The 71,386-nt window shown below is 44.5% G+C and overlaps 2 protein-coding genes across 4 annotated transcripts; one reads left to right on the forward strand and one right to left on the reverse strand.

The window, feature by feature from the left end:
- The first annotated feature begins 6,671 nt into the window (after positions 1–6,671).
- MFSD1 (major facilitator superfamily domain containing 1) lies at positions 6,672–36,001 on the forward strand. Of its 3 annotated transcripts, XM_043995396.1 has the most exons (16): positions 6,672–6,897; positions 7,616–7,668; positions 9,118–9,230; positions 10,175–10,217; positions 10,675–10,742; positions 14,512–14,620; positions 20,316–20,418; positions 21,425–21,523; positions 26,468–26,579; positions 27,784–27,840; positions 28,352–28,508; positions 30,274–30,371; positions 32,137–32,249; positions 32,798–32,845; positions 33,952–34,012; positions 35,499–36,001. In XM_043995396.1, exons 1-16 carry the CDS (start codon positions 6,717–6,719, stop codon positions 35,500–35,502), a joined length of 1,419 nt encoding a protein of 472 aa, XP_043851331.1. In that variant the 5' UTR covers positions 6,672–6,716; the 3' UTR covers positions 35,503–36,001. The 3 variants fall into 3 exon arrangements, with proteins under 3 accessions (XP_043851331.1, XP_043851332.1, XP_043851333.1); XM_043995397.1 differs by lacking the exon at positions 35,499–36,001 and having other exon boundaries at positions 33,952–34,016; XM_043995398.1 differs by lacking the exons at positions 6,672–6,897; positions 7,616–7,668 and adding an exon at positions 8,423–8,778.
- Positions 36,002–41,236: 5,235 nt separating this feature from the next.
- On the reverse strand, positions 41,237–42,196 carry LOC122747088 (P2Y purinoceptor 3-like). The gene has a single exon (XM_043993315.1). The coding sequence runs from the start codon at positions 42,194–42,196 to the stop codon at positions 41,237–41,239; it is 960 nt and encodes a 319-aa protein (XP_043849250.1).
- Between the last annotated feature and the right edge of the window lie 29,190 nt (positions 42,197–71,386).

Below are 71,386 nucleotides of genomic sequence, written 5' to 3' on the forward strand. Positions count from 1 at the left end.
TTAAGCAGACATCAGATGAAGGCCATCAGAAGAGAAAGCTCTAAGGACTTTCACCTGAGTCATAAACAGTCAAGTAACACGGGGTGAGCCTCTGCTTCCCTAGGGGCAGCTTCCTCCCAGAAGGAAGGAAGAATTCTGGGTAGGCAAAGTTGGTCCTTTTCCGCCCCATCTGTAGTCTGCATCATCCTCAACATTAGCAAAGGGAGAAGCTTTTGCAGGCAGAGGCAGGACATGGAGAATCAGCTTAGTAGCAGCAAAACGACCCAGGGAAGCCTCTCCATGTTTGTACAAGGGCTTTGCAAGCCTTTATCATTCTTTGTTCATGGGATCATCAGTTTAGAACTGGCTGGGATAGAGCTGAAGGTCTTCTGGTTCATGGTTTTATTTATTTCCTATGTTTCAACAAAGAAATTCTCTGCAATGGGACTGGTAGAAACTTTTAAGTGATAGAGGACGTGGAGAAGTCCTGAGTCAGAAGGATGGTCAGATGAAGTAACTAAAATAAAATGGTTCTACCTCAATTATCTGCCGTGACATTTTTTGTTTAGTCTTGGTCAGAATTGAGTGGGAGCTGGGCCATGTGGGGCACGCCTATAATCTCTGCTTCTGGGATTGCTAAGGCTAGTGGACCAAGTAATGCTCCTGAGCTCTGAGCTGCACTAGGGCTAAAGCAGACTGAGTGACCCCAGTACATTGGGCATCAATAGGGTGAGTCCCTGAGAGCCGGGACTACCCACCAGCTGTCTAGGGAGCTTCAAACTGGCCCAGGTTGGGAACAGAACAGGTCAAAGCTTCCATGCCTTTCAGTAGGAGGTTTGGGCAGGTAAGCGATCACTGCCCTTCCATCCTGGGCAAGATAAGGATACCAAGTCTTGGGTGTGAAGGCATTTACTTACCATCAACCATATATTCAAATGGCTAAAGGATGGGCGGAGTGTGAGTGAGCTTGGGAATGTTGGCGTGCTGCAGGAGCCCAGTTCTTAATCATCATCACTGCTGAGCAGGTTATCTAGAAACCTTGAATCTAGGCCTCGATGATGTAAGTCAGACAAACCTGTTTGAGGAGGAAGGGGAGGAGTTCTGGCCTAGGACTTTTGTTGCTGGACAGGACTGGAATGAGGGACCTTTAAGAAATTTGGGAAGAGTTTATTTTCAGGAACCTTAAGACTATTTTAGAAAGAAAAATTCTAGAAAGCCCTCTCCAGCCAAGAAGATGGTACATACCTCAGTGGGATATTTCTTCCAAAAGTCCATGAGAATATGTAAAACTGATGAAAAGATCTACAATGAGCAATCCGTGTTGCATGAGCCCGTGTTTAATACCTCTTTGGTAGTTACTGATTGACTAGTAGACCTGACATATTTCCACATTCACAGTGTACCTGGACAGGGGGCATAAAGCTAAAGGTTTCCATGTCTTGCAGAGGCCGGAGACAATACGGAAGGAACCTGAGATGAATTGTCATACACATATATTTATGAGGATAAGTTCAAGCTGGCCTGGGACCCTACCTGGGTGAGCTAGGGCAAATCCCTTAAGTACCCCATGGCACAGTTTCCTCATCTGCAAAAGGAAAGGATCACCTCCCGAGCTTAGGGAGGCGAATCCCCCATGACAGAGACGAGCCCATCCCTGACAGAGCTTCCAGTGTACTGATACAGCCTTAGAGAATGCAGGATCCCCATTATTCTACCAAGTGGCCTCAGAGTAGGATCTAAGTCCTGAGCAAAAAACATCCCCCGCCCCCCAAAACACCCCCAGCTAACACCTCCAAGCAACTCAAGTCTTTCACAGTAATGGGAACACAATGCAGACTCTAATCTGTTAGACCAATCAGCTCTTAGTACAGTGGGTAAAGGCTGGCCTTGGAGTTAGTACTTGGGTTCAAATCCTGCTTCTGATTCCTCCTGGCTGTGTGACTCTGGGCAAGTCACTCAATCTCTCTGTGTGCCAGGCACCTCTAAAAGCAACAGAATTGCCAATTATCATCGACGAAGGGGTTTCCACACCTGGAATTCTGGGGGAGGGGAGGGGAAGGAACCTCCCCCTCCCCCATAAAATAACAGATCCAGGTTTTTAAAAAAAGTAATCAACTTTTCCAAGCACAAGGAAGTAATATTATATAAAAACAATCTGTCTGCAGCAAAATGATTTAAGAGAATTCTTTATTTTTACATACTTCACAGAAGAACAAATTCTGAACCCTTCAGAGCTCTCTTCCAATGACTATCTTCTTTGAACATCAAAGTTTTTAGGAATTCATTTAAAGAACAAGGCTCCAAAGGACATATTAAGACAGGGCTCGTGTTTGATAAACCAGAAGTCCCAGTACCTTTCATATCAGGAGATGCCACCAAGTACCAAGATTCTTGCCCCCTCCCCTCTCTCCCTACCCCCTCAGGTAGATGGGAGTCCTCACCCTTGCTCTTCTGACAGCCTTAGGAAGTTTCACTAAAGGGGGTGGGGGAAGGCCAAGCCTTGAACATTTATATCAATCAGACACCATGTGGTTATATTTTAGCTCACATGGCTCGTAAATCTTGTTCTTAATTTAACCGATCTTTGTTACCAGATCAAAATGAAAAACACACTTTGGTTCATATTGGACACACTGGATTGATTTCCTTTGTCCTTACAAATTACCCTCTTCCCATTACGCGTGTCATTCTTGAGGTTTTCAGAAGGGCTGCAGCTTGTGGAAACCCGGGTATATTTTATCTTAAGATCCTGGGAGGTGGTCTTTTAAGAAAACAGTTGTCTTCAACTATGGGAACAGAAGGGCAAAATTCATAAAAGGCTTCCCTTGGTATCTCTGAGACTAAGTAGGTCTAGAGTGACATCCTCTGGCAAAACAAACTTAGTGAGTCTCGCTTCAATTTGCTTTTGCTGATTCTCAGACAAGGAAAGGAAAGAGAGGCTTTTGTTAGGTGCGTGCTCTGTATATCAGCCTATCTCCAAACTGGAATCAAGAATGTCATTGATGGCGGCAAGTCTATTTCTTCTGACTTTAGAAACTATGGATGTCTCCATTGCATTTTTAGAGGTTGGTATGACATATAGGATCATAGAATGTTGGTTCTGTGAAGGGACCTTGGAGGTCGTCCAGCCTAACCCTCTCATTTTGCATAAGAGGAAAGTGAGTCCCAGAAGAGTTCAAGGACTTGTCTAAAGTCATCTAAGTGGTGAGTAACAGAGCGGGCATCAATGTAGTTATCACAGAAAATCCGGGGGAAGAATCAGCCTGGGAGATGACAGTGTCTTCTGTAAACTTAACACACTGGGAGAGCCAAGATGCATTAACTGCAGTAAAGATGGGATACTTCTGTTTTCAGACACAAGATCAAAACTTGTTACTTTCAACCTCATGCTGGAGCGTGAAGAAGCTGCTTGACTATTCAAAGATGGAATTCAGCCAAGACCACACATTGGCTCTCTCTGTCTCATTCCTCGGCCTCACTTTGAAGGCCTGTTCTCTATAATCTGGTCTGAACAAAAGCAAAGCTAATTTTTTTTGAAGGTTTCTACATGAGTGTCTAAAACCAAAGAAAACATATCCAAAGGGAGTCTCCCAATAGCTGAGACCTCTGCAGCAGAGCCATTGCTTGGGCCCTGCCTCCCACTCTGCTGCTCAGACCTTTGAGGTCAGCCTTGATTCAATCACTCTCCTAAATTCTCTTCAGAGATACTTTGGAAGAATACTAGCCCACAATCTTCATTAAGCATTATCCTTGTCTCATAGTCCTCTCCCTCCTCCCCCTTAATTTGTAGATGCCTACGCTGCTGATGAAGGTGATGGAACGTGTCTGTCTAGGAGCAAATGGAAAAGTGTGTTCAATAAATATTCAACGGACAGTAATGATGATGATGGTGGTGATAATAATAATAATAATAATAATAAACTACTGCCCTTAGAGATGAAATGGTTCCTATTCGGCCAGAAACATAACTAGGGTGTGGTGATTGGGGTTTTGTACCAGGGCATGAACTCTAGAGAGAACTGACAGCACTTTTAGTTCTTTAGTATATAAACATACTAGAGATCAGCTTCTGCTGAGTAAAAATAATGATCTAAACCAGGAAGATACCAGATAGAAGGATAGGGTGATCTCCTCCCCAGAACCTACCCCACTCCAGCACCCCATGACTATGTGCCTTGGGCTATTTGTCCTAGATATAATTTGTGTTGCTTGTCCCAGAAAAAAACAAACAACCAAACAAAAACCTAGTTATGACTCCAGAGCCAACACAGTCTCTAAAAATAAAATATTATGGGTTGTACAAGTTGGCCGTGTGTAGTAAAAAGAGGTATGTAATGGAACAATTTACTTAAGATAGAATAAAAAATAAAAACAGGAAAATAGCAAATATTCAAAGAGAAGGGAATCCAGTCTGGTCCGGGGCCTTTGATGTTACTGTTGACCCAGCACCCACTATACTGGAGCAGGGCACAGTGGGTGAATAAATGCCCCTCAGAGCACCAGAAAAGGTGATACATCTTAGTGATCTGTTTTCCATTTATGCTGGATCTCCAAGGGTCTGCTGCCACTGCTACCATTTTGGAAGGGGTGAGGACCAATGCAGTAGAGGCAACAGTGCCCCTCTGTAGAGTATAGTCCTTCTTCAGCAAGCATAGGAACAAAACTGAATCTTTGGACATGAGGGATACTGGTGTTTCCCTGGGGAAAGAAAAATCCTAAACGCTGGTAAATTGCAGGGGGCTGTGGATGCTTCCATCTTCCTCCTCCTTCTTTCCCCTCTCTTTTCTACCTTTTTCTTCCTTCTTCTACCTCCTTACAAGACTCTTCTTCCAACCCTTATCTGTGCTGATACTCAGCCTTCTGTGGTCAGAGTCTCTTTTCCCAAATTCTTGTGGGATCCTGGTGGACCTCTGGGGAGAGGCTTCTTATGCTTGTGACAACACAAGATCCAGACTAAGGACACATTGACCTTCAGCGGTCCATCAGCATAATAGCCATCCTCCTTGTCGGTGAGTGTGGCCAGGCTGGGCACAAGAATGGAGGGATTCCGGACAGCAGTTTGCCGGAAGTGTGATTGCCTGGAGGGCAGCCATGGAATAAGTCAGCCAGTAGAGAGAGCCGAGCAAGAAGGCCAAGGTGAGGGATAATGGGAGAGCCCTTGGCATCGAATCTCCCACTGATGGGAAGGGCTGACAAATAATGTTAGCCTACAAGAGCGGCTCAATGGAAGACAGGAGTGGTCTGCCAGGGCCAGCTTTTCAACAGACTGCACTTAAACCATTACTTCATGGAGAGCAAAATGAATTCTCCCCCCCATCCGTCCAGAGAGCATCTGCTTGGTGAGTCCAAGGTTCAGAAGTAAAACCAATGAAGAACTGACAGTTAACTGTTTGCAGCTGGAGATGCCAGATGTCTGATCTCGGCTGCGGGACCAGAGACCCTCTCCTTTCCATTTGGGGAGTGGTATCTGTCAAGAAGGCTGTGACTGACGTAGAACATTGGGTCACAACAGCCGACCCTGGAAGATTGGCAAAGCATTTTACTGACAGTAAACAGTGAACATGGAGCCTCGGGGAGGCTGGACAAAAGCTTACAAATAGGAAGGGCATGAGGCGTGACTGCATTTATTAAGTGACTACTGTGTACCAGGCACCTTGATGAGACCTAGGTTGAAACTTGGGTCTTTCCTAGGTCCAAGTCAAGTATGTCACCACATTATAATTACTTGATATAAGTGTGATGGAATATTGGAGCTGAAGGAGTGAGTTAGTCAGGGGGTGACCAGCTAGGCAGCTAGGTAGGGGAGAGCATCCAGTGCTGGACTTGGAGTGAAGAAGAGCCAAGGGTGAATTCGGCCATCGCTGCCAGGTGTCTAACCTTGGGCAAGTCCTTTTCTTTCTGACTCAGTTTTTCTCATCTGTAAATCAGGGATAAAAAGAGCACCCACTTTGTTGGGAGGGTCAAATGAGATGACATCTGTGAAACACTTGCCAACCTTAACCCCCTATAAATGAAATGATTATAATTTATATTTATTTATCATAGGGGCTTAGAACTAGAATTGCAGGGGCATTGGAAGCCTCTGGTCCTAAGCTGTCCTTCAAGGTCACAGGGGCAGGAGTGATGGTTGGGTCCCAGAGAGGAAGTGTGGCTTATCAGAGGATCCCAGGCCAGGCTGGGCCAGCCCCCCTTCCTTCTGGGGTTCTCCAGCTGCAAATCATCTCCTGTCTACCCTGACCACAGCTTGTTTGTACATGTTTGTCTCCTTTTATCCACCGTTAGGTTGTAAGCTCATTGAGGGCAGGCACTGTCTTTTCCCTTTTGGGGTATTCCCAGCACATAGTAGGCACTCAATCAGTGTTTATTGATTTAAACATTAAGCAAATAAACATTGATCGATTGAAAAATCAGTGTCAACAGGCAATCACAACGTCACGTGACTTTTGTGAAACCCAGGTTTAGGACCGGGAAAGCAGCAGAGGCCGAGACACGTGACTCCTCAGCCAGGCAAGGGCCCCGAAACCTCATCTCCACGGCAGCTGCGGCGCCTCCGCCGGGCTCCAGGGGGCGCTGTGGCGCAGCGTCGCCCCTCCTCCGCTCCGGCACGGGAAGGCTCTCCTCTGGACGCTCCGGATCACGTGAGCGGCTTCGTCACGTGACCGGCCCCGACCAGAGCGATGGGTCATGTGACGGGAGATGACAGCGGCAGTGGCAGCGCCGGCGGCGGCGGCGGCACCATGGCAGAGGACGGCGACGGGGAGCGCGCTCTGCTGGAGGCCGAGCCCGAGCTCCCGGAGCCGGGGCATGGAGCCGAGGCCAGGTCCGGAGCCGGGGCCTCCCTGCTGGCCGCGCTCTGCGACCCGGCCCGCCTGGCGCACCGGCTGCTGGCGCTGGTGCTCATGTGCTTCCTGGGCTTCGGTGAGTGGGCCGGGCCGGGCCGGGCGGGACCGGGGGAAACGGGAGGCGGGGGGGCCGAGGCCGGGGCCCTTCCCCTCCTCCTCCTCCCTGCCTGCCCGCCCAGGAACCCCCGCGGCCGGCCCCCCAAACTGACCAAGGCCGGCCTGTCCCGGGCCAGTTTTGTGTCTTGTCGCCCCGACCCCTTGGCCTCCTTGTCCTCCCTTCCCTCCTCCCTCTGCCCTCCGCTCCCCTTTTCCTCCCTCCCTTCTCCCTGGGGCTTGGCATCACGGTTTGGGGCCAGAGACTCGCCAAGAGGAGGCCGGTGTCCGGTCCCCGAGGGGTCGGGCCGGGGAAGGTGGGCGTGCGGATGGAGAAGGGTTTGGGGGTCTCCCGGCAGGGGAAGCCCCGAATGCTCAGAGCAGGGACTGTCATGCTCTCTTGACACGGAGAGGGGGCCTGGGTCGGAACCTGGGGGCACCCGCCCAGGGTGGGCGTGGGTGATTCCGCCTGGGGGTCTGGAGTGAGATGGCCAAGGGGGGGCAGTCTCACTGGCCCTTCGTCTCCTCTACTCCCCGCCGGCCACGCCTGGGGGCTTCAGGTCAACATCAGCCCCTCTGCCTGCCCGTCCTATCTCCGGCCTCCTCCGGGACAAAGACCCTTCCTCAGTGGGGGTCCAGGCTCTGGTCCGCGGAGCCCTGGAGCCCCCCCCCAGACCCCGCTGAGCTTTGGTTCTTTGCAGGCAGCTACTTCTGCTACGACAACCCGGCCGCTCTGCAGACCCAGATTCAGGGGGTAAGCGTCCTGCGCCCCTCTGCCTCCCCCTCCTTTCCGTCTGCCCCGAAGCCCGGGGGGCTCCTGACGCTCGGACTGTCCCCCCTTGAGAAGGGCCCCGAGGCTGCCCTGGAGCCCCGGAGAACCGAGGGTAACTCTAGAGAGGGGAAGGGATCGTCTTTATCCCCCAAGGAATACGAGCGTCAGAATCCAACCACGGGCCCCCTCTTAATTTCATCTGTTTGTGGAGGGGGGAGGGGTGGGCAGGCTTTCTCTCCGATTAACCGTGAGGCTTTGACTGGAGTGCCTTTGGGTAGAAACACCTTATCTGGATCAATACAAGGGGGTCAGGGAATTGAGAGCCGATGGAGGGTCCCAGACGTCATATTTGTATTGTCTCTACCAGAGAGAGAGAGAGAGAGAGAGAGAGAGAAACAGAGAGGTAGAGAGACAGAGACAGAGAGAAAGGAGAGAAGAGGAGAGAGATAGGAGGAGAGAATAGGAGAGGAGAGGAGAGGAAGAGAGACAGAGAGAGAGAGAAAGGAGAGTAGAAGAGATGAGAGAGAAGAAGAGAGACAGAGAAAGGAGAGAAGAGAGAGGAAGAGAGAGAAACAGAAATAGAGACAGAGAGAGAGAAATGAGAGAAGAGAAGAGAGATAGGAGGAGAGAATAGGAGAGGAGAGGAAGAGAGACAGAGAGAGAGAGAGAGAAAGGAGAGTAGAAGAGATGAGAGAGAAGAAGAGAGAGACAGAGAAAGGAGAGAAGAGAGAGAAACAGAAATAGAGACAGAGAGAGAGAAAGGAGAGAAGAGGAGAGGAGGGAGAGAGACACTGCCCATATTTATCAACATATTCAAATCCATGCGTGACTCATGCATTAGCCACATGTAGGGCCCTTCACTCTTCAGGTGAGACTCACTAGGCACTATTTAGGATCATAAAATTTATATTTGAATGGGTCCAGACCATCTTACCAGAGAATCTGATTTCAAGATGAGGATACTTGAGGCCCAGAGAACTTAGTGACTGAATTGAAATTTGAAGCCAGCCCCTGGGACTTCTGACAGGTGTTCTTTTCTCTTGACCACATTTGATCTGGAGAACTTCAAGAGTGGTGGTGGGGTGCTTTAAGGTTTGTAAAGAGCTTTATTTTATATATATATATATCTGTATATACATATGTAGATAGATGTATATATTATAGATATATTTATACACACACACACACACACAGATCTCCCGCATATCACAACTTTCTCCATCACAGTTTTGCTATATCATGGGTTGGCATAAGAAATTAAATGAGAATTTGGGGGGAGTTTTTTGTGGAACCTTCTGATAACACACAAAAGCCAGCCGAAGACATAGGAAAGGTTTAGAAATTCAGCAGTGCACAAATATGCGTGTATGGTGTTGCATGCTATCAACATCTCTTATCTTTTATTTCTCTTCTTTGCATTTTCCCATCCAGGATATGCATGTGAACACGGCAACCTTCATGCTTTTATACTCCTGGTACTCTTGGCCCAATGTGATTCTGTGTTTCTTTGGTGGCTTTTTGATAGATCGTGTGTTTGGAATCCGGTAAGCCTGCAGTGATGGCGCACCTCCTGAAGGGGCGAAGATACTGTAACAGTTGTGATTGACCAGTTCAGGCTTTTCAGGGCCATATTCAGAACTGGTCGGTTATGGTTTCATTGTATTTCTCCAGAGGGGTTTTGAGTCTTTACTGTTCATATCCTCGAGTAGTTTAAGGTGAATTAATGCTCAGTTTTATTCCTGCAGAAGACATTGCTGCTGAGGAATTAACCTTACTCACTTAGTCAACAGATTATGCAATACATGCTCTGTCTAGGGAGATGGATGTCTTTTTCCTTTATATATTTGCTTTTTGTTGGGTAGTTATCATCACACATCTACCAGAAGATGAACAAGGGAAGGAAAGAGCATGACATTCCGATCAGCCAGCTTTGCCAAGTTGTAGATTTGGCAGTTGGTTCTACTTCCCAGAATTTTTCTTCATTTCTATTTTTGCATTTCATTTATCTCGATGAAGAAGCCAGATAAACCAGCACTGGTTGTAGATTAGAGGCAGAGGTCAGTGTAACCTGACATTTCTGTGTCAGTAAAGGTTGTGTGACTGTTGGAAGGCTTGGGGGTTACTTATTAAACAAGCCTACCACTGTAATTTCTGCACATACATTGCTGTTAGTGTGGTACTGGTCAATGGAAATTAAATTAAAATGTACCATTCCTAAATCCTTCAATGGACTTTTTTGAAATTTCATCCCCAAATTTTCTTTAAGAAGTTAGCATGAATTAAATAAAAATTTGTCGTTCCTAAATCCTTCAGAATTTTTTTGAGAAATTTTGGCTTCCACAGAACAGTCTGCCTCAATGTTAAAATAACTAGTGTTTGTGTTTCTTCCAGTGAGTGCAGAGCTTGTTGGTAGTGAAAATTGACCTGAGTTTTATAGAAGTCTTGCTTATTGGATTATAGTAATTTGTTCTCAATTCTTTCTTTCTAGGTGGGGTTCCATTATTTTTAGCTTCATTGTTTGTATTGGACAGGTAAGGAGAACTTGGCAAGGCTCTAGAATTCCTCCCTGAATCAATGAATTTAAAAAATGTCCTGAATACTTATACACCCAGCCAGAGCTGTGGATACAGTCTGTTTGTTAGGTGGTTTCTCTAAGTCATGTAGACATCAAATCTGCCTTTGGTTTGAGGAGAGTTGGTCTGATATTTTGATATTTTATTATCATACTAGATTTCATCAGGTCAGCAGGGCCTGGTTGGGGGCTGGGCTGGGAATAAAGAAGATGAGAGGTCACTGTTTGCCTTTGCCACAGCTTTGAGTCCGGCAGGTCACTTGGACTCTCTGTCTCATGTAGTTCCCGGGGATTTACCTGCTAAGATGGTTGTGATAGACGCTCCTGTTCCTATAGATGTTGGGGCATTCATGCTGGGGGCTTCAGGGGAGCATCTGTACTTGTTCATGGATGGCTAAAGTATTTTTGTATTACAGGTCATTTTTGCCCTGGGTGCAATAGTTAATGCTTTTTGGCTGATGCAGCTGGGCAGATTTGTTTTTGGGTAAGTTTGACACCATTTCACTTATTCCTTAGTGGCTCATTACAATTTTTTTTTTTTTAGTGAGGCAATTGGGGGTTAAGTGACTTGCCTAGGGTCACACAGCTAGTAAGTGTTAAGTGTCTGAGGCCGGATTTGAACTCAGGTACTCCTGACTCCAGGGCCGGTGCTCTATCCACTGCACCACCTAGCTGCCCCAGCTCATTACAATTTACTGCTGTCAGTTTATTGAAAAATTTCCCTTTTTATATTTGTCAGTTTTTCCTTCGATAGAATTATAGAAAGCACATGAAACCTAGTCACTCTTACTGAAGACTTAGAAGGAAACACAGAACCTGTAATCCCCCGCCCCCCCACCCCTTTTATTCTTTTTTGTTTGTTTGTTTTTTGTTTTTTGTGGGGCAATGAGGGTTAAGTGACTTGCCCAGGGTCACACAGCTAGCAAGTGTCAAGTATCTGAGGCCAGGTTTGAACTCAGGTCCTCCTGAATCCAGGGCCAGTGCTCTATCCACTTCGCCACCTAGCTGCCCCCACCCCTTTTATTCTTAAAGAATGGGGAGAGGGCAGCTAGGTGTCACAGTGGATAAAGCAGCAGTCCTGGATTCAGGAGGACCTGAGTTCAAATCCAGCCTCAGACACTTGATACTTGCTAGCTGTGTGACCCTGGGCAAGTCACTTAACCCTCATTGCCTGGCCACCCCCCCAAAAAAAAAAAAAAGAATAGGGGAAATATTGATGTGTCTACTCATTGTCTGGGGTGTGAACATAAAGAAAATCCTCGTAGTGCCTCCCCCCAGCCCTGGTTGCAGTCAGCCATCTTTTCCTGCTCGACATTTCACTGGACCGTCAGGAGGCAGGAAGCCACTAAGCCTCCTGTGAAAACCCAAGCCATTTGGTGTAGGATCTCCTTTCTCCTACAGGGATACTTGGGGAAGGGAGGGGCTGGCATTCCAAGAGCATTGGAGGCAGAAGTCGAGTTTGCCGGTGTGTTCCTCGCCCTGGCAAAGAGGGAGGGAGGTGGGCTACAGTTCCATGAGGCACCTACTGTGTGCAAAGCCCTGTTCAGGGCGCCGGAGATCCTCGGGAGCTTATACTTGGCTGCAGACGTGCCATGTGCCCACATGTAGAGAAGAAGATTTTGCCATGTGGGAATGCTCTTCCCCATTGCACTGTCTTGTCTGTGGCTGGGGCACAGAGAGGGACCAGCCCAGGGCCATGGAGCTAGTGGCTGAGGAGTGGGATGTAGACTCGGGTCTTCCTGAATCCCAGCACCACACTCCGACATGCTCAACATGCTCGGCTGCTTTTCTGCAACACGTGCACAGAGGAGAGAATACAGAAGGAATTGGGGACAATTCGTGGTACCAGGTGGAGGGAGCCTTAGGAAAGGCTTCCCATGGGCTCAAGCACAGAGTTCAGGGGGTCCTGAGTCGATCTGTAGCTGATTGAACTAGAATGTGTCATGGTGGAGGGTGGGCTGTAGAATGGAATTAGGGAAGGGTGGGGAGGGCAGCCTCGGGCCTTTCCGTGGCCTGGCTGGGCCAGCTGCACAGAGGAGACAGATGGTAAGTGACTAAAGAACAATTCTAAGACATCAGGTGGGGGAGTGAGAGAAGAGTGAGGGAAGGTGGGGGGAAGAAATTTACAGTGAATCATAATTCATCGTGAGGAGGACGTTAGGAAGGGCTTTTTGAGATGTTGTCTCTCGTTGGATGAGACTCCAGAGGTCGTTTAATTCCACCTCATTTCACAGATGAGGGAATGGAGGCCCAGCGATGAGAAGTGACCTGCTTGAGGTAACACAGGCAGGGAGAACATTTGGTTGGATTCAGAAATGCTAGGATAAAGGAGGACACCTTAAGGGTCCCCTACTTTTTTGTGATGAGGAGCCAATCTCTTCTTCCCCAAAGCTGTAGAATTTGGGGAGAGAGCAGGCTCCCTGACGTGGAAGGCTTGCTGATGAACCCCAGGATGGAGGAATGTATAGTTTGGCAGGATGCACTCACCTTGGGCCACATTCGTTACTGGCATCTCAGATACTGAAGAGGCCTTGTGTTGGAGGGATCGAGATGAGATCCACCATTGGAGCGATGTTGCAGGAAGGACCAATTCTCCTCTGAACAGATCATCAGGAATATTACCAGTGTCTGCTGGCCAGGGCATGTGGGATTTCTCAGGCTAACTTGTGGAGGTTCAGGAGCCAGCAGTCCATTAGGGGAGACCAAACCGTGCCCACGAAGGCCCCTACGCTTGGTCTAGGAACAAGAGAGAGAACAGGGGACAAGAAAAGGAGGGAAATGGGGAGAAAGGGCCGCCAGAGATTGGCAGCGAGGACCAGTGAAGGTGACTGAGTGAGGTGTCTGAGTGAGGCCTGTCTGTTGAGATGATTGCTTTGGCAGGAATCCTGGAATGTGTGCATTGCAAAAGTCCAAATGACCATCCCTAGCAAGAACACTTCAAAGCTGCAAGGACAGGCAAAGCACTCCCTTTGTGTTGCCGCGGTCGCCCCTCTGGGGTCGATCCTTTCTCCTGGCCTGGTCCTTGAGGGACAGATACACAGGCTCCTAGACTCTGCCTTAAGAGCCCAGGGTTGTCTCCGTGATGAATGCTTTGGTGGAGGAGGGCTCAGAGACCCTTTGAGTTGGGAGGGGCCAGGGGACAGAAGTGAGAGATGGGAGAGAGGAAGAAGCTAACCAAAGGCCAGGGCGTGACCTTGGGCTCTTCTGGGAGTCAAGTGGAGATGAGTCACCAGAGGGGAGTAACCTGAGCATGCGGCTAAGCTTCCATTCTCCCGCATTGCTGTTCTCATCAGTGTCCGAGGCCTGGCCAGCCTTCTTTGTCACTGCTTCTGGTTTTGGCCCTCACTATTCTTCGTTACCCCCTAGACTATCCCAGTGGCTTCCTGAGGGTTCTGTTTCCAGGCTCTCACACCTGCCAAAGTAATCTTCCCAGTTCACAAATCTCATCACTTTTCTTTTCTTTTTTTTTTTTTTTTTTTGCAATTGGGGTTAAGTGACTTGCCCAGGGTCACACAGCTAGTAAGTGTTAAGTGTCTGAGGCCAGATTTGAACTCAGGTACTCCTGAATCCAGGGCTGGTGCTCTATCCACTGTGCCATCTAGCTGCCCCATCTCATCACTTTTCTGCTGAAGAATCATCATTAGGTCCCTCTTGCTCATCAAAAGACACACACATTCCTCAGCCTGGCTTTTATTAATGATTCCCTACAACAGAGCTGTTGAACTGGGCCAGTAAAACTCCCCCAGGCAGGACTAGGTGAAAGTGTAATTGGGAAATGTTGAACAAAGTAAATAAAATGACAGCACAGCATAAGCAATGTTCACTTGGGGTTTTCTGAGCAGATACGTGCCCCTCTGCAGTGTCAGTTTGAGTTGGACCCCACTGCTGCCAGCCTGCACAATGCCCTGATCTGTTCCCTGATCTGGTTTCCTTCCTTCTTGTCTCTGCTCTTACTGTCAGCCCTACTCAAAATCATCTTCTGTTACATCTCTGCCTTTTGGAAATCTTTCTCCTCTAAGAATTCTTCCTTGAGATCAACCCTATCCCGTCTTCCTCCTCAAATTACTCCTACGCCCATCAGAACGTTTCTAATGCGCTTAAGTTGTGCTTCGTGACCAGTGTAAGTGTACACCCAGCTTATCCTCCCCCTGCCCCATTCATTGCTATTCCCCATACTTTACCAGATACATTGTGCATAGTTGGCATGTAACAAATGTTGTATTGAATGATTGACTTGCGTTTTCTCTTTTTAGGATCGGTGGGGAGTCCTTAGCAGTTGCACAAAATACCTATGCTGTGAGTTGGTTTAAGGGCAAAGAATTAAACCTGGTATTTGGACTCCAACTTAGCATGGCTAGAATTGTGAGTAGGACACCCTGCTTCTGACCTGTTAAATGTTTCAATGACAGTGTTTCACACACTTTTTGGTTTGACTGCACTCAAGTCGACTAGATAATAAAGAAGTGGTTTTATTGTCTTGTATCCTTATTCGGGTTTTAGAGCCAACTCTGTATGTGTGTGTGCATGTATGTGCGTGTGTGTGTTTTCATAAGTACATTTAAAAAATAAATGTTTTGGTTTTTATTGTTATACACATAAGCATACATTGAGCTTATGTTTTTGTAGAAATTCTGTGGTATTTTGATAGTTACTTGCTGTAAGTGTTTAACCATTTTTCAAACATAGAAAACGTTGTACAATCTCAAACTGTGTAGTGAGCTCTGTGGGTGTCAGAAGGACCTTCTGGGTCATCTTGCCTGATACAGGAATTCCCCTTGATGACATTTCTGACTTGATTAGCCAATCCTTGTTGGACGAGAAGTTCCCTATTTTTGAGGTAATTTATTCAAGTTTTTTATTTAAACAGTGATTATTAGAACAGGTTCTTCCTTGTCTAGAACCAGAATGACTTGCGGTTTTTACCCTTTCGGCCTGGCTTCAGCGAGCTCCAGGCCCATCGGATATTGGGTCATTCCTGTAGGTCTCTTTTCAAGGCCTCATTTCTCAGAATTGTTCTGGGATGTCATGACTTCCAGACCTTTGAGCCTTTTTGCATTTGCTTTTGTCTCTCAGTATTTCTCTTCCTTATAGTGCTCAGTACCGATGCTCTTCTGCTAACTGTCTCTGGCCAGCTCAGCTTATGGGGCACTAGTCTGGAGAACCAGAGGCTCTTTGGGCAGCTGAGTCCTGCTTCTCCCATCAGGTCAGCCAGGTGTGCCTTACCCTGTGGTTTTATACTTGTATTAGAAAATGTCGCTGTTGGACTTTTCTTTAATTTGTTCCTCAGTAAAAGCAGTAATTGGAGAAAGATGACCCCAAAGCCCATAAAGAATTAAATAAAATGACTGAGCCTCCCAGTGGAGGGGCAGGAAACTTGTCAACTTAATCCCCCCCCCCCCCCCCCGGGCAGTGAGGGTTAAGTGACTTGCCCAGGGTCACACAGCTAGTAAGTGTCAAGTGTCTGAGGCCAGATTTGAACTCAGGTCCTCCTGAATCCAGGGCCGATACTTTATCCACTGTGCCACCTGGCAAAGATGGAAGATGAAAGCAAGGGCGGGTGATGGAGGACACGTTTTACAAAAGTAGTTGCTGTCCTCTAATCTTGGAACAAGCAAGAAAGCTCTAAGCAAAGGGCATTGGCCAGCTTCCTAGGGCTCAGACCGCTGCCCGTGTGGGCCACAGGCCCACAGGAGGATTTGAGAGGAGAGCGTCTGGAGAAGGCAGAGCTGCTTATCTCTTACTTCACTTCTGTTTGCTTTGCCAAGGAGGATGGCTCTTGGATCAGAAGGGGGGAAATAAATGACTCAGGGAGTGGAAACTCAGGCTAAGTGAGGTGATGAGGAGAGAGGCCTGGCTGACTCTTGATGAGTTGACGTCACCGGTCCCAGGCGGGCTCTGTTCTGGAACCTGGAGGTGACTGCAGAGCCACAGTCGGGAATTGTTGAAGATGGTGGGGAGGGGGGGTGGGAGGAATGCTGCAGGATTCGAGATGTGCAGGGGTCACCTTGATTTACAACAAAGAGGAAATGGAGTTGGCGACCATGGTTCAGGAAGGGTGTGGCTAAGTCACCAGCTTCCAGGGAGGGCAGCGGGATAGAAATAATGATGGGGGGAAGTACTTAAGGGACCAGGGAGGGGAGCCTGGAGGAGGGCCCGGCCCCTCAGGGCGCTGCACAGAGTCCGACTAAAGGCTGATGTGAACGAAGATGAGTGACCAGCAGTGGCCTGTGCCTCAGATTCCCTCACTGGATGACCACTTAGGGACCGTCTTGTGAAGGATCCTTCCTCGTTCAACTCGGTCCCTGTGATTTTGGGGCTGAAGTTTCCTCTTCTGCTCTTAGAGAAATTGTTCCCATGAACCCTAGACTAGGAGCTGGCAGAGATGTTGGAGGTCCCTGTGGTCCTATCACCTCCTTTGGATGTGAAAACCCCGGCCTACAGAGTTCACACAGGCAGTGAGTGGCCTGGGATTCGAATTCTGCTCCCTGGCCTTTCTGCCTTTCATTTTAGGCCCGAGTCCCAGGCCACACCCAGCTTTGGTGGTAGGTTTGAGGGCAGGTTAATTTGTCTTTAATTATTGGCACCTTGTGCATCATGCTTATCTTTATCCATAGTTTTGTAATTGTCTGGACCTTTTCTGCTTTTCCTTAAGGTTTAATTTAAGGCCCCCTTGTTTGGGCTGATAATTTTCTTCCCAATCATGAGCTTCCTCATTGTTCTAGAAAAAGCAGAAACAAAACTAAATTCCTTCTTGCAGCATGAACAGTGTCTGAGAAGCCGCCTCATGGGCCTGCAGGAAGCTCCCCTGAGCCTTTCTTTGGGCGTTGTGGCCTCCAGCCCGAGGAGGAGCCTGGAGGAGGGCTGGAGCTGGAAGAGAAATCACAGAGAAGAGCCGAGATTTTACAGATGAGGAAACGGGCCCAGAGAAGCCCGGAGTTGGAAAGACCACGAGGAACCACAAGTAGGGAAGCCCTGGGCAGGTACCACGGCGATCACACACACAGTGGAGGCGTCTGCTTGGCTGTGTCTACCATTCCTTCCTGAGTCTGCCTCGGTCTCCTTATTTCAGTAGAAATGGGCCTTGAGTCTGCAGTCTTGGCAGACTCTGTCACATCGTTTCTGTGCCAGCCTGGAAGGGGGCACGTCCTAGATTTAAGTCAGCATCTCTGCCAAGAAAACCCCAAACAGGGCATGAAGAGTCGGACAGGACTGAAATGACTGAAGAGTAACAGCAGCCGGCCGCAGCAACAACAACAAACAACAAGGCTTTCTGTTCTCTCCAGCAGGGACGCTCCAAATAGTGTCTTTCTGTGGTTAGGAACAAGGTAGTGCATGTATGTGTGCGTGTGCAGACAGGTACGTGTGTTTGTCCATGTGTGTATATGTACAGTATAGCACGCACATGTGTCCCTATATGTGCATGTATACACGCGTGCACACACACACGTGTACATGCTTTTTGGAGGGAGGTAAATTCTTGTTGGTATCTCAGTGCTCCCTCTCTGTAGAGAACCTCTTTCTTTGTCTGTCTCTGATCTTGCAGGGCAGAGGTGGCTACACTTGCCCGAAATATTTAGTAAAATACGTAAGACAGAATTCACCTTTTAAAACTCCATGGAGTCAGGAGGACCTGAGTTCAAATCCGGCCTCAGACACTTAACACTTACTGGCTGTGTGACCCTGGGCAAGTCACTTAACCCCAATTGCCTCACCAAAAAAACCAAAACAACAAAAAACAAAAAACTCCATGGCCAGCAGCCTGGCCGGGGTCCTTGGGCAGGGTCTGGTGACCTTTCTCTCCCCCATTTGGTCCTTTTGTTCTTCGGCCCTGTTCCTATGTTACTTCTCCGTCCTGCCCAGCCCTCTCCAGAGTCCTAGCCATGGCATTCCCAGGAGCCTCTGGCTTTGTCTTCTGCCAGAGAGCCCGTTTGGCAGCTGCCCCAGGCGTGAGCCCCAAACGACTGTCTGTGGCGACAGTTTTCTCAGTCAGTGTCTGTGCCCCTAAGGTGCCTTATAGATTCCTCTTCAGAAAACTCAAGGAAACCCCTCGCCCTTTGCCAAACGTGTGTCTCGTAGGTGCTGGTTACTTGGAGGCTCTTGAGAATTGTGTCCTTCATTTAGCCATCCTGGCTAGTCCGAATTATTTTGTGTGTGTCTGAAGACATGGTTATCTTTTTAAAAATTAAAATGTTTATTAATTATTTTTATCATAAAAGTATTTTATTATTTTCCAGTTACATGTAAAGATACTTTTCAACATTTGTTTTCATAAGATTTTTAGTTCCAAATTTTTCTCCCTCCCTCCCTTTCCCCCTCCCCAAGACAGAAAGCAATCTGATAAAGGTTATAAATGTACCATCACATTAAACATATTTCTGCATATTTCTGCATTAGTCATGTTGTGAAAGAAGAATCAGAACACAAGGGATAATCAAAAATAAAAAAGACAAAAACAAAAGTAGAAACCGTATGCTTCAATCTGCATTCAGAATCCACAGTTCTTTTTTCTGGATGTGGAGAACATTTTCTATAATGAGTTCTTTAGAATTGTCTCGGATCATTGCACTGCTGAGAAGAGCCAAGTCTGTCACAGCTGATCATCACACAGTGTTGCTGTTATTGTGTACAATGTTCTCCTGGTTCTGCTCCCTTTACTCGGCATCAGTCCACTTAAGTCTTTCCAGGTTTTTCTGAAATCTGCCTGCTCATTGTTTCTTACAGCACAATAGTATTCCATCTCATTCGTATGCCACAACTTGTTTAGCCATTCCCCAATGTCTGGGCATTCCCTCCATTTCCAATTCTTTGCCACCACAAGGAGAGCTGCTACGAATATTTTTGTACATGTGGGTGACATGGTTATCTTTAATGATTGGTAATGTGTAGTATGATATGTGGACAAATGGTAGGAGAGGTTTTATGTGGTCTGATGTGGTGGTGGCTGAGGCTGGGGGATTGCTCTACTTGAGAGTTCTGAGCTGGAATGGGCCAGGCCAACTGGGTGTCTGTGCCAAGCTTTGACATTAAGATGTATGGTGGGCCCCTGGGAGAGGGTGGAATGGGCACGGCTGGGACCTGTGAGTCAAGGAGAGAGGGCGACCCATTCTATAAAAAAAAGAAGGGGGCTTTTGTGTTCTCAAAATTCATTTTGACACCTGTGAGCTGACTTAGATTACAGGCTCCTGGAATGCATTCCTTTCCATAGGGGGATTCATGGCCTGGGGTTGAAATGGAGAGAGAATGGCTGTGTTTTTGTCCTTGGGAAGCTTTCAGTCTCAGCCAGTTTTATTTAGAGAGGATTTTTATAAGGAGAAAGAATCTGTCAGTTATAGTGCATATGCATCCCATGGGCATCCATAAACACTTGGTGGTGGTCTCAGGGTTGTCATGATTTAAATTTACTTTTTTTTTCCCCCATCCTGATGAGTAAGTGACGTTTTTTAATAGGGTGGCTTCCTCAGGACTTTCATTCGTTCAGAAACAATGGCCCTAGAAAGTCTAGTTTTCAGTCAGAATTATTTTGGTAACCGCAGAGAAGCAGTGGCCATTATCATGGGGCTTCTCCTGTGGATGCAGACAGACTGCTGGTTATGCCAAGTCCCCGGAGGTCCCTCTTAGCCCGGAGAGGAGGGATTGGTGCTGTTCTTCTCTTCCAGCCCATTTTGCAGCTCCAACAATACAAAAGGAAGCCTGACTTCATCGGCTCAGGCCCTTCTTTTCTAAGATAAGGCTGACTTGTAACTCACATTGGAGGCAGCACTGTACAACGTACAAGCCTTGCTGTTTGTTTGCTTTGAAGGTTTTAAACAAGTGCAGTCCCCCATGTGAATATTTCCACTTGGATGCGGTACAAACATTTGCCATGTGTTAGTTGCAATGATCAGGGCAGGCCAGGGGGGAGTTTTTCTGGATAACCTTTAAAAAGGCCTAGAATAAAGTGTGTTTCTTTTGTTTTCAATCCTCCCCAAACTTACCCCTGTAAAGTGTGCTTGGAAAAGAAGCAGACGATATTGATCGCTGCTTTGAAGCCTTCAACGTACTTTTCTTCCACTTTTAGGGGAGCACAGTTAACCTGAATGTTATGGGTTGGCTGTATTACAAGATCGAAGAATCATTTGGTTTTTTGGGTCACACAGCGCTTGGCGTCACGCTCATGATTGGTTAGTGAATCTTTGTCACTTAGAGAAGGTGGGAGAAGGGGGGGGTGTTTGGGCCACCAGGAGGTGCGAGGCGGAGGCCTGTCTCTGCTGCTTCCTTACTGCCTGATGGGCCAGTTCTCTGACCTCCACTTGCTCTTCTGTAAAGTGGAGATCACAATCCCAGTTTGGTCTCACTGATGCAGGGGTGTTTTCAGTATTTCCTTCGGTCAGAGCATAGGGGCGGGGGTGTGGACAGTGACATTCTTTCTTTGGGGATCAGTGTCTTCCAGTTCCTAATAGGGTGACACAGCAGACTAGCTGTGCTCTCTTGCTGGATGGTAACTGTTTTATTCAGCCCCAAATATTGCAGGATTTTTGCCAGAGAAGGGAGGTATTGGGGCGTACAGCCATACTGATTCTTTATATTAAACCTCCTAAAAGATTTACTAAGAGGGGTTACCTGAAGGTTGCAGGCAAAGCTTGGGCGTCATTCTGAGACTAAACCTCGAAAAACCCCCTCGCTCTCCCATGCAGACAACCAGTTAGAGATGCTTTGGGGTCTGGCAGCTCTTTCTAAAGCATAGCTTTGGGGACAGTTGAGCTTCATTTGTTCCTTTGATCTTGCACTCGGCAAATGGGCATTTTGATCAGAGGCACGAGATGTTTGTGCAGAGTAGCGGGGGCTTCTGGTGGGGTGACTGGGCTGGGGAGAAAGGTGACAGAGGCAGCTTTGGCCAGCTTTGCCTTTTCTCAGGTTATCAGTCATCGCTACAGGGGAAGGGCTTGGACTTGGTTGCTTCAAGCCTGGGGCTTCCCTGGTGAAGTCCCGTGGTCTGTAGCAGCCCCCAGGCCCAGATGCACTTGGGACTCCCTGGCTCCTTCAGTCTGAATGACAGGGGGCTTCCTGTGGGAAGGATGGTCAGTGGAGATTCCCTCATTGCCCAGGGTTTCCTTTATCAAAGTCTGTCCCTGCTTTTAGGCACCGTCTAGCTTATCAATTTAAATTCCTTTTCGGCCTTTATTTCAGGCGGTATAACATGTGTCTTTTCACTGATCTGTGCATTGGTTCTTGGATACATGGACTGGAGAGCAGAACGAATCCTTCATAAAGAACAAGGAAAAACTGGTAACTTTTTTTTTGGGGGGGGCAGGGCAATAAGGGTTAAGTGACTTGCCCAAGGGTCATAACAGCTAGTAAGTGTCAAGTGTCTGAGGCTGGATTTTGTTAAGGGCTAAAATTCTAGCTAAACTGTCTAAAATATCTAATGAGTGGTCGCCAATAAATTATAAGCTTTAGCAAGAGTTAGACTTTTAAGCATTTATTAAGGAGAATAAGAATTTGGTAAAGAGAGAGAAAAAGGCCTAGATTCCTATCTATTAAAGGGAGAGCACATTTCTAGCTCCCTTCTCCGCCAGAGTCCAGAGGAAAGAGCGTGAGAGACTGAGCGCCAGTCTCTTCCTTCCTCCTCCCACTAGCCCGCGTCACTTCCTGACTCCTGGTCTTGCCCTCAAAGACCTTCCCTTCATGGGCAGAACTCCTCTACAGTAAGTATCCAGCAGGTGGCGTTATTCCAATCGTTACAGTCCCCCCTGTTGTTCCTCAAGAAACAAAATGTTTCCTTGACGGAACAGTAAAAACAATATGATAACTATTGCTAACTAATAATATGTGAACAACAATATAGAAAAGGAAGAGAGGAAAGTTTTGTCCAGAGGGGCGATTTTTTTTGTCCTCATGAACCGACGCTTTGACATTAGTCTTGCAAAGGGAGGGCCTCTGCAGAGAATACATGTTACAGATGGTGTATATTATAACAGAAAGAGAAAAAAAACCAACAAAAAGAACAAATCAAAACTGTTCATTTAAAGTCTCTGAAAGTCTTTTCTCAGATGTCCTCTAGGTGTAGTCGTGGAATGGAAGTCTTTTCAGGGGTTGATGTGTGGATGCTGGTAATCAGCCAGGAAAATTTCCTACAAAATTGAGCTTAACACAACTTTAAAATAGCTTTGTCAATAATCAAATCAAACAATGAAAGTTCTCAAAAACATGTCTAAGGGAATTCAGAATCTTAGTTGTTACACATGAAACATATAATAAAACAGAAATTGAACCATTCTTTAAAATTATAATATTACTATAGTCCCCCCCTTATGGAGGGTAATTGAGAAGACAATTGCTGCGATATTAATTATTAAAAATAATTTTTTATCTTTGTTTCATCACTTTTTGCATCATCTGCCTAATTATCCTCATGCCATTATGAGAAATTAAAAAATCTAATATAATTGGTAACAGATGTCAAGGCCAAATTCAACACTGTATTTATCATGACACCTGAGATAATTATGGGGGTTACCATAAAAGAACAGAGAAATGATGGGATATGAACATTCCCACACTTGAGCAATATGTACTGCCCATACAGTATGCCAGGCTTAAAATAGGTGGATGGAATATATGTCCATGCCACCGAACATATTGGAAGAAACTGAGTCAGACTTAATCAGATGCATGGGATTGAGATGTCCATGGCATCAGGCATATAGGAGGGAGCATAGAAGCCAGGTGTAGAAATGAGATGGGTGGGATGAATACTTCCAGCCATCTGTACAATATTGTGGGGAAAAATAAAATAAAATGTTAAACCAAGAGAATCCAACCTCAACATTTGTCAAAAGCCGTTCCCTCGGCCATACCTTGACTTCATGCATGTCTCCCCTCATGTGACAGTTCAGTGTCTGCTCTTGCATGTATTCCTCTTGTGATTGGATGGCATCTTGGCCAACTGGCATCTGATAACTCAGAATAAAGGCAATTAATGTCTTAAATGATAAGTTCCCATAATCCAAGTCTCATATGGATTTAAAAATTGAGGATAATAAATGATTGCAAAAAATGTGAATACATCTTGACTCAGAACACAATATATAATTATGCAACAATTTCAAATAATACCTCTTTTTACTTAGTATACAATTACTTTTGTGAAAAATCTGAACATACTTAAATACAAGTTAAAGCACAACAGAATCTCAAAGAACTTTTTTTTTTGAAAATAGAAAACTTTTACAAATGTTCCCCTCTTTTTTTTTTTTTTGGAATATGCTTATCAAAAATAATACTTCTAGAATCAATTTATACTTGCCATGGCAACCAATTTGCCAGGGAAATGCTTTAAAGAGTTTGATCAAATAATCAGTTGAGAAAAAATAACAAAAACAAACAACTCAGAATATGGGAGCACAATACTCCTAGAATTAACATTGTATTATGAAATCAAAACCATGTTTCAAAATTAGATAGATGAATGAACAGAAGAAAATACACGTGGAATAATAAGACAATGAAATTCAAACTAGGGAAATCTAAATGAATATGAACTTAATATTAATAAGAGTATTATAAAATATAAACCTGATCACATGACTATAAAAAGCTTTTACAAATATTCTCCTTGTTTTAGAAACTAAGTATAAAACACAATCTCAAATGCATGAAAATCTCTATGAAAATAAACCCATACCATTAATTTCAAAATGTATATATAATAGCATAGAAGTCCTATGTAACCTCTGAACTGATACTATTACTCTGAGTGAATTCAGAACACTTTTGATTCCGATATCTAAAATCCCCAATACTCATATCAATACCTTGCTGCTTACTTCTACATTTCTGTACAATATATATCCTTCCATGGCAAAAGAGGCAGAGTCTTGAACTATGTTGATTGTCATTCTTATTCAGCTTAAGTTTTTCTTCTTTAACCCCTCTATATTGTCTGTCAGTCTTTTCACCATACAAATGCTTTATAAGATTACTAATTAAAGACAAAAGCAGGTTAGCAAAATTATGAACAAAACGAGTATATCTGGAATTTAAAGGGTTTTCTAAGGTTGTCTCAAAAGCACAGCCAGGCCGGGGAAGGGCTGAGCCTGAAGCTGCAAATGCAGGTAGAAAAAGTTGAGCATGCGCACCAGATCTCTGGACTTCCCAGGCAGGGGAAGCAATGGGCTTGGCCATAGGAGGAGTAGAGGGTGGGGTCTGGAGAGGAGGGGAGGGACCAGAGCAATTTGAATCAGACTGGATTTTGAACTCAGGCCTGGATTCCTCTTCCCCCACTTTGCCTCCAGGTGCTAGGGGATTAAAAGCTTCTAGAGGGTGGGTCATTGCCTCCAGGCATGCAAAATTAGAGCAACAATTAGTGTTAGAACTGGGAAAAGCTGCAGGAATCTCTTCAGGTTTCTCTGAAAAAGCATGGTTGGGAGAGGGAGAGATATTTCCTTGTGTGAGTAAGTTGCTGGCTCTTTTAACAAAAATAAAAAGAAAAATAGAAAATCCACAAAAACAAAGCATTAACATGATCTTATCTCCCATTTGTCTGGTTAAACAGACTAAAATCAAAAATAGGGTAATTAGGGAGTTTAAAAGGTCCATTCGAAAAAATTTAAAGGGAAAACACAGCCAGTGCGCCAGTACTTAGCAGTTTAAAGGGTAGGGGAAATTTCTTACCCAACCGGAAGATCAGAAGTGAGGTTCAGCTTTCCTCTTCGTGGTCAGCCATCTGTTAAGGGCTAAAATTCTAGCTAAACTGTCTAAAATATCTAATGAGTGGTCGCCAATAAATTATAAGCTTTAGCAAGAGTTAGACTTTTAAGCATTTATTAAGGAGAATAAGAATTTGGTAAAGAGAGAGAAAAAGGCCTAGATTCCTATCTATTAAAGGGAGAGCACATTTCTAGCTCCCTTCTCCGCCAGAGTCCAGAGGAAAGAGCGTGAGAGACTGAGCGCCAGTCTCTTCCTTCCTCCTCCCACTAGCCCGCGTCACTTCCTGACTCCTGGTCTTGCCCTCAAAGACCTTCCCTTCATGGGCAGAACTCCTCTACAGTAAGTATCCAGCAGGTGGCGTTATTCCAATCATTACAGTTTGAACTCAGGTCCTCCTGAATCCAGGGCCGGTGCTTTATCCACTCCGCCACCTAGCTGTCCCCAACTTTTTTTTCCCTTTTTTTTTAAAGTAATAAGCATTTTTATTTCTAGTTTTGGGTTCCAATTTTTATCCCTCTTTCCCTCCCTCCCCTCCCCCTTACCTGAGGCGGTAAGTAATCAGATATGGGTTATACATGTACAATTATGTAATTTTGTACAAGAAAACTTTAAAAAAAATGAGAGAAAGTGAAAAATAGCATGCTTCAGTTTATGTTCCATCAATATCAGTTCTTTTTTTGGAGGTGGATAGTATGTTTCATCACTAGTCCTTTGGGATTGTTTTGGATCATTGTATTTTTGAGAAAAGTCAAGTCATTTACAGTTCTTCATCAAACAGTATTGCTGTCACTGTGCACAATGTTCTCCTGGTTCTGCTCCCTTCACTATACATCAGTTCATGCAAGTCTTTTCAGGCCTTTCTGAAATCATCCTGCTTGTCATTTCTTATAGCACAATCATATTCCATCACCATCATATACCACAGCTTGTTCAGCCATTCCCCAATGCATGGGCATTCCTTTGATTTCCAATTCTCATCCACCACAAAAAGAGCTGCTAGAAATATTTTTGTACAAATAGGTTTTTTTCTCTTTTGGGGGATGTCTTTGGGATATAAACCTAGCAGTGAAAAACTGGTAACTCTTAGGCTTTGTATTTGGGGATCACATATGAAGGTTATTTGGGGGAGGTTGCTTAGTGTACTGCCCAGAGTGGGGCCTTGAATGATGTGGTTTTTTGTTTTCACTTCCAAAATTGATTTCCTGTTGTCTCGATTTTCTTTTAAACTTGATTGGAAACATTATTATCAAGTCTTGTGTTTCTTGGAAATAGAATATTTGCAAAAAAACCCCAATTATTGCAGAGGGGATAACCCCCCTTGACCATTTCAGCTTCTGAGACTGCGTACGTGCATTTGGATCACTCCGCAGATATTCTGTCAGTAATGTATGTGGCATGGAGACCATTTAACTTCGTGTGAAACTCAGTTAAATTATGAAAGAAGTGAAATCCTAATGGTGGCAGGGACCTCGGGATGCTTGCAGACTTAGGCTGCTCTCAGATTTGCTCTTGTTCCTCCAGGCGAAGTTATCAAGTTCACAGACGTGAAGGACTTCTCCCTGTCCCTGTGGCTCATCTTTGCAGTCTGCGCATGTTACTATGTGGCCGTGTTTCCTTTCATTGGACTTGGCAAGTAAGTGTCCCGCCCTCCTCGTGGGATGGCATCACCCACTTTCTGCTCCTGGACTGGACACACACGAGGCCTTAGCGGTCAGTCTTGACTTCTTAGATGCTGGTTATGTGCTTAGATTGCAGAGAAAAGGGAAGATAAAAATGGAAGCCCCCCCTGATGCAGAGGTGCTTCTGTTAGCCCTGGGTTGGTGTCTGTAGTTAATTTTGAGAAAACCCTTTGGAATAGTGACTGGCACAATTGACTCCACTTAAACCTTCATTTCAGACTTAGTATGTCTCTTCTGTAGCGAGGATGGCCGCCATATTCAGCTTTAGTTAAAACATTATTGTCACGGGCCTGCTTTGTCCAGCCCACTTTGGGATGCAAAGATGAACTGGAACAGCCTCTTCAGGAAGCTGCCCGTCTCTCCTCCAGTAGACAGTCACCCAGGTGGCTGTGATGGGGCAGGATGGGGTGAGTTCCAAAGTGAATCACAGGGAAGTGCTGGGAGAAGTTTGGGGCCCACAGCAGTATCAGGTGGGCCTGGAGCAGGGAAGCTGGCGCTGCCTGGCTGGACATTCGCTGGACCAGAGGTGCAGCTTCTTGGTCCCGTCTGGTTGTTCTCAGTTTCTCTCACAGCCTCATTTACGTGAACAGAACAGCTTTTGGCTTTGTGACCCTGGCATTTAAGTTATGCTTTAAAATGATTTTCTACGAAGGTTTGTCTGTATGAAGCGGAGAACCCAATCTGTGCGGCCCTTTTTCTCCTTAGAGGGGGATGCTTCCCCCGGGGAAAGTTAACTTCTTGCTTGCTGAAATTTACAATTCATGTCTCAGAAGTGGTTCAGGAATTGAAAGTAGTTGCTTTAATTTGGATAATTAGGTGTTTGTGTGGTCACCCAAGTTTAACCTCTAGATTTCAAAATTAAGTATCCAGTAGGCCCCGGAGCCAGCCTCATCTTACTCAGTTTAGGAGCAGAAGCTCATGGAGTTTGAGATGGGGGGGCCATGGAGGCCTCGGTATGGTAGCCCTGAAGTCCAGCAAAGCAAGTGACTTGTTGGCCCACCACCACTGGGCATTGGCACCCCTCGTGCCCCTCTGCCTTACCCTCAGATGTTATTGCATGGAAAGCTTGTTGTTACTGTAGTTGGCTTTTTGGACAAATGAGTCTTTTCTAAAAAATGCTGTTTTTCCTTTCTCTTCCCCAACCCCTTTCAATTTTAGGCTCTTCTTTATGGAGAAATTTAAAGTATCCTCACAAGAGGCAAGTGCAATTAACAGGTATTGAATCAAACACATTTATTCATCACTAACATTGGCTGTTATGGGGGATACAAGAGAAGAGTGAAAAACATGAGTATTTCTTGTTTTTTAGTCTAAATAGTGTATGATACCCAGTGGTAGTGAGGACCAAGGTGGTCCAGCTGCCCTGGGGGCCACCTGCAGAATCTCAGGGCCCTGGGGGAGAGAGGGTGTGTCTGTGCATGTGTGTGCATGCTTGTGTACATCTGTGTGTGCATTCATGTGTGTGTGGCGTGTGTGTACGTGTACGTGCATGCTTGTGCACATCTGTGTGTGCATTCGTGTGTGTGTGTGTGAGAGAGAGAGAGAGAGAGAGAGAGAGAGAGAGATGGGCTTGGGGGTCCAGAGGAACTTCTCACATGTGTCTGCTAGATTTGGGATTAGGTAAAGAAGGTCTGCTTTGTTTAGCTGGGAGCAAGACATTTTTGATCACCTTTGATTCCCTGGGCAGTTGTGTTTTCTGCATCCTTCTCCTTCCTGTGTCTGTTAGCATCGTGTATGTCATCTCAGCTCCTCTGTCTCCTGTCTTCGGGCTGATGGTGGACAAAGTGGGCAAGAACATCTTCTGGGTTCTGTGTGCCGTGGCGGCCACTGTGGCCGCCCACACAATGCTGGTGATGACCTTCTGGAATCCGTGGATCGCCATGGTAATGAGCAAGTGGGGACGGTGCTTTCTGGTTTCTGTCCGAACCTTTGAGACTCTGGCTCAGACGGAGATGTGGCTCCTTTGTGGGTGTGCCCTCTGTAGCCTAGGTGTGAGGGGGAGTTCAGCCGATGGACAGAGAGGTGGTTTCTCTTATGTGCTCTCTGCAGAGTCCTCCCACAGACGGGACTCCTCCTCTTTTCTCCTGATGACCAGACTGCTTGTGGAGGCTGCTCCCACCCTGTCCCTTCCCTCTTAGCTCGGGCGGGGGGGTGTTGTCACATCCTGCTTCGCCGAGAGACAGTCCCTCCTCTTCCCCCTTCCCCTCATTCTCTGCTTCCCATGTCTGTCTCCAGTGAAACGATGATCCTTGTCGAGGCCCATCCCACTGGGCATCCTTGGTCTCTGCTGGGCTTTCTCCAGGAGATTGCTCCCCTCCCTGGCCTGAGTAGTTAGAAATGGGCCCAGCCTCTCTCACTGCTCTCCCTGTGTGGCATGTGCCCACCTGGATCTTGGTCACCTGACAAAAGCCCCCAATGCTCCTATATTACCTCTTTTCCCAGCTGAGCTCATAGCTGTCGTCTGCACTTTCCTCTTGTCCACTTCTCATCTTCCATTACATTTCATTTTACATTTTTTTTTTTTTGGTGGGACTATGAAGGTTAAGTGACTTGCCCAGGGTCACACAGCTAGTAACTGTCAAGTGTCTGAGGCCAGATTTGAACTCAGGTCCGCCTGACTCCAGGGCTGGTGCTCTATGCACTGCACCACCTAGCTGCCCTCACTTCTTAGATCCTTGCTTGCATCCTGGCCTTGATCACTTCACTGAACTGAGACTACTTGATCCAGAGTTAGGATTTCCTAATTCCTGAATGGGATGGCCTTTTTTTGAATTCCCACCAGCCTGTGATGCTGTGGAGTGATCACCCTCTTCTCGGGCCTGAGTTCAGTTCTGGTCATTTACTGGCTGTATGACCTTGGGTGGGTCATTTAGCTCTGTCTCAGTTTCCTCATCTGTAAAAATGGAAAAAATAATAGGTCCTACCTCCCCTGGTTATTGTGAAGCTCACACGCACATAGCACCGTGCCCAGCCCACAGTCAGCATTGTATCAATGTTAGCTACTACCACCACCATGGTCATTATAACACTATAATGGAGTATAGAGAGGGAAACAGCATTCACCTTTTGTAGACTGTAGTCTTTGTCTTGTAAGGAGCTGGTAAATGTCATGGAATGCAATTTGCACGAGCCTTTCACTTGTTTTTCTGTATTTTCCCGTCACTGGGTCTGAACAAGACTCTGACTGTTGGCTCTGGCTTTTCGGTGGCTCCTGGTGTTTCAGACTGAGGAGGCTGGAGCGCTGGCTTTCTGCCTTGCTCAGGGAGGAGCAGCACCGTGTGATACTACGCGCTGAAAGCTCCATTAATCGCTGCTTTGGGGACTTAGGTTGAAAATGAATTTTTTTTTCTTTTAATAATCTTATTTAGATGAAGAAATGACTCTGTTCTCACCCTGAGTTTTTGTGCTCCTGAGTGAGAATTGAGATTCCACTTTCTCAGCTGTGTCAGGGGCCATCACTAGCTTGCAGCCCACTGCTGAGAGTTCATGGCCTCCTAAGAGACCAGTTAGCTTTGCTTGGCTGCCCAACAACAGGCTTGCCCCCTTGTCTTTTCTGGTTGGGAAACACGCCACAAAGAGTAACAAATGCCCTTTTCCCAATGCCTGGGAAGCTGAAGAGGTTTTTTTCTCCATTGCTGTTTTCCATAGTGTCTTCTTGGAGTCTCCTATTCCCTTCTTGCCTGTGCCTTGTGGCCAATGGTGGCCTTCGTTGTGCCTGAACACCAGCTGGGGACTGCGTATGGCTTGTAAGTATCTGGAGCCTGGGGCCCCAGAGGGTTCCCTGGGGCCTTGGGGTGGACCTCGGTTTGTGATACAGAAGCCAGGCTTCATCCGCTTCCCCAGATGGCTCATGACGTTGACATACACCCGGTAGGAAGAAAACCATCTCTTGCCACATAATCCCTGTCCTCAAACCCTGCACCGCATGTGGCTGTGGCAGGGACATGTTGGAGACTGGGAAGTGAAACCCCAGGGTGCTATGAGAAGCCGCGTCCTCGATGGACGTCGGTCAGGGACCCCTGCATGCTTTTGGACGGGGAACTTGGCCCTTTCCCAGCAAGAGACTTGCTTGAGAGCGAGAGACGATGTGTGCTGACGGCAGAGCCCCCAGAGTGGGGTGATGTCTTGGGGTGGCGCCTAGGGCTCTTCCTCTCTGGTCAGTGGCTAGTTCTCCATTTTGGTGGAGCTGATGGGACAAGACCAGTTGAGTGATGCTTTGGCAGCTCTGCCATGTCCCCCTCTCTCTCTGTGAGTTAATTAAAGCCTTCACCAGCTTAAGTCATGGTACCGTGAGCTCTTGTAAAAGAGAAGATCAATTCATGTGGACATTTTGGGTGTTGTGCAGTTTTTAAAGGGGTCTGAATTGACTTGTGCATGGGCCTGTGCAGATGGACAGTCACTTGCCCGGCTTGCTGTGGTGTCTGTTATCCCCCTGTCTGTCCTCAGGGTGAGGGTGCTCAGAGTGGGGGAGTTTACGACAGAGATCTTGTGCTCTGGCTGTACCTCTGCAGGAACCACTTGGGACTTTGTGGCAACAAGAAAGACTCCCTTGTAGTTACTCAGACTGAATTCTGTTTAGAAGTTCACAGCTGGTTCTCACTTCCTGTCAGAGGTGAAGGACTTCATGGCTTTGAATTAAGCCCTTCCTGGATGGCTGTGCTGGAATTCTTGAAGTGGCCAGCAATAGTTGTCAATCATATTAGGCTGAATGAGGCGAGGTAGGACGAGGAGCAGAAGCTGTGCAGAATCTCCCTGCTTTACCCACACCTGCGCAGTGACCGGCGCTAACACCTTGCGGCCGGTGGTGACCAGGCTTGCCCACGGCCTTGGGTTGAGCAGGCCTGGGATGCGGTGAAGTTTCTAAAGAGCCTTAGGGTCCTCAGGCTGTGGGGCAGCTGGAGGCGGAACCAGTCTGGGAGCCAGGGAGGCTGCTCACTGGGCCCTGGCCCCAAGGGGGCTTGGTGGTGGGGATAGAAAGAGGGGGGCAGGAAAGCCCCCAGTAAGGAAGGGCTGAGAGTTCTGGGCTATATCTCCTGTGAGGGGAGTGCTAATTGGTCACCAGGATCCATCGTGGTCTGCTGTAGCGATGTCGCCGCTGGTCTCAGAAGGCTTTGCTAACTTGAGCATTGTCCCACTGAGACCATGGCCGACAGACAGAACCCCGGGATCTCAGAAGGATTCGAATCACAGATGACCCAGAAGTCACGTGAGGGGGTAGCATACGGGGCCGCTGCCCTGTGAGCAGGTCATTGTCACGTAGCACTGGGGCTTACACGGGCCCAGCTCGGGCAGCCCATGGATGCCAGGAGGCCCAGAGGAAGGCCTGTGGCAGAGCACGGGAGGCTGTGAACAGGGGCAGCTGGGCTCTGTCCTGCAGGGCGGTGAGCCCCACTGAGATGTGCGCGTGCTCTCACTCATGAGGCGCCTCCGTCAGAGTCCCATGTATTGTGTGCAGACACTCGTGCTGCTGCTGCGCATGAGTGATGTTTGCACTCATGTTTCTCCTTGTAGCATGCAGTCGATCCAGAATCTTGGCTTGGCCGTCATGTCCATTGTTGCTGGAGAGATACTGGACCTCAGGGGCTATTTCTTTTTGGAAATATTCTTCATTGCCTGTGTTTCTGGTAAGTACTTGATAACAAAGATTTTTGGAGTCTTATTTGGTCTCCTGATGAGCAAGGGAAGATTCCTTTTGTTCCTGAGGTCAAACTATAGGAAATTGTTGAGTAGACGTGTGGAGATTTGTACGCTCCAGTAGGGTGTGGTGGAAAATGTACTTTGGGGGGGGGAGCGGAGGTACCATGGGTGATGTTCCCCTGGGATTGTGATAGGGCTTCTGTAGTATAAAAACGACAGGTCGTTCTCAGCCCCAGCCACCAGAGTCCAAAACTTCCCATCAGTGTGCCAAGAACGAGCGATCCTTAGCATGGGTTGGCAGCGTTCCTGGTAAAATACCTGAGAAGGATGCAGCATCAGGACTGAGGAAGGGCTGCAGGTGGTGACAGGGGGACCTGGGCACTGGTGCTCCATTCTTGGAAGAGCAGCCACAAGCCCGTCCTCTGGTGCTGAGTCCCTCAGTCCCCCAAGGGAGCTCCAGACTTGCTCCTGGATTGTAGGGAGAACTGGGCAGAGACATCGCTTTAAAAGACTTTTCCCTCTTCTTTTCCCATAGTGTCATTTTTAGCCGTGGTTTTGCTGTACTTGGTGGACTATACCCGAGGTAATGTTGGTGTGATCAAGCTGCTCTCTTCGGGCTGGGTGAAATCGGGGTGTGGGGGAGGGGATTTCTCTGCTCAATGTCTGTCACACCGAGCTCAGTCCTGGCTTCTAAGTCTGTTCAATGGTTTTCGTAACTTGTCCACTGATTATTTGATGAAGTTTGAATATCATTCTGAAGGTGATAATTGAACCCTATGACATTCATGGAACTGATTTAAAAACCCTGTGTGCTGCTGCTTCAGATCATTTGAAACAACATCACGTTGATGAGGGTTCTTTTTACCCCCATGGTTTCTTCTCCTGTCTTTGTTTCTGTCTGTGCTATAGACTATTTTTTGGGGGGTAATATATTGTATGTGCTGCCCACTCTAAAATTTCAGTGCTCCTCTTCACTGTCAGATAAGTCCCCTGGAATATATAATATCATTATCAGAAGTGGCCCTGCTGGAGGTTGGGAAGAAGTTTGGGCATCTGTACTTCAGAAACGTTCTTTTCTTCCTTTATATCCATCCTTCCATTTTGAGCGTCATATTAAATAGGGGCACAGTTATACCCTAGCTTTAACAAAAGGCGGTCCTTTGTTATTTTTTTCATTTTATTAGAGGTGCCATTTCATTCCCTAAAAGTTCTTCATTTGTGTTTAGCATATGTCAGTGGCCATTTGTCCCTGCAAAAGACTTAGATACACACATGTATATATACACTCCAGCCATAGACCAGCTTTATTCTCACACTCACACACATGCGTGTGCGCGCTCTGTCTCACACATCCACATATATACATTCAAGAATAATATTTTGTAGGATTGAGCTGAATACATAAATATACATATATATGTATCTATAGATAGATACATACGTGCGTGTTACTCCAGATTCTGGTTCCTTGGCTTTAATGAGGATAGTTGTCCTTTCTGCCTCACAGGGTTACTGTGAGCAGATGTACTTTGCAACCGCAGCCTCCTTGAGGTGGTGCTGGGAGCAGTAGATGACCCCATGCCCTGGGAGTGCTGGTTTGTGCCTGGAATTTGCTTTTCGCTTGCTTTTGTTCCTCGGGTGTGAGCGTTTACCTGACTGAGGGTCGTCTTCTCCCTTCTTGTGTCATAGGAGGTAACCTTAATTTTACCAGCAGACAGAGGCTGGAGTTGTCGAAGATGACACATACCAAGTAAGTGATTGTAGGTGGGAAGTCCTGAGTGTGTCCTTAACTTGGTAACCTATTAAGAATGGCCTGTCTTGTGGGGTGTGGTGGGTTAATTTCCTCCCCCCCTCCCCCATGACATGTAAAGATAGTAACCATTCATTTTCCCTTGAGATAGAATGCATTTCATTTTTTGTAGTGTTGATACCTTACATGCCCAGCACCCCTTCTTTCTGACAAGGAAGAAAAGGCAATAGTCTTATATTGCCAACTTTCTCTCTTCTGGTGACTTTCTTAATGCTTCCTAAAGGGGGAAAAGAAGGCATTCCAAAAAACCAATTATTCATTCATTCATTCATTCACCCATCTGTCTGTCTGTCTGTCTGTCATCTGTCTGTGTGTCTATCTGTCTGTCTCTATCAGTCACCTGTTGTGGGCATTGCTAAATGATGGGCACAGTTTCTGTAGTGTTTTTTAGTTGATGTTAAAATGCCTAAGACAATAAAATCTTTTGGTTAGCTCAGCCTACTGAAACCATTAGAAAAGTTCTGAAAGAGACTGAAAATTCATTTGATTTGGACTTAATTGAATTACAGTCTGAAGGGATCAGGTCCACTAGGAACTTGTTTTCTTTTCAAAATTGGCCCCAAACAGACTCCATGGTTTGAGGTCGTTGTTTCAGCTAACATATTTATTACTCATCTGTCTTTGAAGGTTTAAAAAAAGGAATTTCAGTTAGCTTGTCAAGCATTTTATTTTAATATTTCTAACCCTGTTTCATGGGTTGTCATAGCTAGAGAATTGATCCTCAGGGGGCCAGCCCTTTTGTGATGGGCCCCCCTGGATTTGGCACAGCTGGTCTTTGGAAAGCAGGCATCGTCTCTTGTTGCGTCTAGCCCCGGATGAAGCCCTTCTGGCAGCTAGAACAACATGCCAGATCTGAGGCTCCTTCCCAGGCAGTTTTGAAGGCACATACCTCTGCTTTTCCTGGTATGCTGTGGTAATGGGTTCAGGTTGATGGCTTTGGAGAGATACTGCCCAGGAAAGTAAGCTGGATTTCTGAGTCCTGCTCTAACGCAGGCTCATTAATGCACCTGATGAGGGGTGGTGCAGGAACTGGGGCAGGCAGGACTACTGGCACATCAGAAAGTCTTCATTCAGTCTCATACTGGGGAGGTGGTCTTGTTACAACAGGAGAGAAATTTGTGTTGGCATTGACTGGGGTGATGTCGCCTGGAAGAGGTGCTTGAGCAGCAAATGCAGTCCAGGGATTACGTTTACAACAGTCTGGAAGCTGAACAGGAAGTTTCTGGAGACCCCACCACCTCCCCATTCCACCATCATGTCTTTGTGTGAATTTGGGTTTTGGCCCTTGCAGAGCAAGGTAGAAAATTGAAGTACTGGACACAACGAAGATGCAGGCTCTGAATGCTTATTAGGATCCTTCTTGGGAGCCCTCATATGTCCTGGTCCCCTTTTCTTTATAATCACTTGCTTTAATGTGTTTTTACAGATGAATTTGAAGAGCAGTTGTCACTGGAGAGGCGGCTGGATACTGCGCTCAGGAGAGCTGGACACTTGGGGAGCAGTGATGGGCTAGAAGGGGGAAAGAGGCCTTTTGGAAATAACTTTCACTGGGTGTACACAGCTTATTTCCAAGTTCTTTTCTCCAAGTATATTTCTGTAAGAGTGAACATTATCTAGATCATGTCTTTGGTAAAGTGTGTTGCACAGGAGTTACCTGTAACTACTTGCTAATAATTTATTTAGTGTCCACGTCCAGCAAAATGCTCTGGAAAGCCTTGCTCCCCTTTGCCCTGGGCAGTGAATCAAACTGGAGAAGATGACTCTGCTGAAGGGCTTTTCATGAGGTCATCTCATTTTTGTATTTCCTGAATCTGGAAGTTTTATTTAGTAGGGTTACCTTTTTTTAAACCCAAACCACACAACCCAACAGCCCCCAACCAACCAAAAGAACCCTAAAGTTTTATATCAAATAAAATGGTGTATTCTCAAGTGTCTATTTGCTTCTATTTTTGTAATGGGGAATATGCAGGTTAAAGCTATTTTTATTTAGGGAAAATTCATGACTAGATCTCCTTGACTAGGTAGAGCTGTTTTTAAATTTCTTAGCCTCTCTTCATCCTATGATAGTCCTGTGGGTAAAATATATTTTACATTTCTTGTGATGACTAAGATATGTACTAATAAGATAACAGTTGTTAACAAAAAGAAAAATGGAGTCTTATTTTTAATTTAATAAATGTATGTGAGCATTTATTTTTTACTTTCATGTCATGAAGAAACAGCATTTTCAATCTTTTTTTTTTTTAAGTGAGGCAATTGGGGTTAAGTGACTTGCCCAGGGTCACACAGCTAGTAAGTGTTAAGTGTCTGAGGCTGGATTTGAACTCAGGTCCTCCTGACTCCAGGGCCTGTGCTCTATCCACTTCGCCACCTAGCTGCCCCAAGCATTTTCAATCTTAATTAGAAATTAATAGGTGAATCAGATTGCTGTTTTGGGGAGGTGGAAGGGGAGGAAGGGAGAAAACTTTGGAACTTAAAATCTTATAAAAATGAATTTAAATTGGAAATCTTATATAAACAAATGTTGAAAACTATCTCTACATGTAACTGGAAAATAATAAAATACTTTTATTAGGAAAAAAAGAATGTTAAAAACTACCTTTTCGGGGCAGCTAGGTGGCGCAGTGGATAGAGCACTGGCCCTGGAGTCAGGAGTATCTGAGTTCAAATCCAGCCTCAGACACTTAACACTTACTAGCTGTGTGACCCTGGGCAAGTCACTTAACCCCAATTGCCTCACTAAAAAAACAAACAAAAAACTACCTTTTCATGTAATTGGAAAAAATAAAATACTTAACAATTTTATTTTATTTATAGTATTTTATTTTCCCATTACATGTAAAGATAGTTTTCAGCATTCATTTTTGTAAGATTTTGAGTTCCAAATTTTTCTCCCTCCCTCCCTTCCCTCCCTCCTCTCCAAGATGGCAAACAATCAGAAATAGGTGATATATGTGTAGTCATGTTATACATATAAAAGAAGACTCAGGACCAAAGGGAAAAACCTCAAGGAAGAAAAAAATAACAACAAATAAAGCAAAAATAGTATGCCTCCATCTTCATTCAGACTCCATAGTTCTTTCTCTGGATGTGGATAGCATTTTCCATCATAAGTCTTTTCAAATTGATCATCACACAACGCTGCTGTTACTGTGTACTGGTTATGCTCACTTCACTCAGCATGAGTTCATCTAAGTCTTTTCAGGTTTCTCTGAAATCCACTGGCTCATCACTTCCTACAGCACAACAGTATTCTGTCACAGTCATATACCACAACTTGTTTAGCCATTCTCCAGTTGATGGGCATCTCCTCAATTTCTAATTCTCTGCTACTACAAAAAGAGCTGCTATAAATATTTTTTGTACATGTGGGTCCCCTTACCCCTTTTATGATCTCTTTGGGATACAGACCCAGAAATGGTATTGCTGGGGCAAAGGGTATGCACAGTTTTATAGTCCTTTGGGCATAGTTCCAAATTGTTCTCCAGAATGGTTGCATCAGTTCACAACTCTACCAACAATGTATCAGTATTCCAATTTTCCCACATCTCCAGCGTTTATTATTTTCCTGTTTTGTCATATTAGGCAATCTGATAGGTGTGAGGTGGTGCCTCAGACTTGTTTTAATTTGCATTTCTCTGGTCAATAGTGATTCAGAGCATTTTTTTTCACATGACTATAGATAGCTTTAATTTCTTCATCAGAAAACTGCCTGTTCATATCCTTTGACTATTTCTCATTTGGGGAATGACTTGTATTATAAATTTGATTCAGTTCTCTATATATTTGAAAATGAGGCCTTTATCAGAAACACTGGCTGTGAAAATTGTTTCCTGGCTTTCTGTTTTCCTTCTGATCTTGTTTGCGTTAGAAAAATAAAATATTCAAGTGGGGAAAAAAAGAAATTAATAGGTGAGCCAGAACAAAGACAATGTGGACAAATGACAACCACTGAATTAATTTTGGAAATAAATCTCTTCCAGACTAGTAACATTTCTATTTCTTAACTTCTGGAGAAACAAGGCATCAGGCCATCCTCTTCAAAAAAGAGAAAGATGGGGTAGAACCCACCTTTGGGCCATGTGATGTCCGAGACAGACACACCTTTGGGGCCTGGTCATTTTGCTGTCTGAGCCACTTTGGGGTCCAGGATTCCTTTATGAGTTTGGTGCCTGGTGGTGGTAATTTAAAGATTTCATAACAGCAGGAGGCTGATCACAGACAATGAGCTGTTCAAAACACTGAAAATGTTTAACTGAAGATGTTTTAAACAGTGGTAGTGTGGCTTCAGTGCACCTGGTGACTTGGTGTACATCTTCCTAATCTGTGATTGAATCATACTTTATCATAACATCCTTTTAAATTTAAGTACTCATTCCCAGCTCCAGAATTTGAGGGTCGGAAGGACCTTAGTGACCACCCAGTTCAACAAACACAATAGTATCTCTGACATACCTCATGAGTGGCTCTCTAGCCTCTGAAGTCAAACTCCAGCCTGTTCTACTCCAGGACAGCCCAGATTTGAATTCAGGTCCTCCTGAATCCAGGGCTGGTGCTTTATCCACTGTGCCATCTAGCTGCCCCCTAAATTGTCTTTCTTAATGTCAAAGGCTAAATTTGCCTCTGCTCCTGGTCCTGTCCATTGGGGGTCACACAAGATAAGTCCCACTTCATCCTCTGTGGGATAGCCCTTCATCCTCTCCTGAAGACAGCTTGTTACTTAATCCTGGCTAAACATTCTCTGGTGTCATGGACTCAAGGCTCTTTGTCCAGGTTTTTTATGCCTTTCTGAAACTGGTGCTGGGGATGAGGTCTATAGACAGCAGAGGACAGTAGGCCAGTCTCCTCCCTATTCCCAGAAGCTGTCCCTGTGAGTGTGCCCAAGATCGCTGACCTTTGTTGGGCTGTGGCACCATGCTGTTGGCCCACAGTGAGCTTGGGGTCCCCTGAACCCACCAGATCTTCAGAACACTTGTCTTGTGCCTCCCTCATCTTATCTTTGTGAAAAATGGAACTGGAAGACCCTCCTGCCTTGAAGTTTCATCCATGCAGGTAATTTTGAATAAGCTAGAATTTTATTTCACATTTTACAATTTTTACAATTTTATTTTTCCCCATTTACATGTAAAAACAATTTTTAACATTCAGCTTTTTTAAAAGTCAGCTTCCAAATTCTATTCCTTCCTCCCTGCCCCCTCTGAGACAATAAGCAATCTGATATAGATTATCCATGTTGGTCACTTTGTGCAAGAAAAAGAAAAAAAGGAAGAAAGAAAAAGTGAAAAACAGTATGCTTTGGTCTGTGTTCAGACAGCACCAGTTCTTTCTCTGGAGGCAGCATTTTTCATTATGAGCCCTTTAAGATTGTCTTGGATCATTGTATTGCTGAGAATAGCTAAGTCACCCAGTTCTTAGTATAATATTGCAGTTACTTTGTACAATGTTCTGGTTCTGCTCACTTCACTTTGTATCAGTTCAAAGAAGTCCATTTTTTTCCCTAAAATCATTCTGCTCATTTCTTCTACCACAATAATATTCTAGTACAATCATACCACAACTTGGTTAGCCATTCACCAATTGATGGGTACCCCCTCAATGTCCAATTCTTTGCCACCATAAAAAGAGTTGCTTTAATTATTTTTGTACATATAAGTCCGTTTCCTTTAAGACCTAACACTGGTATTTCTGGATCGAAGGGTAGGCACAGTTTATAGCCCTTTGGGCATAGTTCCAAATTGCTCTCCAGAATGACCAGCTCTACCAACAATGCATTAGCATCTCAGTTTCCCCATATCCCCTACAATGTTTATCATTTTTCTTCTTTGTCATAAAAAGCTAGAACTTTTTAAAAAAGCCAGATCTTACCAATGTCCACCAGTACTTGCCCTGTAACTTAAGAGTCTTAGAGAGTTGTCCAGGGCAACACTTTTTTCATTAGAAGAAAGAATTACGAGGAACTCCTACATCTAGGATCTATTCTTCAAGCTGCTGTGAGAATTTTAAGAACAGTAAAACTACACTTGATGTTTTTCAAATCATACCCTCTCTCCCTCCTTTCCCTTCCCCCTCTCTCCTTTTCCCTCCCCTTCTCATTTTTCTCTCCCTTCCTCCTCTTCCCCTTCTTCTCCTTTCTTTTCCCCCTTCCGTCTCTTCCTCCTTTCCCTCTCTTGTTTTCCTTTCTCTCTCACACCCTTCCCCCTCCCCCTTCCCTTTTTCCTTCCCTCTATCTCCTTCCTCCATCCCTCATCTTTGTCTTTCCTCTTTCCATTAAGGCAGATTGACTCATCTGTAATTTGCTGTTTAAAGGGACACTTTGAGGGACACCATCATAAAGTTCAGGACTCGGTGTTGAAAATTATTTCCTACAATAGCTTGTGCTGTTAATTCGAATTTAGGTCTTAGGTTTTGACGGCAGTTGAAAACATTGTCAGCTGTTCTCTCCATACCTCCTACTATTGTCCCCAGGGTGGCAAACAGCTGCCTTTTAGTCTGACCAGTCCTGAAAGGCATTTGGACAGGGGCTGATGGGATTCAGCTGAACCACTGTGTGGGATTTCACTGTGAACTCTCAGAAAAGCAAGGGATAAATGTGCCATGTCCCTTACTATTTTTGGGTCAGATTATTTTTCTTTTGCTTAGCACCATCTCTGATCTTCCAGAAGGTTTCGATCACTTCTCCATTAAGATTTCCTGAAGTCAAGCTATTAGAGCAGAGCCATAACGAAGGTAGGGCAGCTAGAGATTTGTCCCAGGGCATTGAGTGCAAGGGTGCCTTCTTACCTGTGGCATCCTCTGGTCCCTTTACCTCTGTGATAACTCCCCTCCCAGACTTAACCCTGGGCTACCTGTCACTCCTGTAGCCTTTTCCAGGGCTTCCATTCCCCCAATGCTGTACTCTGTTGTCCTTCTTGCCAGTTTCCTCTGGAGGGTCAAGAATCTATGGCAATGCAAAGGGTGGATGGGGAATAGGTTGGACTGTTAGGAGTAAGCTGCTCACCCTCTTCTGGTGTGCTTGTACCAAGGGTGGACTGTATTGCCCCTTCCCCCGCCTGATTAAATTACTTTGTCCTGGGCACAAGAATTCCTGTCATAGCTCTGCATCCGAGGTCCGCCTCCGCAGAGCACGGAGCTCCCCACCTGCGGCAGTTGGGGCTGGCCCTTGGCTCACTTCTTGTGCCACAGTTCCTGGATCAGCCTGATTCTGTTGGAGCCACCAGACAGGAAAAAGAGCACCGGGTTTAAGCAGCTGTTCAGGCTGACCAGAGGCCGCCACATCTTATAAGCCACGCTGACCCCCGTCAGCAGCGAGCAGTTATCGTTGGCACGCAGCCGGACGAAGAAGTAGATGGAGCGCGTGACGTGGAAGGGCACGAAGCAGAGGGTGAAGAGGCCGCACACGGCGATGATGGTGCGCACGGACTTGGCACGGGCAGCCGCGCCCAGCCCCGACCCGGCCTCCTCGGGCTTCAGCAGGGCCTTGACCATCAGCGAGTAGCAGATGAGGATGATGAGAAAGGGCACGACGAAGCCCGAGAAGGTCAGGATCATCCCGTACACGAAGAAGGAGCCGAAGTTGTCGGGGCTGCTTAGGTCGTAACAGACGAGCCGCCCGTCGCTGGGCCCCATCTCCGAGAAGACCAAGGTGGGCAGCGCCTGCAGGACCACCAGTGCCCACGTGGCGCCCGTGCCCACGTGGGCCAGCCTCCGGGTGCGGTAGGCCAAGGACTGGATCGGGTAGCACACGCCCAGGAAGCGGTGCACGCTGATGCAGGTGAGCAGGAGGATGCTGCCGTAGAGGTTGGCGTAGAAGAGGAAGCGCACCAGGCGGCAGAAGACCTCGCCGAAGGGCCACCGGTCCCCCAGCGAGTAGTTGATGATGAGGAAGGGCAGCGTGGCGATGTACAGCAGGTCGGCCACCATGAGGTTGGCCAGGTAGACGGCGGTGCAGGTGCGGCGCTGGGCGCGGCACCAGGACAGCCAGAGCACCGCGCCATTGAGGGGCAGCCCCAGCACAAACACGAGGCTGTAGGTCACCGGCAGGTAGATCCTCTTGTAGTCCTCCGCAATCTTGCACCACTCGTTTTCCGAGGAGACGTTGGCCGCCAGCCCGCCGTCGTCTTCCATGGCGACCCCTTTGGCTCCTTTTGGTTTGAATAGGGCCTGGTTTCTGCCCCTGCCCCTGTGGGAAAGCAAAATGGAAGCGTTGGGTTTGCATCACCTTTGCCACCATCCCCTGTGCCAGGGAGATTCTGCAAACGAACTGGACGCTTCCAAAGCCTTGGTCAACTTTTTTCAAGAGATGACATTAGCGCCCAAGTCACAGTCCAGAGGGGATCAAAAGGTGATTCTGCTGACGGGGTTAGAATGACAAGACAAGGAAAAAGACGACCCTCTCCACCCTTCATAAACCACCTGGACAACCTGGGAAATAGCAGCTAATTTTACTCTCTTTGAGCTGGTATGGTATTGTTTACCTAAATGAATGGTTTTTCCTTCTGTTTAATAGCACAGATGGTGATGTGCAATTTAAAAACGTGATGGACTGTGTGAAGAATACAGGTGACTTATGGCTTGGCTGCCTTACCCATCTAACTTTTTTTTTTTTTTTTTTAGTGAGGCAATTGGGGTTAAGTGACTTGCCCAGGGTCACACAGCTAGTTAAGTGTTAAGTGTCCGAGGCTAGATTTGAACTCAGGTATTCCTGACTCCAGGGCTGGTGCTCTATCCACTGCGCCACCTAGCTGCCCCACCCATCTAACTCTTAAAGGCCATTTCTTCATTACGATTTCATCTCTCATTTGAGAAATGAAATAGTAAACTAAGTCTTTATGAATTAAGTAATTATTTTATGGGGGCAGTTAGGTGGCCCAGTGGATAGAGCACTGGGGCCCAAGTTTTCTCATCTGTAAAATAAGCTGGAGAAGGAAATGACAAACCATTCCAGTATCTTGGCCAAGAAAACCCCAAATGGGGTCAGAAAGAATTAGACATGACTGAAACAACTGAACAACAACAAATTATTTTATACCAGACCTGAGTTTCTGTCAGTTTAGGGAACTCCTGGTACAGAGATTTTCTTTTACCAAAGTAGATTGGCCCATTTCCCGCTAAGTATAGCTTTAGCTGCTGGGGGCACTGCCCAGGGCCACAGCCACCGAATGGCACTAGAACCCAATTCTTCTTGATGCCACATTCAGTGTTCTTAGATTTAGAACTGGGAGGGACTTGAGAGATGTCGAATCCAATCCACTCATCTTACTGAGGAGAAACAGGCTCAGAGAGGTGGTAACTAGCCAGTTAGCTTCTAAATGGCAGAACAAAGACTTGAACCCAGGACCTCTGACTCCAGTCCAAGACCCTTCACTGAAAGAGAAGCAGCTGTTGAGCAGAGGAGTCCTCCCATCCAGACTGCAGAGTGTCCTAGGACGAGGGATCTCCCTCTGTTAACTTCTTTGCTCTTTGCTTCAGGGTGGACTGAAGTTCACAGGTAAGGGACCAAGCTCTTGACAGTTTCTCATGCTTTCAGACTGACCCAAGGGGTCCCCAACCTATCGAGTCCTGTGGTGTCTGGAATCTTTGTGCCGAGGTAGGAGAGTGTCAGCCACAGGTAAAGCCAGGTGCGGAGAGCTCCTGTGTCCTTAGCCAGTCCCAGGGGCGAGCCCAAGCTCAGGATCACTGCTCGAAGTCTGCCTTGAGCTCTTGAGCCTCAGGCTGGGGTCTGCCTGGGCCTTTATGAAGGGCTTGTTTGAATGATGGAGGACATTTGCTTGTTCCCTGTATCGTCATCTGGAGCATGAAGGGAAACAAATCTGAGCAAAAGGCCAGGTGCTTTCACTTGGTGCAGAATAAACAAATTCAGATGGGGAGAAAGCGTTCATTAAAGCACATCCACGCCTATTTCCTTCATGCATGCAAGGAGTATGCACCAGGGGTGTATAAGCCTTCCTCTAAGCATGGGTCGAAATGAACATGTCCCTGCTCCCAAGGATCTTGCACAGGGGGGGAAAGAAGGGATAAGTATTAAGCACCCACTAGGTGCTAGGCACTTTACAAATATCCCATCTGATCCTTTGAGAATCAATAATACAGAAAATAGCTACTATTTATATCATTGTCTAAGGTCTACAAATCACTTTATGTTATGTCACTCGAACCACAAAACAACCCTGGAAGGTTACAGAAGAGGAAACAGAGGCTGAGAACCAAGTTTTTCCTGGTGTCACATTGCAAATAGGAAATATAAACAAAGTTGGTGCTTTTTAGAAGGAGAATCAGGCATGCAGTCAATTATGGGGAATTTATTGAGCACCTACTATGCTCCCAGTTCTGTGGAAAATAAAGAAGACAGTTCCTACCCATAAGCCAATCACCACTGGATTGGAGGAGGAATAATAGTTGAAATGTCAATGGCATGTGTGAGTTTAAAAAGTGCTTTCTTCACAACGACCAATGAGGAAGAGAATCATATCCATTTTGCAGAGGAGAAAACAGGTTGGGAGTGGGGGTGAGTGACTTATGGCCAATAACTGAGGGGGACTGTCATGCTTTTCACAGAGTCAGAAGGCTAGTCGGCACACAGGAAACAATGGGGGAGCACAGTTTCAGCCATTTCCCCAGGGAGAGTAAGGACAGATAAGGGTTAGGTAGGAAGCTTTGATTTAACGACTTTAATTGCCTCTTTTTGGTGGGGGTTGGGTCCATTTTAGACGTGGGCTGCAACCTGGTACAGGATCTCAGAAGGCGCAGGCTGCCCTGGTGCATTGCTGTATGGGTGATCAGTAATCATGACTCCTCTGGGTCATGCAGGAAAAAAAAAGAAGTGGATGGAGACTTTCAGCTGTGCTTGAATGGAGAAAACCAGATTCCCCAGTACGTACCAGAGCAGCTGTTTGCTCAGAATGGAAGAGCCCATGGCCGTGATAAGGGGCTTCCCAAAGGAGGCAGGGAATTCTTAATGATCTTTCAGTGGAGATCTGGGTTCAAATGCTGCCCCAGACTCATAGGTTGTGGGAGTGTGGGCAAATCACCCACAAAGTCCCAGTTTTCTCGTTTTTTTTTTTTTTTTTTTTTTTTTTGGTGGGGCAATGAGGGTTAAGTGACTTGCCCAGGATCACACAGCTAGTAAGTGTCAAGTGCCTGAGGCCGGATTTGAACTCAGGTACTCCTGACTCCAGGGCCAGTGCTCTATCCACTGTGCCACTTAGCTGCTCCCAAGTTTTCTCATTTTTTAAATGGAGATAATATACTGCCTATCTTACTGTGTTCTTAAGAAGAAAATAATTTTAAAATGTGGAAGTGCTATGAAACTGGGAACTATGGTTGTTTTTTAAGGTTTAAAAAATACTTTTGGGATGACAGTTGTGTGAATTAGGTAGTAAAGAAGTTTTGTTACCCCCCATTATACAGATGAAGAAAAAAAGACTCAGAAAAGTAATTACTTGTGCACGGTCATACAACCAACGGGAGTCAGGACTGGGATTTGAACCCAGACACCCCAACTCCAGGTAGAGTGGCTTTCCCATTATTCTACCTGTGTAAATGGAATTGTCCAGAGGACACAAAGACTCTAGCCCAAGTTGTCACCAGAGAATGATGCTTTTTTTCCCCCCACAAAAATGCAAATATATGATTAAGGAAAGGAAGTTAGATACAAAAGATCACTGATCCTGTTAAAAGTGGCTATGGCAGCAACATGATTATACCATTCACTTGCATTTTAATATGATTTTGTGGCTGTGAGTTGACTTGTTAACATCTGCATAACTGCATGCTAAGCCTTTCTTTGGAAGACAACTTAAATGCACTTTGGTTAGCGTTATATTTCTTTTGGTGCCTTCTGGTAGATTGGAAGCTCCCTGCAGGCAGGGATTTTTCCCACCTTTGTATCCCTGGCATCTAGCACAGGACCTGGTACATAGTAGGTGCTTAATAAATGCTTATTGGATTGGTTAAAAATAATCTCAAGCACTTTTCCCCAGAGTCCTTAGTTTTGGGGGATTTCTCAGCCCAGACACCATAACATCTTTTTGCAGAATAATTCCTCCAACCCTGAAGTTTTTGACTGGAAGTCAATAGGTCAAGAGGCCCTGATGGGCAAATGGGCTAGAGTTAGAATTAGGATTAGAAATCCCACAGAATAGAGCTGTTTATCTATCTTTATTATTATATCTACCTTCATTCTATGTATCTATCTATGTATGTATCTATCTGCCTATGTACTTACCCATCCATCCATCCATCCATCCATCCATCCATCCATCCATCCATCCATCCATCCATCCATCCATCCATCCACCCATCCATCCATCCACCTACCTAGCTAACATCTATCTCCCTATGTGTCATCTATCTGCCTATCAGTTATCAATTTTTTTTCAATCTTCCCCCCTCTTCCCCATAGTGACCCACAGCTATAACTAAGTCCCAATGAATCCAAATAATGAATTCCATACAGGGGTCGCATCATTCAAATCCACACTGCATTATTTCCCTTGGATTGGAACCAATGACAACATTTCATACAATTATGACTTCAAATGTGCATTTAGAATACATGGAGGCGCTTCTCATGACTCATTATTTGCATGAATTTCAGCTCCCAGTTGGCAACTTTGTCTCTCTGGCAGACAAAAGGAGGGATGGTAGACATCAATCACTCAAATGGAAGACATGGGTAGAGCTTCATGCAGCTCTAGGGAATGCTGGGTTTCGGTGCATAGGAACAGTCACTAAAGCCACAGTTAGGTCTTGAGACTCTGAGGAAACCATAGGAGATGCTGGAACTCAAGAGCAGCCTGCCATTTTCTTTTCTTCTCTTCTCTCTGTATTGCTTCTGTATGCCACCAATGCCACATCTCACCCTCAATATAGCTTTCTGTTCATTTGATCTACTGGCCTCACTGGGTGAAATCCACAGCAGAAGACCATTCTATTCACTCACCCTTTCTCATTCCAAGACAGCACCCACCTTATTTTTCCTCTAGAAAAAACTGAAAAGAAAGAAAATATTGTTTAGACTTTGGACACATCAGCTAGATGGCCACCCAGTGAGTTAGCCCAGAATGACTGGACTAGTGTGTTTTAGGACAAAGAAGTGGGCCTAGAACTGAGCAAAAGAGTTGGAATCTTATTTAGGGAGTTAAGCAGAGCTTTCAGTGATCTTGAAACGCTGCTCACTGTTACAGATTTCCATTCTTTGATGCTGGGGGCAGGGTACAGACATCCAACTAGGAAGAAAGTGAAGCTCTTTGTTTTTTTAAATATGCCCTTTTGTAAAAGGTAGAGCCACGTTCTTCAGCCCCTTCCATGAGATTTGAAGACTGCTATGGAGTATCCCACTTCAAGAATTTGTCCTATCTACAGACTATCTGGAAGATGCTTATTTGGAAAGTTTGTTCTGTCTGCTAAAGAAATGCAGCTAAGAATGCTAAGCTGTCTCACAAGAGCGACGGATAATTAGAATCGGATTGATTTGGATCTACTTTGGCTTCCAGAATGCAACCTGTGACCCACCAGTGAGTTTCCCTGGTGCCGAGGTGTTCTGGTCTGGGGGCCTTTAGAGCAAGGCCAGGCCCTGGGGTCGCACTGATTATTCCACATTCTACAAGGGCCAACACCCTGATTTTATTTTAGGTTTTGGTTAGGTGGCAGGGGCGTATTCTGAGTCACTCTTTAAATAAAGGGCTTGTAGTTCAAATGATCTAGGAAATGTTGGTGTCATGTGCCCAGTCAGCCACTGGAGGGCAGTGAAGGCCCACACAGCATAGCTAGTAATGGAAGGCCCCGTTGGCTTTGTGTTTACTCAAATCCATTTATTGATAATGCCTCGTGTCTATTCACTGCTTTACAGTTTAAGAAGAGCTTTTATATTAAAAGAAAATACAGCAGGCTCTGGCACCCTTCCCCACCATAGACACATCATATATGACTTCTAGGGCTTGGATGACTCTTGCAGAGTCACTCAACTGGCAGGTGTCAGAGACAGGATTTGAACCCATTTCTTCTCAATTCCAAGTCTAGCCCTCTGCCTACTACACACCATTCTGCCTTCAGACACTTATGTTCTATAATGTAAAGAGGAAAGTTTCCTCTACCCACAGTAGATAACAACTCCCATTTATTTGGGGATCTGGGTGGCACAGTGGATAGAGCACCAGGAAGACCTGAGTTCAAATTTGGCCTTAGCAATGTGACCCTGGACAAGTCACCTAACCCTATTTACCTCAGTTTTCCCATATGCTAAAAACAAACCGGAGAAGGAAATGGTAAACCCCTCCTCTACCTTTGCCAAGGAAATCCCGAATGGGGTCACAGAGAGTCAGTCATAAGTGTAAATGACCAAACAACAGTAGCCCATTTATTTACCATTTTCTGGTTACAAAGAGCTTTGCACACATGACTTTGATCCTCACAACAGCCGAGTGAGGTAAGAATGTAAATATTATTACCTGTGTTTCCCAGATGAGGAAACTGAGGCAGAAACTTGAAAAAGGTCACACAGATGGTACAAGGTAGATCTGGGATTGTCATTTGGGTCTTTTGACTCCAAGTCTAGCAATCTTTCCATGACTTTGGCTGGTTATAGTCACTCTATTGACTAAAGCATCGGATGCCCAAGTGCTCCTTATTAAAATGTAAATTAACCCAGAAGGAACACACATTAAACAGGGCTTCTTAATTTTTGTCATGGTGTACTCCCCTTTGGACATCTAGTGAAGCTTATGGTCCCTCTTCTCCAAATGATTTTTTAAAATGAACAAAATAAAATACTTAGGAATTATGAAGAAGATCAATTGTATTGTAACACTGGTTATCTATTTATCTATCTACCTATCTATCTATCCACCTACCTATCATCTATCTATCTATCTATCTATCTATCTATCTATCTATCTATCTATCTATCTATCTATCTATCTACCTACCTACCTACCTACCTACCTATCTATCTATCTATCTATCTATCTATCTATCTATCTATCTATCTATCTATCTATCTATCTATCTACCTATCTATCTATCTACCTACCTACCTATCATCTTTCTATCTATCTGTCTGTCTGTCTCTGTCTCTCTGTCCATCCATCTGTCCATCTGCCTGCCTACCCACCTACCTACCTACCTCTCTCTCCATCCATCTACCTACCTATCTCTATTATTTATCTACCTGTCATCTATCACCAAAACCAAGTTTATAGACCCCAGATTAGGATCCCCTGAGATTAAAACATCCTTAGAATTGGAAAAAACCTTTAGAGGTCATTGAGATGAAATCCCCCATTTTTCAGATGAGGAAAATGAGGTGCAGAGAATAGACATGATTTCCCCAAGATCACCTGACTTTCCCTTGTATTGTGCTCCCTCATCACTGAGACCTTAGGGTGAAGAAATTTATTAGATTTTTAATGTCTAAACCACTGCTCAAGTGAGAGTCCAGCCTGTCAGGAATGGGGGAGAAGGCAGGTAAATTTTGATAGGACAAACAGTGGAGAGAGTCTGGAACATAAGGACATTGCCGTGGAGGGGACATTTCGAACTCAGCTGTCCAAATCAGAACTCACCATCATCCCCCAGACTAGCCCTTCTTTCTAAGTTCCCTCCTTGTTTCCCTAAATGCCTTTTTGGGATCTCTTGTGTTTTCACATTACCCACATTTCCAAATGCACCCTTGTATCCTTCCAGAGAACCATCTCCTATAACAAGGAATAAAAGAGAAAAAAACAAACTCCATTAGTTTGTCAAAACCAACCAACACATACGAACCTGACAGTACATGCATGGAATGGTCTATACTCTGTCTCTGCAAAGAAAGGCATGGCTTAACCTCCTTCTCTGTTGAGGGCATTAACCACCTTAGTCATTCTGCGGTCATCAACCTCACCCACTGTATCCAATCAACCTCCGATATCATTGACAACCATTTCTTCCATGTCGCTAACATGACCTAGTTCAGACCCTCTGTTGCCCCTTGCCTGGATCATTGGGACAGCTGTATCCCTCGTCGTTTCCTTCCCAGTCCAACTTCCACACCGCTGCCACACTGAGGTTACCAAAGCCCAGGCTTGACCATCACACCTGCTCAGGAAGCTCCAATGCTTCCCTCTAGGGTAATAGAAGGGCTCTTCCTTTTGGAAGCCCTTGGCCATTTGGCTTGAGCCCAGTCTAGCCTTCTCAGCACCTTATGCCTCAATCTCGCATCCTTCTACCTTTGCCTCTCCTGTTCCTGTGACGGCCCTTGTTCCTGGATTGAATCCTAGGTTTCCTTCAACCTTCCCATCAAGGGCCATTTCCTGACACATATCATAGCTCATCCCTCTGCTGCTAATGCCCTCCCCCCAAATTACTTTTTAATCTGTTTCGTAGAGATTTTGTTTACAAAACATGTATATACACCCTAGCCTCTGGCTCTTTGGGTCTTGAGGCCACTTTGTTCTTGTCTCACATCCTCAGTAGTCAGCATAGTGCCTGACACACAGAAGGTGCTTACCAAACATGTGTTGAATGAATATAGAAGTTATAGCTGAGAGTCCTGGTGGCAAGACCTGAATTTGAATCCTGGACAAATTCCCAGCCTCATTTTCTTGATTTGTAAATTGGAGATAATAATATCTCCTACTTTCTGGGGCTATAATGATAATCAAACAAGGTGATATGTAAAGCATTTTAGAAATGTGAGTTATTATTATTATTATTGTATCACTTTATGTACATTATTTCATTAGAACTTTACAATGACCCTGTGAGACAGGTCCTTCAATTACTTTGAGTCTCATTTTAAAGGTGTGGAAACAAAGGCTCATTGCATTGGAGCAACTTCTCTGGGGACATGGAGCTATTTAAGTGTCTGAGATGGGATTCAAGTCTAGGTCTTTCTGACTCTGAGTCCAGCATCTAGCCTCTATGTTGTGGGGATGGCGTGAGTTGGCCCTTACAATATGAGATGCCTGTCTCCATTAAATTTTTTTTAACGTTTTTATTTAAAGTTTTGAGTTCCAAATTCTATCCCTCCCTCTCTCCCTTTCTTTCCCTCCCCACTCTGTGAGGCAGTAAGCAATCAGATATAGGTTATACATGTACAATTATGTAAAACATTTCCATATTAGTCATTTCATACAAGAAGACTTTTTCCCTTTTAACTTGCTTTGCCGGGCATTTCTCCTGCAGAAGACCAGTTTTCCAATGGGCCCAGATCCCAGTTCTAAGTTTGAGTTATCCTATCAATCATGGCTGTTGGTGTTGTGGTCTTATAACAAATTGGATTATTTAAATAATTTCAGAGACTGTCCTGGAGATAGGGAAAAGTTAGCTCCAGGAATTAATATAGGAAGCAATTTACCAATTTCTATTTTCTGTTGACAAGGATCTGATTTAATTGGCAGCTTTAAATTAGTGTAAACATGGTGAATGATGGGGAAAAAAATCACAGCGATGTACATTGCATTGTCACAACAGATAAGGCGACTGGAGGTGCAGAATTGATGTTAGTCTAAGGAGAAAATGTCATTCATTCCATTTTTAATTAAGTCATATAAACTGCTTTATGCCACTTTCCTCTTTCCTCTACCTTCCATAAACTGGCTTTGAAATGAGAATTTCTATTCTTAATTTCTTTTTTTTTTTTAATGTATGAGGTATTTTATTTTTTCCATTACATGTAAAGATAGTTCTCAACTTTTGTTTATACATGCTTTACAATTTCCGATTTTTCTCCCTCCCACCCCTCCTTCCCCCCTCCCCTAGACAGCAGGTAATCTGATATAGGTTATATCTATATATCTCTATACATATACATATAGATATAGATATATATATACACACACACATATATATACACATAATAACATTAATCCTATTTCTGCATTGATCCTGTTACAAGAGAAAGAAGAATTCTTAATTTCTTGAAGGGAAAACTTGGAGGGAAAACAACCATTTTCAGGGCTGTTGATCTGAAAGCGTGATGAGCTATGACCTTGGGAAGAAACTTCTCCCTAAGTTTCTCTTCCTCATCTGTGAAATGGAGACAACTATGGTTTTGCTACCTACCTCTCAGAGCTGCTGAGAGGTGAATACCTTGTAAAAGAGCAGTGACATCCTGGAGTGGAAAGTGTTCTCCATATTTGGTTCTAGTCTCAACCCTTACTAGCTATGTGATCATGGGAGGGTCACTTGACTCGCTGAAACTCAGTTTTCTCATCTGTAAAGTGGGGATGACAATACCTGTAATTCCTATTTGGCAAGGTTATTGTGGGGATCAAATGAAGTCATTTATGTAAAACTTTTGAAGTCAGAAAGTTCTATATGTTGTTTTTGAGTCATTTTGCAGTTGTATCTGATTCTTCATGATCCCATTTGGGGTTTTCTCAGCAAAGATACTGGAATGGTTTGTCATTTTCTTCTACAGCTCATTTTACAGATGAAAAGACTGAGGCAAACAGGGTGAAGTGACTTGCCCATGGTCACTCCGCTAGTGTTTGAGGTCAGATTTGAACTCATGTCCTCCCAACTTCAGAGCCAGTGCTCTATTCACTGTGCCACCTGGCTGCCCAGCAGTTCATTAATAATGATAATTGACATTTATATAGAACTTTAGGAGCAGTTAGGTGGTGCCATTGCGCATGGGGTGCTGGGCCTGGAGTCAGGAAGACTCATCCTCCTGAGTTCAAATCTAGCCTCACATACTTACTTAGCTGTGTGACCTTGGGCAAATCACTTCACCCTCTTTGCCTCGGTTTTTTCATCTGTAAAATGAGCTGTAGAAGGAAAACCCTAAATGAAGGGTTTGGGTTGGATGCCCTCTGAGATCTCTTCTATCTCTACATCACTGATCTTATGGTCATCTACAGTTTTGGACAATAAAAGGAATGAACAAAATCTGCCATGGAAGCACGGGACTCCTGTCCTGGCCATTAAGGGACAACCTATTATTGGGCAGGGGACAGTCATCCTGAGGACCAGCTTCAGGACATCCATTATGTCTGTGCAGTGGGATTTTAGGGATACCTTCCCTGCCTGTACCCCCCAAATACACTCTTCTACTTTCTTAAGAGAAGGTGCCAGTTTCCATTCCTCCCTTCCATAATGAAGTATTGATGCCTGGTTTTAGGACTGTGAGCTGCAGAGAGATTCTGTTTGGTCTCTAAAATCTTTGAATAACAGATGGAGATAGCAAATATAATATTCTAACTTGGAGCCTGAGGTGGAGAGTGAATTCATTTATGGTATATTAGTGAACGTTTTGGTCTTGAAATAATTTGTCCTCAAACAACCCATGAAGCTCAATGGTCTTATTAATGATGGGGTGCCATATATATTTTGAGGCAGTGTGGTAGAATGGTCATCATTGTACTTGAATGCTATGTGTCCCTGGACTTATCACTTAACTCTCAGTCAGCTTCCTAGGACTCATGGGTTGTGATTTTTCTTGACAAAGGGAATTATGGGGGGATTTTCTCCATGCAGGTGCAATTTTAGGTCTTTTGGTACTCATCAAATCAGGGAATACCAGTGTTAGAAGGGCTAGTGGTAGCTGCTGGATCTATTCCATATTCAAAATAGAATCCCCTCTAATAACAACAGCAATGATAATATCCAATATTTGTATTGTGCTTTGAGATTTGTTAAATCACTTGGTAAGACACCATGTCTGATAATAGGTCACAGCTGCTGTTTGAAAAACTCCAGTAAGGAGGAGCCCCCTCCACTTTGGGAGAACTCTTGTTATTAGGAAAATTCCCTCCAATATCAAGCCTTCTTTTGCCTCGGTACACCCACTGCTCCTGCATTGAGCCCCTGAGACTAGAAAGAAGCCATCGAATCTCTCTTCTAGATGGCAGCCCTTGGATACTTGAAGACAATGACCATGTCCCCTCTTGAGTCTTCTATTCTCCATCCTAAACGTTCCCATTTCCTTCAATGTATCCTTTGATGGCACAGAATGGAGGCTTGTCCTAAGACAACAAAGTAGATTGGAATGGAAGTGGGGGTGGTATTTTATTACATAAAAAACTTATATTAAGAAAATGAAAACAGGAGAGCCCCGCAGAAACATTAACATAGGGGAAAGAAGGTTTCCTGTTCAGTAAAACATGTCAGAAATAATGTCTCCAAGAGGAGAGTGGTGAAATATGAAGCAAAGGTGTGGCGCTGCAAGAAGTTTCGTTTAAATACAAGGCTCAAGCATGAATATCCTCACTGATTTATTTTCATGCCGATAAGTTCTGACATAAATACAGTGATCTATAATGCATTGACCGTAAAAGTCAACATTATTTTTTGGGCTGACTCAGGGAAAAATATTCTCATTGTTGGGGTTTAGAAATACCCATATATATATATATATATGTATATGTATACATATATATATACACACACATACAATACACATATATGTATTTTACACCCACACAATATGTTTTAATAGGTACATTTATGTACAATATGTATTAAAGTGTACATTCATACATACAAGCTAGAGTAGAAATGCTTATGTATGTGTATATTGACATATGTATAGAGTACAATGTGTTTATACACACAATATGTTTATTTTTTGCAAATGTTTACATGTACACATACTCACATCACACACACACACACACACACACACTGTATGTACACACACTAGCTTGTTGACAAATTCACCTGACCCTGTCTACACCATTTTGCTCTAAAAGGAATGTGCCAGCAAAGCTGTCAGCTGGCCTTGTGGGCATGTTTTGTGCTAGGACATCATCACTACCAAGTTCATTTCCCCCACAGTCCTGCCTTGCTGTTGTGAGGGATGATGGGTGCACACAGTCCTCTCCAGGGCTTGAGTAAAGGCAGACAACTAGTCAGTCACAACCTGCTGCTTCCAGAAGACAGCACTGTCTGCTCGGCTCCTCAGGATCAATGTTCTGTAGCTCTGAGAAAGAACCGAGGAGAGGGAGAGTGGGGGAGAGAGGGAGGGAGAGAGAGAGACAGAGAGAGAGACAGACAGAGAGAGAGACAGAGAGAGACAGAGACAGTCACAGAGACAGACAGAGACACAGAGAGAGACAGAGAAACAAAGAAAGAGAGAGATAGAGAGACAGAGACAGAGAGAGAAAGATAGAGACAGAGAGACAGAGACAGGGATGACTGAGCTGAGGGAGGACTCAACAGAAAGGTCCACTTTGAGAAGACAGGAATATTGATGTTGCTGATGCTGGTGCAGCTTGTCTGGGGATAGGAGATGGGGTGGTTGTAGGAGTATCACCATATTCATGGTCTCTTTTCTGTTCTCATCCTTCTTGTGCTGCTGTTATAGCTGACACTGTCACTCATGCTCTCATCTTCGATACTCTCTCCTCTCTGGGTTTTTGTAATACTGCTTTCTCCTGGGCTTCTTTCTGCCTGCTTGACCATTCCTTTAAAGTCTCTTGTGCTGGCTTAGCATCCATGTTACGTCCCCTACCTAGGGGTATTCCCCAGGGGGCTGTCCTTGGGACAGCCTTACTCTTCTCTCTCTCCACATACTTTCTTAGTGACTTCCACAGCCATCATGGGTTTAATGAGCCTATTGATGTGAACAATTCCCATATCTATCCTAGAGTTTTAATCTTGCATCACCAATTGCCTATTGGACATTCCAAAATGGATGTCTTACAGACATCTCAAACTTGATGTGTCAAAAGAGAAGTCATCATCTTTCCTTCCAAATTCTCCAATTTCTGTCAAAGGTGCTACTAGCCTTCCAGTCTTTCTAGTTTGTGATCTTGGGTTATCCTTGACTTCTTCCTTTCTCTCATACTCTCTAGCCAATAAGTTGCCCAAACTTGCATTTTCTGCCTCTATACCATCACTAGCATTTGACCTGTTCTCTCTACCCATATGACTACCACCTGAGCTAGCCTTCCATGTCTTTCACTTATATATTATGTCATGTTATACCATACCATATCATACCATACCATGTCATGTCATGATATATATTACTGGCACAGCTAAGTGGCACAGTGGATTGAGTGCTAGGCTTCAAGTCTGGATGACCTGAGGTCAAGTCCAGCTTACTAGCTGTATGACCCTGGGAAAGTCACTTAACCTTTGCCTGCCTCAGTTTCCTCAACTGTAGTATGAGGGGTGATAATAATAGCATCTATTATTATGGATTGTTGTGAGGAACAAATGAGATAATATTTATGAATATTGTGCTGACAGTGCGTGGCACATAATAGGCACTATATAAATGCTAGCCATAATAATAATGATGACTCTGGGAAAGTCGCATACCCTATTTGCCTCAGTTTCATCATATGTCAAATGAACTAGAGAAGGAAATGGCAAACTTCTTCAGTACCTTTGCCAAGGAAACCCCAAATGGGGTCGCAAAGAGTCATACAGGACTGAAGAACACTGAACAACACACCTGGAATGCCCTCCCCTCCCCTTACCAAGGTCTCATAGATTTTCTCTCTTCCTGTAAGATGTAGCTCAAGCACCATCTTCTGCATGAAGTCTTTCCTGATTCTCCCAGCTTCTAGTGACTTCCCTCCCAAATTACCTTTTTAAAAACTACTTTAAATTTATTTGTAGTTATTTTCTTTAGATTTATTCTGAATTTGCTTATACTTGTCCTTATTTTCTCCCTGGTTAGACCATAAACTCCTTATGAGGAGAAATTATTTTATTCATTGTTGCATTTAGTGCCCAGGCACTTAATAAATACACCTTTGGTTGATTGAGTTTGTATTAGCACTAATTTTTTTTTTTTGGGTAGGGCAATGAGGGTTAAGTGACCTGCCCAGGGTCACACAGCTAGAAAATGTCAAGTGTCTGAGGCTGGATTTGAACTCAGGTCCTCCTGACTTCAGGGACAGTGCTTTATCCATTGTTCCACCTAGCTCCCCCTATATTAGCACTATTTAGAGGCAGTTGAGATATCATAGAAAGGGCTATAGTCTAGGATTAAAGGCATCTTGTACTGCCTAAACCATCAGATTATTGTGCCATTTTGGGTTTCTCCAGTTTCTCCATCTGTGAAATAAAGTGGCTGGGCTACACAACCATCCAGGATCTCTTTTCTCTTGAACATTTTGTCATTCTTTGCATCTAGGTATATGGACAGATGATTTGTCAGCTAGAATCACAGTCACAGTAACTGGGGCTTAAATTGGGTGGCTTCATACAATAACTAGGCTCAGATCCAGAGAGATTTAAGATTTTGATTCAAGGTCCAACCCAAGTGCCGCTACCTCCAGGAAGCCTCGCACCTCCTCTCAAGCCCCAGGTGAAATTGATCATGCTGCTCATCATGATTCTCATAGACGTGTTTGAAATTCTCCCTTTTTGGGTCACTTTCTCCTTTGCATCGTAGTCATTTGTGGTCTTGTCCTTCCCCAGCCTGTATTAGATTATGGTTCTTTAAAAGTTCATGTTGTATTTATTTTAGGACACTAGAACCTAGTGTTCCTGGTAGATAAGAAATGCTTATTGAATTGAATTTACAAGAAGGGTATAAGTCCTAGGAGATTCACCTTTTGGTATGAAGGATGAACTTGTACCTGTTGTCTTACGTTTGGGACCCTCTTAGCAGCAGATGGAGGATTGCTGTTAGCTTTAGGAGGATTTTCCTTCTTCTCTGCACTTTGAAGCAAAGGTTAAGTGCTACATCTTCGGTTTTTGATGAATAAGGATGGGGAGAAGAACGAGACAAAAGATATAGACAACCCAGTGTCAACTGGGGACCAGTAGTTTGAGTTCCATCCTAAGGGGTTATCAATAATATTCTCCATGGCTTATGTCCCCACAAAGAATGACCTCTTTAGTAATAGAATTTTGGATTTGTTGTGTCTTTCCTCTAATTATTTTAGTCAGCTTCTCTGCTAGGAACCAACTCAACCAACAAGCATATTTTAGGCAACAATCTCCTTGCGTGGTTTGCTTTTGGGGTCTGAGAGAGGAGGTGATCTGTAGAAAGTGTGTGGGTGCAGGAGGGATGTGTACTAGTTGATAACCATACCAAACGTCCCCCCTCTCATCCTGCTCTTGGAATGGTAGATAGAATGCTGGATTTGAATTAGTAAAACCTGGGTTCCAATCATCTCCTAGTCATGTGACTTTGGGAAAATCACTTATCCCCTGGGGGACTTATTTTGCTATTCTGTAAAATGAGAGTAGTGGACTTGTTATACCCTCAGGTCCCTTCCAGACCTAAATCAATGATCTTTATTTATTTTCTATTTAGATTCTAAGACAATCAAGGGATATAGCCTGATATTTCCTTATAAATAAGCATACACAATCTCTCATTAATTAATCAAGTAGTTCTGAGCTCCTTACTCCAATTTAAAAGTAAGCTAGAGAAACCTCTTTCCCCATAAGCTTTTGTTCCTTTTTCTCCTCATAGCAAACCTTGGTCTCATAGGCTTAAATAAACATCCGTGTTACTGGATAAACAATTTATTAACCGTGTGAGAACAAAAAAAAATTTAAATATTTTAATAATGTGTCAGCTGAGAAGGGTCACGGGCAGAGTCACCTCTAATCATTGACTGTAGCTGCTGGCTCCTCCAACAGACAATGGACTCACATTCTCACAGTCAGTTGTTCTCAGCTTATGAGCTAAAATAATGATGTAATTCCAGAATGTGTTAGACATTCCTCCTGTAACCCTGAATGCAGGGCTACATTTGGGAAGGCAACAATTAGGGGATTTAAAAAACTCATAATTAAAACTCTACTATGGGATTGTCTGTAAGAAAGAATTAAGATTTGAGTCTCTTTTAAATTGGAATCTGCATAGAACATCTTTGAAACGAGAACTGTAAACACCAAGTGGTCTGCTCAGATCTTCCCCAACCATCCACAGCTTCTAGTTCTATATTGGAATAAGCCTAGTGGGGTTTATTTTTGGTGTGTGTGTGTGTGTGTGTGTGTGTGTGTGTGTGTGTGTGAAGGTTGTTCTATTGGATGCTAACCTGAACCTTTCAAGGTCTTGCTGCCATGTAATATGAAAAGGAAATGGTTGTGATTTTTTTTTTCAGCAAGGCGAATTCCCCCACTATTTGGCTTCTGATTTACATAGTCCATACGAGAAAGTCATACAATTTCTTGATATAATTCATCTGGTTGACCTCTATATGGCCATTTAAAATCTTTGTTATAAAGGTCATTATTATCATCATGGATAATGTTAGTCCAATATATAACCATTAGTACCAGTAATAACAATTAATGATAATATTAATATAACAAATATCATGATTTGATCTAAATAGGAATATATTTATATATAAAATATAACACAATAATAGAATATAAAAGATATTTATATATTTATACATGAAATAGATATAATAATTTGATAATATTATTACTGGTAGCTAGGTGCTATAGTAGATAAGAGTTGATCACTTAAAGTCAAGATGACTTGAATTTAAATCCAGCCTCAGACATTTACTCTTTATGTGACCCTGGTCAAGTCACTTAATTTCTTTGTGCTTCAGTTTCTTCATCTGTAAAATGTGGATAATAGTAATACCTACTTCATAGGATCATTATGATGTCAAATGAGTTAACATATGCAAAGTGCTTTGTAAGACTTAAAGCACTTAATAAATTCTAACTATAGTAATAACAATATATAATGATGATGCAGAAGGTTATAATGATGGTGGTGGTAATGAAAATGATAGTGATGATAATCATGACAGCTTGGATTGACACATATGTGTCCCCCCCCCCCCAAGACAAGGTAGCTTGATGCCAGTGAAGAAGCCATCCATGCGATTGGAGTCATAAGGTCTATGCTCCATTTCTGAATTTGCTACTTTCTGGGTGTCTTATCTTGATCAAAGTGTCTTCATTTTTGTGATCTCAGTTTACACATCTATAAGGTTGGAATAGACCACCCCTGAGCTTCCTTACAGATCTGTATCTGTGATCTTGTGTCAAAGAATACTGATTCTTCTACCATCCTATAAGGTTGGGGAAATATTAGTAGGGAATTCACCATTTGCGGTGGGAACAATGGGTCAATACATGGAAAGCCTTGCAATATGTTCATATTGGGTTCCAATAGAAATCTAAGAGGGGTAGCTAATGTATTGGATGACAGGATCAAGTCAGTGAATGAGCACACATTTATTAAATGCCTCCTATGTACCAAGTACAGTGCCATGTGTTGGTAATACAAATCATTTTTCTTAGATCTTTGTTCACAAAGAATTTGTATTCTAAATTCTTGATGGATGGAGATCCAAAAAAATCCAAATCAATCTTAGCAGGCTGAAATGTTGAATTGAGGATAAAGAGACAAAAGTGAATTGCTCTCTGCTCTTGAGGGGATTACATTCAAAAAGGAATATGAAGTAATAGGAATTGTTCATAAAATTAATAGGGATAAATGTAATGCTATCGTGTTGGGGCTAGAAGCTTTAGTATCACAAGTACAAGATGAGGGGCAGCTAGGTGACTCAATGGATAAAGCACCAGCCCTGGATTCAGGAGGACCTGAATTCAAATTTGACCTTAATACTTGATACTTACTAGCTATGTGACCCTGGGCAAGTCTCTTGACCCTTATTGACCTGACTAAAAGAAAAAAACATCCCACAAAAAACCAACCAACCAAAAACAAAAACAGAAACAAAAAAACCCAAATAAGTACAAGATGAGAAATGAATGGCTAGTCAGAAATTCATCTGAAAAATATCTGGAGATTGTAGCATATTGAAGATCAATAGATAAGCCAGTCCCATGAGATGGCAGCCAAGGGAACAGAGGAAACCATTGGCTGTATTGAGAAGCACATGGTTCAGGTTGGGAGTGGTGATGGGCTCATTGCATTTTTCCCCTGTCAGAGCACACCAGGAGATGTATCTTTAGTTCTTTGTGGCATATTTTAGGGAGGATACCAATACGTCAGAAAACCTGCAACTTGAACGGTGAAAAATGTCTAAGCCCTGCTATGGGGATTGTGAAGGGACCGAGAGGTTTAATTTGGAGAAGACTCAGGTGAGACACAACAAGTCGAGGGGCTTCATATGGAAGAGAGATTGGATTTGTTCTACTTGGTCCCAGAGGGCAGAATGAGGAGAGATGGGTAGAAGTTGGGAAGAGGCAGATTTAGGTTTGATAGAAGGACAAATTTCCCAACCATTAGCACTAACCAAAAGTAGGATTGGAGGTTGTAGATTCTCTGTCACTAGATGTCTTCAAGCAAAAGCAGGATGACTACTTTCCTCCTGAGTACATTGTACAGATGAGGTAGACTAGATGGCTGGGTGATGCAGTGGATAGCATTTTGGGCCCGGAGTCAGGAAGACATCTTCCTGAGTTCAAATCTGTCCTCAGACGCTTTTTAGCTGTATGATCCCAGGCAAGTAGTTTAACGCAGTTTGTCGCAGTTTTCTGATCTGGAAAAATCTGGAAAAATAAATGGCAAACTGCTTTAGTATCTCTGTCAAGAAAACCCCAATTGGGTTCATGAAGAGTTGAACATAACTGAAAAATGACTGAGCAACAACAAAAATGACCTTTGAGGTTCCTTTGAACTTTGAGATTCTGTGAAATTGTGGTGACTTTTGAAAATACTAAAAACACATAATCAAAGCTCAAAGGTAGGACTGTTTTTTAAGAAATTTAATATCTAGGTCTTTTTCATTTCTCCAGTAGTTTGTATTATATATCATTGATTAGAACTATAAGGAATACATTGAGGCTTGCCACTTATTCAAACAGTTTACAATATCCTCCTCTTCCTCTTCTGTTCCATATACGAGTCTTAGGGCTAGGATGTAATGTACACATTATCTCATTGGACAGTTTCCTTCAAAGCTTAGCTCAAATGCATCTTCCATGAAGACTTTTCTGATGCCCCCTGCATCTCCCTGCCTCAGCTGTGATGCCTCTCACACAGACTTATAGATACCTGTGCCCCAAGATAGGGCGTAAGGCAGAGTGGGTGTCCTTTCTGGCTTGGTGTTCCAGGCACCTAGTACAAAGCATTGATGAGAACAGGTGCATTTTAACTATTTGGTGATTGACACATCTTTCTAATATCCCTGGGAGGGAGTCAAGGGAGTTGTTATTGTCCCCTTTTCCCCCTCCAGTTGAGAGAATAGAGGTTAGGGGCATTTATTCAGATCAAGAGCTAGAAAGTTGTCAAGCTCATCTGGATCCCCCCTGCCCCTTTCCCCATCTAATCATTTTGCAAGTGAGGATGGTGATGCCCAGAGAGGACCCAGGTTTCAAGTTTAGGTTTTTTTATTCCTATCTCAGTTATTTTCCCATGATATCATTCATTTCTTCTTTGTTGTAGCTTTGTGGAATTTGTTCATTTATTTATTTATTTATGTATTTATTTATTTAAGTGAGGCAATTGGGGTTAAGTGACTTGCCCAGGGTCACACAGCTAGTAAGTGTTAAGTGTCTGAGGCCAGATTTGAACTCGGGTCCTCCTGACTCCAGGGTCGGTGCTCTATCCACTGAGCCACCTAGCTGCCCCAGCTTTGTGGAATTTGAGCAGGAAGATAAAACAATTATATTCCTAGAAAAAGATAATATCTACTATAGAAAATAATGTTTTCCTTCATTTAATTCAGTGTTGAGTACTCACTATTGTCTATTATGAGACACTGTACCACATGAAGTGGATAAAAAGATGAAGATGAGCAGGTTTCCGTATAAGTATAAGCAGGTCCTGAGTATAAGAAGCTAATACTTGAATGGGGATGGGGTGGGGAAGGTGACTGCATACACAGATAACTAGAACATTATTAAAATTATTAGCAATAATTATAGTTTATGCTTCTGTGTGGGCCTTCCTTCTACTGGGGATTTCTCAATCCTCTTACCCTTTCTCCTTCTGTGAGATTCTCTTCCTAATCTTTCCATAAATCCTTCATAAAGCACAAGCCCCACCTGCTGAAAGCTTTCCTTTGGTGCTTTCAATAAAATGGATAAAAATACATCACTGACTATGATATTATTAATGTTAATAGTATGCTTCACGGTTTTGAATCAGGGAATACTATAATCTCCAAAGAATCAAAATTGCTGGTTACTCAAATGTGGGTGTAAATATACGGCAGCGTTTTGCCAACACAGAGTTGGGCAGAAGAAGGGTTAGTATAAAATCTATCATTGTAGAAATGTATGACTGAAAATAGCAGATGGATCTCCTGTACCCTGCACTGGGGGCAATCAGCACATTGGGTGGTCCTCTTGTACCCTGCACTGGGGGCTGCAAGCACATCGGGTAGTCTTCTTGTGCTCTGCACTAGGGGCTATCAGCACATAAGGCTGACTTCCTATGGAGGACTTACAAGAGAATGTGGACAAGGTTGTACAATTGGCATTGTTGGAGAAAGTGCCCACACCAATGGGATCATAACTCCATCATTACTAGACATCATGGAATTGTTCAAAGAGCACTGACCTTAGAATCTAGAAGGAATTGAGTTTGAATCCCAGCTCTGACACTTAGCTTGTTCTGGGACAAGGGGAAAGTCAATTAACCTCTCTGGGCCTCAATTTCCTCATCTATAAAGTGGAATTATTAATAGCACAGACTGCCTCATAAGGTTGTTTTGAGGAAAGCTCTTTGTAAACCTCAAATCACTATATGAACATGATTTATTGTTATTGTAATATTGCAACTCTCGAGCCTCATGAAGGTGACCCTGGCTTTTTGCAGACTGCCATTAAAGTGAAAAGCCTGGCAACTCCTCTTGAGCTGTAAAAAGTCTGGTAGAAAGCCCAGTGATGGATGTCATCAGCAGGCCAACCTACGGATATGTGAAGAGGCTCATTGCCACTCAACAACCAACCAAATACCCAACCGGTCAGAATTTATGTAATGCTTTCGCAGTGCCAGGCACTATGATTCAAAGATATAAATAAAACCGTCCTTGTTCTCAAGGGGTTTGCATTCTATTCCCAGAAGTTTGGCCAACTCATCTGCTTCAGGGAGGTAGCACTTACATTGTTGAAATGAAAGCTCTTCTGGAATACTGAAGAATCACTACTTTGTTAGTAAATGGCATCCATGTTGAAGAAGATGATGGCTCAGTAATTTTTTTGGAGCAATAACACCCAGGCTTCCCCTGGAGGGGGCAGAAGGACTCTCTTCTCTTACCTGTATATCTTTGACAGATTGTCATCCCTGGTGAAATGCCATGTTCTGAGGTGATGTTGTCCTTTGGACACTGACTCAAGTTCCTGGCTTCAGCCATGGGTGGGGCACTTAGGCCAGTCTGGAGACTTGGATAAAGAGATCCCTGGGGAAGATGGAAGCCCACCAAAGAGAGAAGGGCAGTTGTCTGGACCTCAGTGTCTAGGAGTTCGGGGGCTTTTCTAGAGATAAACAAAAGCATTGTTTGCACTCTGGCTCCACCCTCCATTTCCAGGATGATTCGCATGCCTCACCTCAGACCCTAGTCCATATTTCTGGTATGATCTCACAGTTCTTCCCTTTAAACCTTCTCTGTTCCAGCCAAACTGGCTATTTCTCCTCCACAACATCTATTCTATCTCCCACCTCGGTTTCTTTGCCTAGGCTGATCCCTATACTTGGAACACCCTCCTCACCTCTGCTTCTTTCAATATCTAGCATCCTTCAAGGTCTAGTTCAAACGCCACCTCTTACATGAGTCATACCACGCTTCCTCCAGATACAAAGTGTTCATCTCATTAGATACTTATCATTTATACTTGATATGTGTATTTTGTTTTTACTTATCTATGTTCTTGTTTCCTCCCAATGGGATAGATGCTCCTCGAGGACAGAGACTATTAAGTTTTTATCTTTGTAACCCCATAAATCACTCCCTCAGTCAGCATTTATTAAGCTCTTCTTCCCATTCCTTGATTTCAAGGAGTTAGTGCCTGGTACAGTGTCTGCAAGCTGAGTGTACACTCAATCAATGCAGAATTGGAAAATTGGAGAATTTCTTTTCAATTTTGTATTTGTCCTGACAAAGAGGCAGGAGCATTTCTTCTTCCAAAGTTATTTGATGCTTCTACGTATTTTGGGAGGTTTTCCATTGTATTTTCCACATTTTCTTCATTCTTTCCTCATCTTTTTGTCACAAAGTTTTTTCTTCTAACTTCACTTTCTTCAAGCTCTTCTGCTATTTGGTCTTTTGATTTTCTTTATGTTATCAATTCATCATTTTTTTGCATGTGCTTCTATCCAATGGAAGATATCATGGGTGTTCAGAGGTTTCTTTTTCCATCTGTCTTGTTTCTCATACTTTACTTGATCTAACTACTCTGTGTGTAGGAATTTTTATCTTGGGCTGTACCAGACCTTTTTTTAAAAAAATATTTTGACATTTGAAAACTCTATTTGAATAGAATACATGTTTTTATAAATATATTTTATTTTATGGATTTAAAAACATGATTTGGAGAAGGGGTCCTGGATTCCCCAGAGGGGTGCAGGATATAAAACTATGTACTTTCTGGTACCTTTCATTGTTGTTGTATTGACGTTCCTCTTTGCTTTGTTGATTCTAATTTTTGCTGGGTTCTAGCTATTTATCTTCTCTTTGGTGTTTTCATTTTTTAAAATGAGATGCATAAGAATTTGCCTTCCTCCCTGCGCTGCCCCTTCACCTCCCCCCCAACACCCAACCTTGTCTTTCATTCTGACATCTTGGATCAGTCCATCATCCCAGCTTTAGCAGTAAGGTGGAATTTAGTGTCTGTCAGTCTTTCCGTTATCGAACATTTGATCAGAAGGTGCCAGGTGCCAGGTAGGCATGGTGCTGGGATGTATGGACAAGAAATGAGAAAGAAAAACATGTGCCTGTCTTCAAGGGGCATGTATTCTATTGTGGGAAACAACATGAACACTAATAGGAGAATAGAGACTGGACTGTGATTTCATTGATTTTGAGAACTGGGCGAGAGAACTCTTTCTCCTCACACAGATGGGCACCTTTTCTGTAACCTACATTATTAGAGAGTGGCCTAGAGCACTGATATTAAATGATGGAAACTATCCATATACCCAAACTGGACATAAGGATCTGTGGATAAAATGCCTATTGACTCAGAATACCACAAATTAACATTACCTATGTTTCATTGTATTGTTATTTTTGTTAAGTATTTTCCAATCTGGTTTGACTCACTTGGGAGTGTTGTGCCACAGCAACCCCTCCCCTTTCCCACCCTTCCTATGCTGCTTGAAGATCCCATATTTGACATCTCTGGCCTAGAGCACTGAGGTTAACAGCTTTGCTTAGGATCATTAAGTCAGCATGAATCAGAGGCTAGATTCAGCCCAGATCTTCCTGGATCTGAAGCCAACTCTCTATCCACTAAGTCAGGGCTACCTTTTGAGAGGCATACAATAAGTATATACATAACATATGCAAAAAAAAATTCAAGGTGATTTTATGGGGTTGGGGGCAGGTGCTAGTTCCCGGGGTGGGAACAAGAATCAAGGAAAACCTCCCATGGAAGGTGGCACTTCAGTTGAGCCTTGAAGCAACCTAGAAATCCTAAGAAAATTCAGGAGATGAGGAGGAGTGCATTCCAGGCATAAGGGACAGCCTGGGCAAAGGCACGGAGGAAGGAAATGTCTTAAATCCAGGGGACTAGTTGATGACTTAGCCCGAGTGCCTCCATGGGAGATGCTTCCATTATACCTGCCATAGCTGGCCATGTTTGAAGTAGAATCCCCACTTCCTTAATATTGACACTAGTTGTGCGAGTGACTGAAGGTCTGCCATTCTTGATGGGGGTCCATGTGGCACAATCCTAACTCATCAGGCCTTCAGGCCCTAAGCAGTGAACGAAAGTGGCTTCATAAATTATGCAGGCCCGACAGAGAAGTGATACATTTTTCAAATCACATCAGCTCTTCAGAGTAAAGGCTGCTCTGTGGAGATAATTAAAGAAAATCAATGGCAGTCGAGTGATAGATATTTGACATGAAAACACATTCTCTGGGTGGTCTCAGACAGAGAGACGCCTGAGCTTCAAGACCACTAACCCCTTGAGATGGGATGAGGAGGTGGGGGAAGGAATGCCCTTATGTCAATGAGTGGGGTCCTAATCACCCCAACTTGGACTTCTTGCCCAGCCTTTGGCAGTGGTCTTCGTAGCTAAGAGTTGTTACCTGCCCATACCTCTCCCCACCTCCCGAGCCATCCCCCACCAGTGAAAGAGGACGGCCCAATTTTCCTCACTCATGAGGGGCCTGGTGAGAATTAATTCACTGACGTTGGTAAAGTGCTTGGGAGATGAAAAAACCCAACACCACCTTTTCCCAGTTTCATTATTGATTCATTCTTGTTCTTTGTGGCTAATATAAAATTCTGGAGGTTATGTATAAGATAATGGCTTAGGCTTGAATAAACAGTAGCTGAGGAAATATGTGATTGCCCCCCCCCCAACTCCCCCCAGGAGAATGAGAATGTCTCTGAAAAAGCCTGAGGTTTGGTTGGAGAACAAAAAAGAACTCTGTGATCCAGAGGGACCTTGTCGGCTGTTCGTCTGTTCCTTTTAATTCTTCTGGAAGGCTTCTTCTTGCTCCTTCGATAACAACTGGGAGTCCCGCTGGGCCCACCGACTGCTTTATATTATGTGAGACCCCAATGTTCAAAATCTTGTCTTGTGGGTAATTCTGTTTTCTAAATAAGAACCAGAGTTCTTTTTTGCATGAATAACAACAGACCCTGGGCTGTGTAACTGTGATCCATACCCACACCTGGAGGTGATAGCTACACGCTGATTATTAATCAAGGGAACTCGTTTCCAAATTACAGTGTTATATATAACTTACAATGGTTATATATTATATGCAATATGATATATACAAAACCTAATATATTATTATATAGGAGGTGTCTCTGTGTGTGTATGTATATAGACACACATATATGTGCATGTGTATATGTAGTTATTTATTTACCTGCATATATAGGGTGTCCCCAAGCTTTAACCGCTTAAATGACACTCAGACTTTTGGGACAGTGTGTGTGTGTGTGTGTGTGTGTGTGTGTGTGTGTGTGTGTGTGTGTAGGAAAAATCCTCAATCAGTCCAATTCAATCAAATCTGACAGACATATAGAAAACACCTACTGTGTCCCTCACCAGAGAGACAAAGACAAAAGTGAAAAAAGGTTGTCCTGTCTCAGCTCCAGCAGGATGCCTTGTTCCTGCCCAGTCTAGTCTCTGATGACGTGGCCATTGTGGAGTTGGGGGAGGTAAAGGCCTCTCTCTGGGCTTAATCTTCCCCTCCTTCCCCAGTGGTGCCTCAGGTGGAGGATGCTGCCTCCCAAGGTACTCCTGAAGCTTGACTGCCTTTGTGATAGAATCCCTTTCCTGGCACACCTCGGCCCGGAGGTGTTCTGGATTCTTTCAAACTGAATTTATGTCATGCATAACATTATCTGATTTCATCTCATGATAGAGAAACACTTCAGTCTTCCCAAATTTCCCCAGGCAGGTAGGTGGTGGAGTGGATAGAGTGCTAGACCTGATGGTGGTGATCATGATGGTGGTGTTGGTGGTGACAATAGCTGTCATTTTTATGGACCTTTCAGGTTTGCAAAGGACTGTATGTGTGCGTTATCTCATTTGATCCTCACAGCTCTAGGAAGTAAGTGCCATTGTTATCCCCATTTTATAGCGAGGGACACTGAGGCTGAGAGAAATTAAGTAACTTGCCCAGGGTCACTCCGTGAGTCTCTGATTTGAACTCCTGTTTTACTGCATCACAAGAGGAGGAGGGCATACGTCTTGGCTCTGCTGTTTACCACTTGTGCGACCATAACAGGTTTCCTGGGATAGCAGCTGGAGTTAGGAAGACTTGGATTCAAATTTTGCCTTGGAGGCTTACTAGCTTTGTGACCGTGGGCAAGTCACTTCACCTCCAAATCTCAATTTCTTCATCTTTGAAATTGTGGGCTTGCCCTTGATGCCCGATCAGGGCTTGTCCTCTGGTCTCAGGTCACCCCCTGAGCTGTGTTTTCCCTGGCACTGAAGTGAAGAGGGGAGACTGTAGGAAGCTGATTGGAGGACACTGGAGACAGTGAGAAGACCCGGGTTGGAATCCTGCTTTTTTCACCTCCTTCCTGTGCCACTTTGGGCATGTTGTCTCTACCTCTTGGGGCCTCAGTTTTCTCACCTACAGCATGCAGGAATCTGGGCTAGATGAGCTCTGAGCTCCCTTCCAGCTATACACCTAAGAGCCTCTGATGAGATGACTTCTTTTTTTTTTTTTTTCGGGGCAATGGGGGTTAAGTGACTTGCCCAGGGTCACACAGCTAGTAAGTGTCAAGTGTCTGAGGCCGGATTTGAACTCAGGTACTCCTGAATCCAGGGCCAGTGCTTTATCCACTGTGCCACCTAGCCGCCCCCCCCCTCCCCTGCCCTGGCCATGAGATGACTTCTAAGGTCCCATAGGGCAGCTGGGTGGTGCAGTGGATAGAACACCCGACCTGGAGTCAGGTAGACTTGAATTCAGATCTCTCCTCTGACACTTCCTAGCTGTGTGACCCTGGGAAAGTCACTTTACCCTGTTTGCCTCAGTTTCCTTATCTGTAAAATGAGCTGGAGAAGGAAATGGTAACCCCCTCCAAGGATCCTTACCAAGAAAACCCCAAATAGGGTCATGGAGAGTCTGAAATGACAGAACAACAATGACAAAGGTCCCTTCTGGCTCTAAGATTTCCTGAGTGGCTGCCTTGTAAAGGACCATATGTGTATCTGTTTGCAAAGCGCTCCACAAACCTTAAAGTGCCAAATAAATGGGGACAGTTGTTCTGCTTACTCTAGAAGGGAGCTGTGATTCCATCAGTGTTGCATTTCTTCAGCTCCCTCTTGGTCAGTGCCCCCGGGCAGCATCCTTCAGTCTTATTCCACCTGGAAATGGGGGTCAAACAGAGAGCTCCTGTTTGCCCTCTGAGAGTTGTTTCCCTCAAGACTCTGTACATAACAACAAGGACTTGCTTAACTGGGAACAGACTCCAGAGAAGAGACAGATTTTGTTCCAGATGGCCCTGGGTCTCTGTGGCTGGTGGGTGATGGCCGCTCTGAGGTTTGTCACTACTGGGAGGGAGTCACGATTTCCCTTGGATTTCTCCATAGTTCACTTCTTTCCCCGGACTTTCCTTGGTTTCCTGATTTGGGGGAAGAAGTCATCCTGGCTGCTTGTTGCCTGGGAGGTGCTTCTGGGTAGCCTTCCAGGTTCTGATCCTGGAGGTCTCGGCCGCCCAGGGGGTTACATTCAACACTCACTGTCCAAAGCTCTGCTGTGATAAGGCAGGCCCGGGAATTCTGTCTTTCTGTTCTCTGCTCTGGTCACATGATCTCTGGAGTACTGTCTTGGGAGCCGTCTTATCAGAAGGTCATTGGTCCAATGGGGCCATTTGGCCTGGAGAGAAGGGTTAGGGGGCTCAGCATAACCATCTTCACGTACCTGAAGGGATGACATTTGACAAGCATTTTTATGTATTCTGCTCGGCCTTAGAGGGCAGAGACAGGAACAATCAAACAAAATTTAGACCTGATGCTTGGAAAAATGTCCCAGTCCTGCATGGTGAGGTGGTACCTAGGTATCTATCAAGGTGACCAGGATTCTACACTTGGAGTCGGGAGGAGCTGGATTTAAAAAATGAAAAACGATTTCTGCCTACGTAGAGCTTATGCTCTACTTAGGAGACATGAGATTTAAGCAGCTAAATAGACACAATATAGTTTGAAAAGGCAGATAGCGGGGTGGCTAGGTGGCATAGTGGATAAAGCACCGGCCTTGGATTCAGGAGTACCTGAGTTCAAATCTGGCCTCAGATGCTTGACACTTACTAGCTGTGTGACCCTGGGCAAGTCACTTAACCCCCATTGCCCTGCCAAAAAAAAAAAAAAAGAAAAGGCAGACAGCACTAACACTCGAGCAGTTAAGAAAGGACTATCTTGAGAGGAGGTGATATGGCGGCTGAGCCTTCAACTAAGCTAAAGAGTTTCAGGGGAAGAAATAAGGGGGGAGGGCATTCTGGGAGTGGGAACCAGCCTATACAAAGGTTTGGAGGCAAGAGATGGAATTTTGAGTTCCCAAAACAAAAGGGAGAGTAGTTTCTCTGGAATGGAGGATTTCTGAAGGAGAAAGACTTAAGTAGATAGAGCCATGTTACAGAGGGTTTTACATGTCAGACTGAGGAGTTTGTATTGGAGAAGGCAATAAGAAGAAATGGAATATTCTTGACCAGGAGAGTGACATGGTCAGACCTGAGCTTTAGGAAGATTTGCTTGTGGCTGTTGTGGAGAAGAGGGATTGGGTAGAAAGCATCACAAAGGGCCTGCTCCCCTTTGTCTTTTGGCATGTGCTTCTGTATCTCA

The sequence above is a fragment of the Dromiciops gliroides genome, chromosome 3 (genome assembly GCF_019393635.1).
Source record: "Dromiciops gliroides isolate mDroGli1 chromosome 3, mDroGli1.pri, whole genome shotgun sequence".
In the NCBI taxonomy this organism is placed as follows: domain Eukaryota; kingdom Metazoa; phylum Chordata; class Mammalia; order Microbiotheria; family Microbiotheriidae; genus Dromiciops; species Dromiciops gliroides.

Bases quoted from the DNA above. Each gene is read 5' to 3' on its own strand.
- MFSD1 (XM_043995396.1), top strand. From the start codon at position 6,717: ATGGCAGAGGACGGCGACGGGGAGCGCGCTCTGCTGGAGGCCGAGCCC. The intron at 6,898-7,615 runs GTGAGTGGGCCG...GGTTCTTTGCAG, and splicing joins CATGTGCTTCCTGGGCTTCG to GCAGCTACTTCTGCTACGAC. The intron at 7,669-9,117 runs GTAAGCGTCCTG...TTTCCCATCCAG, and splicing joins TGCAGACCCAGATTCAGGGG to GATATGCATGTGAACACGGC.
- LOC122747088 (XM_043993315.1), bottom strand. From the start codon at position 42,196: ATGGAAGACGACGGCGGGCTGGCGGCCAACGTCTCCTCGGAAAACGAG.